Raw genomic sequence first — 70,402 nt, 5'->3', positions numbered from 1 at the left:
CTTTAGAAAACAACTTAATTTGTAGGAAGCAAGCCAATATTCTCCTGTACTCCCAATGACGCCTCTTCCTCCATGCTCCACTGTGGTAGAGATGCATTTATATTATATTTCTCACCAGATTTTCAAAGACACCACTCTGGATCAACTCATGTTTCATTGTGATTCATCACTCAACACAACTCTGCTGAACCACTCTGAATCAAACTTTCCATATTCTGACAAACACTTCATTCTGTCTTTGATGTTTTTCTGAGACAATGGATTTTTAAGTAGTGCGTATTTTATTTGAGGTTAAGTCAACCTATTATGCAAAATTCAATTTTACATGGTGTTTGAACATAAAATGTGTGTCAGCAGCAGTATGTGTACACAACCATCCTATAATGGTAAAAATCCAAACACTATAAAGTCTCAAAACAAGCCGTTTGCAGATTCTACCTTTGTGATGTCACATGTCTAGGCCCCGCCCACAACTGCAGACGAATTATGCCCTCAGTGAGCTGTACACAGTCCGCCATTTTCTACAAGCTGGGGCTGCTTTAGTGATAAGAAAAATGTCTCAGTTTCGTACTAAGAAAGTCAGGTGTGTTGTTGTTGGATGTAAGAGTGAGCATAAGCAACTGAGCTACTGAATACGCAGTGGATTAATGTTGCTTATGATGGGAATGTGCCCCTCAAGTTACCTAAAATTGTTCCATGTCTGCGCTAATCATTTACACCAGACTGATTTGTGAACAAGGCCGAGGGTCAATACAAAGCAAGTTTAGCTAAAAAGTTGTTACTCAAGGATGGAGCAGTACCTACTGTTCGTGATCTTGCTTCACACCCTGAAGACATAAGTATCACACTTTACATTTTGTAAATGATTGAAAATCGCCTTTCCAAATGTGCTTGTTAGCAACTCCCACGGCAAATGCAGCTAAAGTTAACACTAATGTCTGTGATTATATCCACAGAGAGGAGAGTTATGTCGTCACTTACATTTTAAACCCGAAAATGATTATGGTCTATATACGTCATAACCGCACGTTTATTATGAACTATGCAGTATAAGGCGATTGTCTTTTTAAACATTGTGAATATTTTCTGTATAGATAAGAGACTCAATTTTTTTTTTTACATTTTTTCACAGACCAGCACAGTGACACATCAGTAGCACAGGGGATGTTGGTTGCCAGACAGACTCACCAGAGCTGCATAGTGGTGTTACACAACTATCATTCTCAAAGTTGTTGCTTCTGCCGGAGTCTCTCAGGTTCATATAGGGCTGAACAGTGAACACCTGTATTCATGTTGTCAGGATTAATTAGAGAGAAAATTATAACCATGCAACCATCTTCTACAGCATCGCATCAGGAAAAATTCCATTCATTTATTGCTATAGGAGGGGAAGAACTGTCTAAACTCATTAAATCATCTAAACAACAACATGTATGTTAGACCCTATACTGAATAAGCTACTGAAAGAGATGCTTCCAGAGGTCATAGATCATCTTCTTAATATAATTAATTGTGACCCTACACCTCAAAACCAGTCACAAGTCGCACGGGTATATTTGTGGCAATAGCCAACAACACATTGTATGGGTCAAAATTATCGATTTTACTTTTATGCCAAAAATCATTAGGATATTAAAGGTCCCGTTATATGCCCCTTTTCACAAGATGTAAAATAAGTCTCTGATGTCCCCAGAGTGTGTATGTGAAGTTTGAGCTCAAAATACCCAACAGATCATTTTTTACAGCATGTTTAAATTGACATTTTTTGGGGCTCAGAAAAACGAGCTGTTTCAGTGTTTCAGTGTTAAATGCAAATAAGCTGCTGCTGGACGACACAGGGGGCGGAGCTTCATGAGCTCGCGCTCAGTCTGTCAGGAAAAATTCATCTCACGGAATGATGATAATATCAGAAACTCTCAGTAACGGTGTTCATTTCGAGTCGGACAATAATGCCTACAGAGTCAGAGTGCTGTATAGAGATGAAACAGGTATAGTTTAGTAGTTTAATTACGGTTATTATAACGTATTTGTCATCTGCTTGTAGGCTATGTATCCATTATTTATTAATAGCATACAAGTCTGCTGTCTGAATGATGATCAAACATGTACTGATGAGTTTAATAAAGTTTATTGTACATCACACAAAAGATGAAGCGTCAGTTTTACTTCAGAAAATCACCGTAAGAGCTGAGTAAACACAGTAGCCTAAGTTATAAGAAGTGCGCAAGTAGCCAGTAGAGTTGAGGGAGCATTCCTGTGGGCGGAGGTTAGTCAAGAAACGGTTCTAGTGACATCATTAAAGAAGGAAGTAGAGGGGTGTAGTCCAATCGAGCCGTTTTTTGTAGTCAACTTCTGTTAAATAAAATATCTCGCTTGGCATTGAACTTTGAGCTTTATAATTTTACAGATATTATTTATGCTCTAACAGCAACATTACACACTAACTAAAGTTTGAAACATGGGATCACGCAGAACGGGACCTTTAAGTAAAGGTCATGTTTCATGAAGTTATTTTGTAAATTTCCTACCGTAAATAAATGAAAATTTTATTTTTGTGAGTGGATGCAGCAAAAGCTCCAACATAAATGGACAACTTTAAAGGCGAATTTCTCAATGTTTAGATTTTTTTGCACCCTCAGATTCCAGATTTTCAAATAGTTGTATCTCGGCCAAATATTGTCATATCCTAACAAACCATACATGGAAAGCTTATTTATTAGCCTATGTATAAATCCCAATTACAAAAAAATGACCCTTGTGACTGTTTTTATGGTCGCCATTCATCTTTGTCATTAGGATACGTATCCCAGTATATAGCCCAGTTCTGTCAACACTGCATTGGCTCCCTATTAAACATTGTATACATTTTAAAATCTTGCTAATTACTTACAAAGCATTAAATGGTTTAGCTCCCTAGTACTTGAGCGAGCTCTTAACGCATTATAGTCCTTCTATTTTGATCTCAAAATTCTGGCCAGTTGATAATACCTAGAATATTAAAATCAACTGCTGGCGGTAGATCCCTATTTAGCACCTAAACTCCTAGCATTGTTTGGGAAGCAGACACACTCACACTCTCTAAATTTAGACTAAAACACATCTCTTTCACCTGGCATACACATAACACATTATCAATTTCTATAATTCAAATCATGTGAAATTATAGGCTGCATAAATTAGGTCAGCCGGAACTGATAACACTTTCCATAACACCAGATGTACTTGTTATATCATAAGAAGAATGGCATCTACGCTAATATTAGTCTCTCTGTTTATCCCGAGGTTTACCATAGTCAGCCGGACCTGGACACAACCACAACGCAGCCCTGTAGTGTCAGTAAAGACCGTGTCAACTATCCCCTGCGAAGGCCTCATCGACACAACAAATGTTTTTTTTTTCACAAGAAAAAGTTTTTTCCTCTGTACAGATGAAAACGTTATCAAAATGATTCCTGTTGACAGGGTTCCGTGGAAATGACTAAAACGCTGTAATATGCATGCCAGACAAGTAATTGGCAATGTCGCTTTGTAAAGAAAGACATACGGGCCTGGACACATACGCATTCAATCGTGCATGGCATGCATATAGGCTAAAAACGTAATGTGCATGCAGTCAACGTTTTCACAGATTCACGTTTTTGAAGTTTACACGGAGATGATAACAGTATCACTTTTAAAACCTATTTCAAAGTGTGTGTTCTCAGGCCACCAAAACGCTGTAAGGGAAAATTGGACAAGCTACAATAAATTATCTGTGGGGTATTTTGAGCTGAAATTTGACAGACACATTCTTGGGACACCACAGACTTATATTACATCTTGTGAAAGGGTCATTAGGTCTCCTTTAAAGTGTTTAGCCATGTTGGGGAGTGTATATACCCTCACAAAAAAGTACTTTATGTAGTATATGTAGTTTATGTAGTATAGTTATATCAATGCACTTGCAGTGTAAGTGTACTTTTTCAATACTACTTGGGACTAAATTGGCCCACTTTTTAGTAAATAAAAGTATACTTTAAGTGTAACCGTTTAAACTTAGAGTACACAACTAGTATAACTTTTATACTTGAAATACACCTTTAACTGTACTTTAACTCTTTCCCCATCAGCGTTTTTTGTTGCTAGGCCATGCCAACATTTTTTATAATTTGCACAAGATTTTCATGGCCCCCAGAATAGTTTGTTGTATGCATATCTGAGCCACAGTATATATAAAAAGATCAGAGCATAATTCTAGCTTCATTTACCTTTCCTGAGTCGCCATTTCATTCAGTAATGTTAGGCAGTTTTAATTTATATGCTGTTAATGTTTAATGATCGTGTTAGATTACATGTGCATAAGCAATCATTCTATCTCTAGTTGCTGTTTCTTCTTCACCTGTGTCTTTCTTTTGCTCTGTGTGTAGATTATGTACTCTTTCAGAAGATGCGTAATAGCGCCCCCTACCATATAACAGTAGCAGTGGACTACACATTTTTTTTCTTTATAAATAAATATTTTTAAAACAAATCTATTGTATTGGGTGCTATAACGTATGCATGTATGTAACAGTATGCCAGTATGTAAAACTAAATACGTTTGTGTAATGAAAGAGTAAACACAACTACAAGCCAAGTATACTTAGAATACTTAATTATACTTTTAAGTACCGGTATATCTCGATCAATATATATTATGTTGAAAATTATGATTATCGTCTATTATAAAAATGTATATCTATGTGTATAATGTATCTATGTGTATAATGTATCTATGTGTATAATAAATGTATAATAAGCTACCCAATTTCTGTTTGTAAAATCCATTTAAAGTTTAATGATGTGCACTGAGATCAATTTGATAACCCAAGGAACAGGTTTGTAAACACAGCTTCTAAGATAATATCTCTATTCCAATGAAAACAGGCACTATGTACCAGTGGGTTGTAATATTCCTGGGAAGTCAAAAGTCAGTGCTGCAGGAAAAAATGGCCTGCGATTAAATCAACCTGCAAAAATAAATATAAAGGTGCAGGGATGTATATAAATGAAAAAGGTCACTGTAACTTTGAATATGCTGAGAGACAGACAAATATGAGTCCATCTCCTGTCCAACACTTGATGGTTAAATCCCAAGACTGGCACCACTCCAAATGGGTGTAAAACAAGCATGGGAGGGCGTTGAAGCATAGAGCCACACCTGTGTGTTTCATATTTACTGTGCTTTTGTGTGTGCTTATGTGTCAGAGCTCCGCATGAACCGTGTTGGATAGTAATATTCTGCCCATGATGATTACATCATCATCATTATCATGCTTGGAGGAGATGATACACTATGTGTCTTCTGAGTGATGGAGTGTCTGTCTCTCCACAAAACACTTTGGCCTCAGTAACTGAAGGTTGCCATAGCAACAGGATACTAGCTATGTGGCTTCATTAAGCATGACACAGAAGCCTGTGGGAAAACATGCAATACTCACACACACATTCTTATTGAGTTTATATTAACGATATGAAATAACATTCTAGCAGACAAATACATAAACACACAAACACAGCTTTATTCTGTCTCCGCTGCATGAGAATGCACTGGAAACATTACATTTTTATGCTTCATTTTGTTTTAGGTTTCAGTCACAATTACTTCAAAATGTATTGGCAAATTAGATCATTTGAAAAGACTGCCATCCAGTGGAACAAGCCAGTATAAATCACACATCATGTACCTCCTTCAGTAATACATACACTTTAAAGAGCATCATATGAAACTACTCAACATGCATATTTGTGTGCGTTTGGTTCCCAGATATATTGGCACAAATGTATTTGTTGGCTCATGATCAAAAACGGGACCAGAGAAAGATGTCATATTTGGTGCTGAACACTAGAGAGAGCTAAAGATCAGTTTATGAATATATAAGGTACTTAGAATTAAATCAAGCATAACTTTTCTTGATCAAATGAACAGGATGTGCAAATAGACAAACAAATACTGTGAATCAAGTAAAGTGAGTAAATACATTAGATTATAAGAATAATTGTGAAATATTATTAGACATAGGATTACTACATCTTGGTGCAACATGATATTTGATACAATTACATGACACTGCGAATGGAATCTGCCATCACTGACATCATCTTGTGCCTTCATGCTGCAAGATTGAATATGTGCAAACACATATTAGATTTGAGAACTGCAGCACAGGGCAGAATTAATAGTAAAAATATCTTACATTTCTGTCCATTTGTTACACTATATGCTGATTTGATGCTCAGAATGTTAATTTTGCTTCTTATCATCAATGTTGATATAATATTTAATATTTTAACTTTAAATTCTTGTGGAAACCATACTTTTTTTTGCAGGATTATTTAACAGCATTTTATTTTTATTAACATCATAATTTAATGCATTTACCTCAGTTGCAACAGTTTTAAATATCTTTCGGTCTCAGTCTAAGTTCATTCTACCCTGAATTGGCATCACAAGGTCACAGTGTACTGACTCTGATGGCTCGAATCTGCAGCTGTGCTGAACTATGAGTGTATTATGAGAGCTAAAACTCACATGCTGATTGATTGTGGTGAGTACGAGTGTGGGCTCAGGGCGTGGGCCGTGAACAGAACAAACCAGCTCAATGAGGCTCGTGCACTACACCACAGTTGTTGCCTTGGTGATAACTCTATGTGACGTCTGTGTGGAAGAGAAAGGAAGAGTACGTTTAGAGTGAATGTGCCACGTGGAGAAGCTCAGAATGAAAGAGAGCGAGGGATGGTGCCATGACTGATACCCGGTAGGAGGACGCTGGCCGTGGCAGAGAGGGCAGCTGTCTTACAACCCTCCCTCCCCAACTGGAGACACACAGACACACAGGTGGAGCGGTGCCAGGACGGCCGCCTGCTGGGCCTGCAGAATAAGTGTAAGTGTATTTGAACACTATCAGTGAAAAGCAGAATGAGGATTATTAGTTGTGTGTGTGTTTGGTCTAATTCCAGGCCTTCTCCATCTCAGAACAGACCTCTTCGCCCCAAAAATAACATGCCTCGAGGAGCTGCTCGCTACGACTCTGTGTGAATCATTGAGTGTGTCACTCTCTGGTCATCTGTGTCTTTCTTTTCCCTCCTCTCCATTGGGTCTCCATATGGAGCATTGTGTGTGGGGCTCAAGCTGCACCCCTTCATTACACACACACACACATTCAAATTCACAGCCTAAGGGGTGTCAGATCACTGTTAGGGCACCACAGCAGATTATAATAGAATAATAAGCCTCTGAAGAGGGTTAAACGCAGATGCCTTCACGAGACACTGAGACATGCTAGCAGAGCGAAAACAACACATGACAGCAGGGACAAAGACAGGAATTGTAGGTCTTTGAACAATGATTTTATATAATATTGCAAAACAGGCTCTCGCAAATTCAAATTTTTAAAAGTTTTTTTTTTTTTTTTTTTTTAAATGCTTTGCTTGAGAAATGTAAATAAATGGCATTTGTTATATATTCTAAAAAAACACTGAATAAAATTAAATAAAATAAAAAATGATAATAAATAAAATAATAAAATTCAAAAATTAGTACAATGTTCATACACAATTTGAAGTTTTTGGAGATATTGTACAGTAAATGCTATTTTAAATTAAAATAAAATAAAAATATCAAGAATAAAGTGGGAAATTATCCAAAGTTAAACTGCTCTTTTTTAATAGGCCTATATATATAAAAGAAAAGAAACGGGTTCTAGTGATTCTAAAAAAAAAACTTGGGATATTGTCATACATTTTCACCTTAAAGGGACAGTTTACACAAAAATTAAAATTCTGTCATTAATTACCCTCGTGTCGTTCCAAATCCGTAAGACTTTCGTTCATCTTCGGAACACAAATTTCATCTTTTTGATGAATTTTGATAACTTTCTGTCCTTCCTTTGACAGCCACTTTGATGCTTCAAATATTTCATAAAGAGATCGTAAAACGAATCCATATGAATTGAGCGGTTTAGTCCAAATTTTCTAAAGAGACTCGATCGTTTTAAATGATGAACGGATTTCTCACGCTCTCTTCCTTGTCCCACACCTTCTTCCAGCAAGCCAATGACAGTTGTCCTGAGAAAAGAAAGACGACGACTGAGAGATTCTTAATGGACGGAGTCACTAACAACAACCAGAGATTAAAGTCAGAGGTGACTAAAGAGAGTGATGAAACAGATAAGATAAACAAGTGAAAAGGGAACACAAACTGGTCAAACAAGAGTAGTGAGGTAAAGAAAAGACAGTATTGATCTGAACAAGCCATAAAGAGCTGCCTCTTATCCTCCTTTATTCACTGACAGACTGCTTCAGGGTCAGGAGGGCACATTACACTTGGCTTTTAAGCACTGACCTTTAAGAATCGTATCCCCCTCTTTCAGGTCAGACAGCGGTGTGTGTGTACGTGCATATCAGCTCTACATCTGTTTTATGCAGTCGGGCTTAATTAACTTGATGGATATTAATGATCATATTATTAGGACCCATTTACTGGAAGCTGAATTTAGTGCTGTGTGTGATATTAGTAGAGATAATTACAGTCAAGCTGTCCATACAGATGAGAGAAAGAGGAAAAAACACTAAATATATCTCTTTAATATCTCAATTGTCTCTCATTTTGCAGTAGAAATTGACCCTAGTAATCTCACATGTTCATCTAGAGTGTCAGAAGAGATCATAGCATTTCTCTCAGATCAGTAAGCAAAATATTAAAATAACGACATTCATGATTCTCAAACTGTCCCTATTCTGTCCTCACTGATAACAGTATTGGGGGAAGTAATTCTTTGTTAAAGAAATTACAAATATGAAATTCATTTTAATATGATTTTAAAAGTGCAAACTGGGATTTTCCAGATTTAAATATTTATTGTAAATCCACTATAAAAAAGGAAGATAAAAAGTAGTCAAACTAGTGAGATATATTTTAAAGAGCGAAAATGCTTTAAAAACTAGACAATGGTTTTTTTATTATTTAAAACAGGGGAACAGAGGATAAGTTCCTCTAATTGAAGGAATTCCATTTTTATTTCCCCTTAGAATGGTTAGAAGAAACATCTGAGAGAAGCTCATATTTATAGTTAAAGCATGTTTCATTTGAGTTAAGTCTCCTGAGTTGTGAGCAATACAGTTTTCCTCAGAGGACTTCACAATGGCTTTAAACTTCAGTTTGAGTGTGTTTTAGCATGTTTGTGTGTTTTCTCATTGTGGTTGAACACGCTAAATGGAGAGGGACACAGAGGACAGAGAGTGTGCAATCTTCCTAATATTATTTCTCAGTTCCCTAGTTTTTTCCTCTGTGCTTTAATACCTCTCTGTACCCATCATTCCATCCTCAGATCTGAGAGAGAGATGCATCTAATGTGCTTCAAAGGGGTATGTTTTTGCAAAGCAACATCAAACACAAGATTCTCAAAGCTTGCAGCTGTATAAAAGACCTCCCACAGTCATCATGACTTGAGATTTTCATAGGCCGGGGCCGATTCCAGCACGGCAGGGGAGAGCTGTTTTTCCCCAGAGGGAAGTGAATGTGAAAAAAAGAGGTTGTGGGTACTGTGCTGAAAAACACATAGCGCTTCACTCACACACGAACTGCATCATGCAATTCCAGTTAAAGTTATTTTCATAATGTCATATTCATGTAGACAGGATCCCATAAAAGAGAGAAAAATGTATTAGACATAATCAAACATAAACAAACATATACACCTAGGCTTAATAAATCCATGTACACTCACATGTAACACATAGGACTTCAGTCAACAATTTAATTCCTGAATGAATCCGTGTTTTTTAACAAATATATTGAGTGAATGATTCAATTATTCACTCAAAGAAAATCACTTGATTTGTTTTTAGTAAATGAATCAGTGTTTCTGAACAAATCGGTTGAGATTTTGAGTCGGAATGATTCAATGATTCATCCATACAGAAAGTGGCAAGTAATTGCTTCACGACTGAGTAAAAACTGTTCCATATAGAATAAAAGTTTGTAGGATGAATGTAATCTGTACATACTACGTTCGTCACGCTGTCATGTGACCTACAGTATCAGTTGCGTCACTTTACTGCCATTCACAATGGCCTCATTGGATAGTAAAGTGTCCATTGGATGTGCACTTTGGAATCTCGCTGGAAGCTTATCCAGACTTCGGACATACTATTTCACATACTTTTTCGCCTACTATAAAGTAGGGAAGTAAGCATATTCAGATGCATTCAGTCACTTGATTTGATCCAGTTGAATGAATGTTTCAATGGCTACTCATAGATAGTCTCTCAATGCCACACACTGGCATAACAATTTATCTTGTAAAAAGATCCCACTACTAAAACAGATTATTGCTATTATTTATTATCATTATTATTATTAAAGTAACATCCAAAATATTTGATTAGATGAGCAGATCACTGTTGACCCAGTGCTCCAGTTAACTGTAGTGTTCAGGTCAGGCCTGTCTCTAATCACAGCAGTGATGAAGAGGAGCACAAAACTGAGTTTGTTTCAATATGGGAGCAGCTGCTTTTCCTAAACTCACCACAGGCCTTTTCCAGTCAGTTAACTAACATATATTCACACACATGGGCACACACACAAATACACTCCAACAATTACATTCATCCATGCACATATTCACTTATACAGATGTGTATGTATACAAACAAATGCATCATGTGTACTATTGAACCAAAAATCCTTTTACTCATCTTCCTTCTTCAAGCAGGGTTTTGCAGATGTTACCAATGAAGTACACACACACAAAATCGAACACACACACACACACACACAGTTTCTTTCCCAGTGTGAATGTGTAGGCGGCACATTTCCATTGTTAGACTGTATTTTTACTCTCTAGAGAGAGAATGAGAGCATACACACAAATTGTTTTACGCAGAGCAACGTCTCACGATTCAGTTTCTCTGTCTTCGTTTTCCTTCATTTAACTTCATCTTCCCACCTCTCATTTTATGTTGTGTCAAGGTGCATATTTTATAACAGGAGCTCCAGTGATGATCAGAGGTTTACTCAGGCTTTCTGCATTCGAAACAGTTCAGTACGTGGGTGTCCAACCCCGTGGCAGCTATAGCTGGTATGATGTATGAAAGCACACTATGAGTCACTGTACAAATGTATGTCTCCCCCTCTTTCTCCACGCATGGGAATGAAAATGTGCCAGCTCCTACTGCGAACATCATGCCTTTCCGTCACATTTCTTCCATGACAGATATGTCCTATAAACATCTTGAATGATTGCTGATTCTAAGTAACTAAATTACTCGCTGTTGGTGGAAGAACTCTTAGTAATCAATGGCACACACACAGTACCATCTAAGTAGGTAGTATTATAGGTGTCAACTATAGGTAGGACCATTTTCTGAAGATGCCTATATGCATTGATATAGGTTGTTGCTACAGTATGTGGTCTAATTGGATGTTACTGCATTGCTAGGGCATACTAGGGCATTGCTAGGCAATTATGATGATGTTCTGCAGTGTTACTGTAGGTTGTGGGTATGGTTGCTATGTTCTCAATGGTTATTAGGTGTTTGGTAGGGTGTATAGGTCTGGGTGATATAAAGAATATTAAGAATGTTAAGTATGATAAATACTGTAATAATAGTGATGTTTGCCTTAACAAGCATCACTAACTAAAGACCCCCATGACACTCTCCTCACACTTCTCAAGTACTGACAGTAATCCACACTTTCTTCATAAGAGTTTATGACTATGCCTCTTACAGGCAATTCCTGAAGGTAACTCAAGGCTTATCTCCAAATGCTCCATTATTCCAGCCCCCTGATATTTCTTCCCAAAGACTGGTCTCCCTAGAGGGTCTCACTGAAACCCAGGACTCTTACTGGAGGCTCAAAGCAAGCCCAGAAAGATGTGGGTACATTTGGAGAGCCCACAGGTTAATAGAGATTAGTAGAGCAGATGTTTTGCCAAGATAAGGAACTCCCAGGTCTCCACACTCCCACCCCCCTCACACACATAGACGTACCAAGGAGATAATACACATTAATAGAGTTAGCTGAGGTTTAACTCCCAGACCTCCTTCGGCTGGCTCCCTCATGGAACCTGTGACTAAACAGATTTGCATCAATAGTGCATCATTATAGCTGAGACCCCCCAGAGCTCTAGTTCCCTTACCTCACCACAATAAAACCACCCAACACATTCTCACTCAGCTCAGTTCAGGATTACACACACACCAACTTACACAAACAAGCTTCCAAGGTCTCCATTTTACAACTACCCACAATCGAACACTTGGCAAGCAAGTAAAAACCAGCAAACACTGTCACACCCACAGCGACAATTCACGCTCGGCCTCACCCAAGTTCCTCATATTCTCCTCTCATCCATAAGATAAAAATAATGTGTCTTGTTCTCCAACAGAGTTAATACTGTCTCAGACATATATTCAAATAGTGCTTCAAAGTTCAAAATACTTCATTTGCTGCCGCTATGTCTGTCACACAATGCAGCTCAAATTTTCTTCCGTCATGCGCACCATCTGCCTGCACTAATTGGTGGGTCCACTAAGAAGATGGAAAGTGTCAATAAAAACAACAGAAGATGAATGTGAAAGCAACAAAAATAGATATGTGAGGAGGTCTAAAGCTACTTGCATTTGAAAGAGTATAAAGATGATGCAACTCTGCAGGCCATTTCCCCTTCCAAATTTAAGGTTAAGGTTAAACCAACACAATCTCATGGCAATTTGTAACTTATACATTTTGGCGAATTGGTAGCCTGGGTGCCAGCCCGAACCCCGCCCACAATATTTTTTGGTCGGGAAGTTCGGTCTGGACTCGCTCCGTTGAGGAGCTATTATGCCCGAACAAAAATTGTTCGGACCAATCAAATTGTCAGGGCGGGCTTTATACGATGATGGACAGATGAGCAACGGTAACGTAATCATCCACGTCACCAAAGAGCGCTTGATTTGAATTAGTTTACAACAAAGACGAGTGCAGCTGGAGAATTGAGATTTCACGAGTTCACATTTACAAATAAGTCAGATAGAATAAATGCATATATAAGATTTCACGAGTTCACACAAATAAGTCAGATAGACTAAATGCGTATATGACGTGCTGTCCGAGGGCTGTGGGCTCGGTAGCCATACTCCCCCGTGTTCCTGGTTGTGAGAGAACAAGACAAGAGTGAGGATTCGGGGTGGTGGAGGGATGCTGAAAAACTGTCAAGGAGTGTTAGGTAAGTTGACAGAGTGAATATGCTTCCTCATGCTGATAGATAGGGTAACGTTAGACATGGTATTGTTTGATGACAAGTTGATATTGGATTGATTATTTGTACGTGCTTCTCCCGAACTTTGTTTATGAAACATCATGTGTAGATTCCGCCATCGCGTCTGTTATAGAAGATATCCACAGCGCATTCATTTTAAAAGAGGAACAGAGAGCCGCGACATTTTGTTGGTTGAAAATATGAATGAAGAACATGCGTCATTTACTCCGTTGCTCTGATTGCTTGTAGGTCTATCCAATTGAGTGCAGAGTTTTTTTTTTTCCTGGTTCGGTTGAGACACGCCCCATAATCAAATCTCTATGGAGCAGTCTCAGACTCACATTCTGACTAGAATATGAGTATGACGAAGTCAGGCTAGCGAATTGGTGTGTAATTCGTATAAATGCATCCAATCTCATTTGTACATTTTCACATTATCTGCTTACGCTCCAGTGACCTTCATGCTTGCTTTTTTAGAATAATCGTACGTTTTTGTATGATTGACATCATACAAAGTCATAAGAAATCATCACCTCGTAACATAGTTACACTTTTCTGTGAGATCAGGTTAGTACTATACTAAGGTGGGTAAGTGCTGTACTAACCCCTGAACTTAACCCTGACCTATAGCTTTGGTAGCACATCCTGATATTATTTGTCACGATCGGATACACCCATGATATTTCTGAACTATAAACTGAATCCCTGTTTCTTGACAGGTGACTGCATGATTAAGTTGACAAATAAAATCTGATTAAGATTTTAAGTTTCCACAACTGATTTGGGGGGTGGGGGGTTGTTTCAGGACAGAAAACAGAGTTTATTCAGGAATATGTCAAACATGATACAAAAGTAGCTGTTTATCAAGACAAAAAGGGGGGTTCCACCACCCCTAACTCTGGCTTGTCAGTTATCACAGCCTTCTTATAGAGTAAGCAATTACTGGACTCTATTCTCAGACAGAGAGGATTAAGAATGTGTAAGCATGAGATAAACACATAAATACACCATGCAACACTTACAAGCCTTAACTGTATACAGACTCTCACACAAAGACTCAGCAGCAGTCTTAGATGCTGTGGGGTGACTAGAGATGATATTGGTGCAGTAACATTAATCCCATCTGTATTCTCACAGGCCAGCTCCAGTAGTCAATACAATGAGGAAACTGAATACTACTAAACTGCTTACAGCAGAATCTACAACAGGAGAATCATTGAATACACTATTCAAAGGTCAGTCACAATAAGTGCTTACAAGAATTAACTGTGTGAAATAAAGGGCAACAAAAGCTTAAATTCTTTGGGTGACCATATCTATAAATCATAAAATCATTCAGACAGTGAAAAGATGATTCACAAGTTTTCGCTGAAGAGGATTTACACATTCCATCAATCAAAACACAATCCTATCGGTATATGATGGTTTAGGTTACCAAACACCAGCACTATAGGAGCACACACTCTGGCAATATCTCTAAAAAAATCCTGTCGTCACCAGCGCGCAATGAATTCTGGGGTAGGGTAGGCTGTTGTATCCTTCATTGCCCAGGAAACGAAGGATGCATTTCAAGGCCGCATTTGAAGGAGCCTTCGAATTAGGGCAGCCTTAGTCACGCCGCTGTGACACAATCGGTCTTCGAATGCGGCCTTCGAAGGATTTAGCCTCTGAATTGTTGACCTTATGTGTGTGTGTGCTCCAACAATTCTGTAAGACGAAAAATCAAAGCTAACAATACAAGTCTATCTCATCTGGTGATGATCTCAAGTATCATCTCATGTTTATGCATTGTGTTCCTGCCATATCTGCAAGCAAACCTACCGGTTTGAGTTTTACCTCAGTTTTGGTCTTTGCGTCCAAGCCTGATTGAGAGAACAATATCCACAAAACCTATGTCCATTATGTGTGACATAATTCTGTGGAAATAAAAAGGTTATTTATTTGGTCACACTATTACTCAGAAGCATTTTAAAATTGTAATATTTTATCAATTTTCTAAATGATTAAAGGGATAGTTCACTGCCACTCACCCTCATGTAACTTCAAACCGAACAACTTTTTTTTTTTTTTATAGAACACGATAAAAGATTCAAAGAATAATCACACTGCTCTATTTCAGACAATGAAAGTGGATATAGAGACCAGGAACTGTCACATTAATAAAGGGCAAAATGAGACAAAAGACATGATAAAATCATCATAAACGTGCTCATAGAACCCTACAGTCTTAAAAATAAGGTTCTCCTATGGCATTGCTACAAAAATTCCTTTTAGAACCTTTATTTTTAAGAGTGTATTTGCACTAATTTCCAAGTCATCTGAATTCATAAGATAGTTTTGTGTGCTCTGAAAATCTTGCTTTATTTTCATCTCTGACATTCTGCTATAAATAACTCCTTGAATGTTTCACAGAAGAAAGACAGTCATACGAGTTTGAAATTACACGAGGGTGAGTAAATGATGACAGAATTTTCATTTTTGGACGAACAATCCCTTCAAGAATTGAATGAGAATGTATTTGCATATAACAAAATACGGTGTCATACCCTGAACTCCATATTTGTGCTTTAAATGAGGCTGAAATGTATGAATGATGAGGTCTGTCGTTTTTGATCAGTGAGCGTGTGGCATCTGAGAGAAGATTCAGTCAGCGCTCAGGTGTTACAATGAGGGCAGCCCTCATTATCCACACTAATGTGTGTCTGATCTCAGCAGTGTTGCGTGGGAAGACGTAGCCAGTACAGTGAAGTCTAATTTGAGATGGTCAATCTGTCACAACAAAATGTGCTGGCACACAGGCATTCATCCACCTGTAAAAGCATGTGGCACACACAAAGACACACATATGCAAATACTGTTTTAAAAATTTGCCTTGGAGCAGTCCAATAATAATTACATATTTGAAACAAGTGAGAATGAGAATATGTGAGAATATGTATTATGAGTATACTGATTGCCTCTGGGGCAATTGGCAGCATGTCCTGATTTTGCAGAGTAAAGGTGATGATACACAGGGCAACTTTTTGAGCAATGTTGCTGGGCAATCTTGCAGAGCGATTGTTGCTTGGGCACTTTCCCATTGAAAATGGGCAATACATTTCTACCTGGATAATTTAGATCGGTCGTGGACCCTGTGTCTCATCTGGTTGCCCGTTGACGGCAACATTGCCCAGCAACATTGCTCAAAATGTTGCCCTGTGTATCATCACCTTTAGATGATTGCTATGGGTGTTCTATGGCAGTTGCTAAGCCAATTGTATGGTGTACTCGGTGGTTACTATGGTGTTGCTAAGCAGTTGCTATGGTTTTTGGTCATTATAGGGCATTTTTAAAGGGTTAGTTCACCCAAAAATGACTGTAATCACTGTCTTACAGTAAAGGCCATACGTGAGTTGAGTTCTGGCAGAAGAGTGACCTCTGACCTGATGTATGATGTAGGATGTAGGAGTAGCGTAAGCTTAGGTGAGAGTTGTTGCCTCTCGCGGTTCAAACTAATAGGGCTGCGCAACAAACTCATGCTCCTCTGACATTTCTCTTTTAGACTTCGAATTCATGCCCAGTGTTCTATCCTCTGCGCTTCCGCGTTCGTCAATACATCATACGTCGGGTCAGAGGTCACTCTTCCTGCTAGTTGCAAGTTACTCCCATATTAAAGCTTGGAAGAGCCAGGATATTTTTTAATAAAACTCTGATTGTGTTTGGGTGAAAGAACAAAGTCATACACACCTAGGATGGCTTGAGGGTGAGTAAATAATGGGATAATTTTCATTTTTGGGTGAACTAACCCTAAGGCAATTCTAGACTGTTGCTCAGGTGTCCTGGGTGGCCTTAGTCAAGAGAGCCAACCTCAAAGTCTCTAGAGGCCATCCTTCAAAGTGTGTCTATCGGATTTTTTCCCTCTCATCTCATAACTTAATAGAATAGTGTCTATTCACTAACCCTAAGGCTTTCACTAACGTATGAACAATAGCTAAAGTGATGCTTGCCTTAGCAAATCCTGCTACTAAAATTAACATAGAAACTGAGATAACATCATAGAAACTGAGAAAAGTTCACAGTCATGGCTAATCGTTCTGCCACACTATTAGTGTCCTTCCTGTTTCACTTATCCAGACTAGAGCTCTGAGTCTGTACTAGATGTTCTCCTGCTCTCATAGGGAACATCAAGGCGCTGTCCTTTCAGAACCATTGATTCCCTCCCTACCTCTGCTCATTCTCTCTCTCATTCTTCACAGAGCGGCGGTCCCCCTGCCTGCCTCTGAGAGCTGGTACAGCCCCTTCTCCCGCTCTTTCTCAATGCATTTTGCCCTTATATGGAGAGAGTGAGAGTGGCGAGAGGGATGAGCAAGAGTGTAGCTGGACCGTACTATCTGCTCACATTTTAAGGGGGTGTTTAGAGGAGTAAGGGGAGGTGGAGGGGGCAAGTGATGGAGACAGTGTGAATAACGGCACCTCTTTGAGTGGCCCTGAATAAAAGGACAAAAATAGGTTTAGGAGCAGGGTTGGGGGGTGGGGGGGATGTGATTAATATGCCTATGGATTTCTCTGTGGGATGATAGCATGTTACAGCATGTTTGTGAGGGTTATTTTCAGATGACTGTGGCGTCAGTCCTGTACTGAGGATCATTCATTGAGTGGGATCATTTGAAGACTTTTCTTTGTGTTTCTCACCACCCCCACAAAAGCACAAACCAAATGTCATTGCAGGCGTCACAGATAAAATACATCACATGCAGACAGGTGCAGACTTAAATGTATCACAAAAGCCCTTGGCAAAGATAAAACCAGAAGAATCCAAGGTCACAAAACTCTACATCAATCAAACATGCTGTCAGTTTTCAGGTATAGAGATCTGTTGATAATGCCGGTAGAATGGTAGCAATGATTTCACATGCATTTAAAGCCTTAAAGTGGGCTCTAGCATCTTACATGAGATTTTTTCGGTTGGCTGGACATTTATGGACTACTTTATTTTTGTCCACAGCTCAAGGCAACTATATGGGATGACACAATCGACCCAAAAAATAATAGACCTGGTATGAATTATGGACGGCTTAGCTTTGAACTGCATGGAAATGTTGCTCAAATATAAATATTTCAGCAAATAGAGGTTGGGCTTTTCTGCTGAACTTGTGTTCCCCAAATTAATCTAAAAGCCATCCTCCCTTGATGAATAGACCTGGGATGGCTGACACGGGATGATTTTAATTTAGCTTTACCTAAATTTGGCTGGTGAACATCTTGTCAATGCAGGTCCACCAGCACCATTTCTGCTGGGCTACGCTGGGTTATGCTGGTCTTCAGAAGGGCCCCTAAAAGATTTACTTAAAAACCATATTTTAACCCCAGAAATGATAATTCTGTCATCATTTACTCACCCTTATGTCTTTACTCATTTTGTTCATCTTCAAAACACAATCAAAAACACAATCGAAGTCTTCTGAAGAGACACGATCACTTTATATGACAGACAGATTTAATTTCGGCTTATATTCACATATAAATATTGACATATAAGGAGCCCCTCAAATATCGTCAATGGAAGTCTTCATTTGTGATGAACCAAAGTTTGGAACAACACGAGGGTGAGTTTTTAAATTTGGATGAATTTTTGGGTGAACTAATCCTGTTATTCAATAAAAAATAGCACTCCAAAAACTCAAAGTAGGATTTAAAAATTAAAAAGCCTTAAGTCGTGGCTTATAGAGATACAAAAAACCATATACTGTCGTGTTGCCAAAAAGCCTTCAAAGTTGTGTTATTGTTTTAGGATTTAATGGCATAAAGGGAAATCTGTATTACAATACTATCAGGAAATGTCAGTGTTGTGCTGCTTAGCAGTACTGTCCACCTACAACTATACAGTTCCACCCATTAAAAACCTACTGAACTTATGGTATTAAATACTTCAGAACTTCAAAATGAGTTTGCTTGATTTAAGTAGCACCCTACGCAGAACATTTCAGCAATTTTTTGCCATCGGATTTTGCAACTGGATCATTAGCATTAAGAGTTAAAGGATAATAATGGGATCAGTTTTGCCCTGATGGTGGCTGCTTGTACTGTTCAGTGTTGGAGTGGTGAATGCCAGAGCGCTATGATTTCCTGCAAAGGTCAAACTCGACTAAATGCTAATTAGCATGAGTCATCACATCCATTCATAGACCTGAATGCATTATGCTACGTATGTAAACGCTGCAGGTTGCACTTCCACATTCATTATACCATCAACAATCTCAAATTTCAAGCATTGAATTATTCTTGAACTGTCAGGATCCCAAACTAATTTGTCTCAGTCAAATGCATCTTGTAATTGGTTCTTTCTTTAAATAGTGACATAGACATGCATACTGTCCCACACATACACACTGAATACATCTCAATGCATGTCTGTATCACATGCTGTACATTGTTTCACAGAGTGGTTGGAGTTCAAGAATACAGCTGTTCCCTTGGATTCAACATGTCTGGAGATGTTCACCAAACCAACACTAACAGGCCGGCTGGCAAACAGCCGTCTTCACTAGAGCAGTTCCACCCTCCATTGGAAGATTTAGGTCACTGGGCTAATATTCGCATAATAAACAAGAGGAAGTGAAGTTTACTGAATGAGGGGGTGTTGAGGAGGGGGGTGTGGGTTAACGGTTGTTACTTCAGATATAAAGGCATGATGCAATAGTAAATAGTTGGATTGTAATGAGCTGTCGACCTATTTTTACCCTCTCGTAAACATTTATACTGTATGAGATTTTCAGGTTTTGTGTTGTTTGTGTTATAATAGACTATTGATGTCAATAATTCAGCTGAAGGAACATGGAAAATACACCGCTGTTCAAAATATTGGGGCAAGTAATTTTCTTTTTTTTAAGAAAGAGACTAATACTTTTATTCAGCAAGGACACATTAAATTGATCAATAGTGACGGTAAAGACATCTATGTTTCAAAAGAAATTTTATTTCAAAGAAATAAAGAATATTTTACAAAAATATTAAGAAGCACAACTGTTTTCAACACTGATAATAATAAGAAATGTTTTATGAACACCAAATCAGAATATTAGAATGATTTCTGAAGGATCATGTGACACTGGAGACTGGAGTAATGATGCTGAAAATTCATCTTTGTCATTATTAAACATTTTAACATTATTAAACATTATTTGCATTTAATTACTGCATAAAATGCATTTAAAAAAGCATAAGAAACTTACCTAAACTTTTGAAAGGTAGTGTGCCTTACCACAAATTTACAGTCATTAAAAGACTCTGGAAAACATAAGATTTTGAAAATCGTGACATGAGCTTATGTCAAATTAAATATAGCATAAATTCTAATAAAGTATATTTTAAAGTACATTATCTACAAATTATAGAAAATAAAGTATAACCAATCTCCAACTTTGTCACTAATAAACACCCCAAACCAAGAAACTTGTGTGATTATTTGCTAAATATATATTAAATAAGTATATGATGTGAATATTTTGATTCTGTCTTGTCACGGCTTGTTTTTATAAAGCCCATTTCTCATTTCCTATCATTCCCAGGCAGTTTTGTCTCACCTCCAAAGTTTGAATATGTCATAAGAAAACATAAAAGAGCGGAAATAAAGATATGAGAGTATGGTCGCTATGTTCAGGAAATTGTCAGGTGAAATCTCACCACTCATTTTTTTATGCCACAATAACATTTCCCACACTCCACCTCTGCACATCTCAGTCACCTGGCAATAAGCAGGTCTGTTTATGACATCAGCGGGAAGAGACTCTGCTGATTTGGTGCCACTGTGGCTGTCAGTCATACTAGTTAATACTTTTATTAGCAGTGCTAATAAAAGTGGTAGAATGCAAAAAAATCTCATGGACTTACATTGAAGAAGAGACCAGAATATCACAGAGCCTGTAGAACCTGATTTCACCGAGTGCAACATGTTCCAGGATCAACATCTTTGTTGATCCTGGAACAACATGCTAGTGTTGTAGTACTCGAGATCGGTCTTGGTATCGAGACCGGTCTCGAGACCACTTTTTAAAGGTCTTGGTCTCGTCTCGGAATCGACCGCATTTTTACTCGGTCTCGTCTCGGTCTCAGATGACTTGCGCTGGTCTTGGTCTTGACTCGGTCTCGGCCTGTCTTGGTCTTGGTCTTGTCTTGGTCTCGAGTATCTCGACCCTTTAAAGTCTTGGTCTTGTCTCAGTCTCGGCCTGTCTTGGTCTTGACTTGGTCTCGGTTTAGGTGGTCTTGACTACAACACTACAACATGCCAATCAACCAATCAGATTTGAGGGACAAGTTTACAGTTTATGTCAAGTTTAGGCTTACAACCAAGGTTAGGTGCTTCTACATCAGTGTTATTCACCTATCATTTCCCTCTGACTTTAGGGATAATTTATGGGTAGGGTTAGGTTTACAGGTAGGGATCGGGTTAGGACAAAATTTTCGAACAGGAATGTTGTTCCAGGATCAACCAAATATATTGACAGATGAACAACTCTAACTTTGCAAAAGCAGGACGTGCCACAGAGGCTATAGGCATAATAACAGCCTAGCAACCCCCCACAACCAAATAGCAATGCTCTATGAACCACACAACAACCACGTACAATACCACAGCAATGCCCTAGCAACCACCCAGAATACCCTAGAACAAAGACTATTGAATTACACAAGATGTGTCACTGGCATAAGTCCCGCCTTCTAAATAAGAGCCAATCGCCGATTGGTAAAGTCATCTCGTCAGCTGCCGTTAGAAGCTCAGGAGTCAGTCAGATGTGCGCTTCTACTGCGCATTAGCTTGATCCAGCCTGAAAAAATTTAGTTTTCTGTCATGATTTGAGCATTTAGAAACAAAATTTTTGAGAAAGTTGTAGTCAGATTTCATTGGTGATTTCAAATATGAAATTTAATCGTATAAGCTTGGCAAACAGTTTTGGAGAATTTGATATTTCCCTTATTCAAAAAGATAGGAGCTGCACTTGCATGCCCGAGAGGCGTTTCAAAGATGGCCGACGAGTGAAATGACTTGTCTTATTAAAGGGACTATGCCTAAAATCAGGTGTCTTTTGCACATGCATCTAAAATAAATCATGAATACATTTTCAAAATTAAGCATTGGTATCTAAGGTAGCTGTGAATGCATTCAAAACCAGGACTTCAAATCAAAATTAAAAGAAACAGCTTAACAGACTGTGACAAGAGAATAGCACATTAACACAGAAAGAATATGTGAGCAAGTCTGAAAGTGAAACCTCACAACATCCTCTTATTGAGAAGAGCAGCCTGACAGGAAGGCTTATATCTATAATTAGATATACATTTGTCTGACTCTTTTTTTAATGCACTACCATTACTGGTGGAGGCTCACACTAGGGGTAAGCATGTCTAAAAGCATTTTCACACTCACACACAATGCACTCCTCCACACACTCTTGTTCTTCTCAATTTCGACAAAACACTTTGTTGTACTTTTCCACAAAGCATGAGTCACCCACTGACGTATCTGAACACTATGCCGTCTCCTGACAGAACCTGAATATTTTGATAAAATGAAAGTTAACCCTGTTAAACTGGAACCTTTTCATCAGAAAAAGAGTTTTTAGAGCTTTTAGTCTGTTAGGCCAAGTAATTAGTAGTTTTAGTCTGTTAGTCCAAGGGCCACGGCGTTTGAGAGGTAAGGCGGGCCAGACATTCTCAGCCTGGCGGCAGCAAACCATGCATCCCTGCACGGGCATATGGGTCCGGCGACTCACGGCTTGGCGGAGCGGGAATCCCTCCCCGCTCCCCTCCTGGACCTGCGAGGATACCGTGGTCTCTCGAGGAGAGGCACACACGCCATTTAATAGCGGCAGAAACGAGGCTCCATTCGATTCAGGTGTGCCTTATCACGCGCTGCCAGTCCTGGGCTGTGAAATTGCCCCCTATATCCTCAAATAGGGCGTTATTTGAAGGGACAGCCATTTGTAGTCGTGTCCGAAACCATAGTGGACGATATTGAGTGCACTCATTCAAACCCACAATGCTCATGTGTGATCACTACGACAAAAGTCATCACTACGACAGACCCCTTATGGCATTGGTCCTTCCTTTTGTTCACACAGTGCGACTTCCGGGACTGATCCCAACAATGTTACTAGGTCCCCATCCCCGCGATCGATCCTGGGATCAATCCCTTGGAGTGTTTGCGTTCACACGTAAGGTACTCTAGCAATTCCATGGCAATTTTCTGGGATCAACGCTATATGTGAAAGGGGCTCAAATGATGTACGCTCAATGGCTAGAGAATACCCATAGTTCGAGTCGAATGAATTCCCGCGCATCGCAGGTCGAATTAATTCTCGCGTCTCGCCAGAAGATGGCTCCCGCAGCTGAATCAACAACAAAAAAAACATACTCCAATAATCTTTGTTTTACCTACAACTACAACAAAAATATATTTTGTTTACAGAGTACTGTAAATCCAGTACCCAGGTTTGCATGAATGAATTTAATATGCATTTTACATCCGAGGACATCTTTACACCTTCCTTGATGCGCCAACATCAGTCCTGTGCTAGTCTACATGGCTGAATGTCTTTATGTAGCCTATACAACAGTGGTTTGAATCCACAAACGACCACAAACAATAGCTATTCTGGCCACTTAGACGTGCCTCATTTCACCTTCCCCATAAGCACAACGACTCATCACCTTTTCAGAGGGGACACGTCCATGTCACCCACCAACACAAACACACACACCTGCTGTTGTAGCCTGAAGGAGAAGGGTTAATCCCCCCACCCTTATATACACAAACAAACAACACTCTTGCAAACCATCCGCTTGCATTCTCGCACCCCCTTCCCACCCCCCCAGCAGTCAGTTGTTAGTTAGGGGGAGGGGGTGTGAAGGGGAGAGGCTAGCGGAGGTCTTTGTGAGAGAGAGAGAGAGAGAGAGAGAGAGAGAGAGAGAGAGAGAGGAACAGAGCGTTCTATTTCTCATAGATGAGCAGCTGCTAGGCAGGACTGTCTTGAAAGCAGAGAGACAGTGAGAGAGACCATTTGGTGCCTAAACGCGAGCGAGGGAGGGGGAGAGAGAGACGCACACACTCAGCGTGAGCTTGTGGTTTAAGCAGACACTAGCCGTGCGTTTAGGGAAACCCACAGTCTCAGCTCCCTGGGATACAGGAGTGTTGTTTCTGGTCCTGCTCTTTTTCCCCTTTTCATTCTTTTATTTTACTCCCTCCATCCTTTCTCTTCTTCCTTTTGCCTACGGAAAGCGCTGGACCACTGTTTTCTCCCTGATACACGCCGAGCCGGTAAGAGGGCACGCTAACTATTTCTGTTTCCAGCTTTTTGTGTGTGTCAGTATCTTTTTCTGCTTCATTCATCCTCATTGCTTGGGTAGAGAGAGAGATGCTGTTGATGTGCTAGCATGATACCTAGGTGATGCTGTACCGGCATCCATCGCAGCCGGCTTATACTGGGACTGGGTGCGGAAGAAGGAGGGATTGGAGGAGAGGGAAGGGAAGGGGGTGTTCTACTTTTTCAGCCCCACGATCGGTCAACTGGGGCTCGTCCTCTTTCACTGCAGCACATGGCAGAATGCACACACTGACACACAAACACACAACACTCCAGTTGTATTACACGTACGTGTCCTGTAAAACTAACCGTCTGCTTTAGTTAAGGCAAATTAACGCACCTATTAGTCTAATCAATACTCAACCTCTGATATTAACCAAAGCCAGTGGTGCATAAGGAGGTGTTATGGGTAAATAGTTATGGATGATCTCATTGATAAACCCTTTTGTGGACATAGAAGCATTTTCCCTTCAGGCAGAGAGATCTTCATAGAAATGACATTTTATTCCCCAGTGACATTTGCAGAGGCATTTGTTGTAAACGTTAAACCACACAGGGCTAATTAGGTTGCATGCGGTTGTATGTTTGCAGCTTGTGCATTGTTATAGCTAAAAACATGTAGCATGAGAACAGCTGGGAGAAATGAATGAAATCATGAATGGAGAGATGAACCACTCCTTTTTTCGATTAGTTCTTGTTCTCATGAGCGGAATATGGGAGAGGAAATTCACACCTGAGGGGGGGAAGAAAGAGGTAGATGTATGAATGAAGCCCTAGAATATGGAGTCTGGTCATACATGTCCGGAAATGAATGCTTTTGATTGTAAAAGACCCCTGACATGTCAGAAAAAAAAAAAAAAAAATCAGGTTGGGTGGCTACAAGATCTGTCATTTACTGAATATTTATTTGCAAGGGTAAAGAACAGCTTTAGTTTTCAATCACTATACAAAATCATTGTTTTTGACCATTGTCATTCAAGTACAAAAAAACCCCACTCAGTGTCAAATGCACATAAATGCAGTTGACAGCAAAATATAATGCATATGTGCATATTGTATAGGTATGTATTTTATGAATACTTGAAATGCTGTTTAAACCAAAAAAGTTCAGAATTTTATCATTAAATTACTATATGCCTTATTAGTTTGTGTCAGTACCGTATACACATCAAGATGTCAGTTTAGCAAAAATATGTGCTTTACCCTTATATGAAATCAATCTGAGGCTGAAAATGTATTTACTTGTCTGTTGCTAGGACACTCCCTTTGAACATTTTATACGAGGCCTCTGATTGGCTGCAGCCAATGATGCAAGTTTCTCACCCCAAATCTTTCCCCTTCGCCCATGGAAACATGCCTGTCTGCATTTCGTCCTATCCTTCTCTCTATATCTCCATGTCATAGATCATCTGAACCTTGTCTCCATCCTGCATCTCTCTATCCCTTCTTTGTCTCAATCAGATGGATAGAGGGATGCTACAGAGCTGACCCTTTTCTCTTTGTTGTATTCTTATTTCAGAAAATTGTATTTAAAAAAATCTGCTGGCTGTAAGAAAGAAAAGCATTAAAGCTCAGTACAGTAGCAGTTCATTCTCAGCGTTCTGCTCTCGGCTAATGTGTGATTTCTGCGCCTGTGCTGGTGGCAAAGACTCTGACCCCCACCTTCACATGAGCATTATATATGTGCTGTACTGTAAGTGGGTCAGTGTAGAATATGTGGCATGACATGTGTGTCTCATGCAAGTGGCCTGAAGCTGGACAGTCATAGAGCGTGGGAATCAAGAGAGAAGGGGGCTGAATTGTCTTTGCTAACCTTGCCACAAGGTTCCACCATCTACACTGCAGCTTGACCCATGCGTTCATTATAATGCATATGTATCAAGCTCGGAGGCTGAATATCGTGCAGAATACCAATAACTTCATTTTGTCTAACACTCTTTTGTATTAGACCTAAACTGAAACCTTTTGAATACTGCAATTATTAAGTGTAGCTTCAACTATCTAGCTTCACTTACCAAACAGAATAGAAAAAATTACTGTTATCAAACAGGTTTTCCCTTCGCACCAAGAACTTCCTTTTGTATTACTTGAGGGACAGTTTGTCCAAAAAATGTAAATTCTTGATACCATTTATATAATTTACCCTCGTGTTGTTCCAAATCTATATAACTCTCTTCAATTTCAAAACACAACATTTTTTGAAGAATGTTGGGGTTCAAGCAACAGTGGAATCCCATTGACTTCCATTGTATGGACAAAAAAACACACATTGTGCATCTGTACATGTGGAGTCATGTATGATTTATAAGGAACACCTTGCTGAGCGATTTTTAGCTTAGTGCCATTTATCTCCATGAAGATGCTGACATCTTTCATGAGAGGCCTAATGGATTAACTTTGAAACCGCAATAAAACACAAGGCTAATTTTAAACAACCTGATAATACTGATGAATCAAATCGAACTAAATCCTTTGTGCTATCAAAATGCTGGATTAATGTCTACACTCAGTTCAAAAGACATTTTAAATAAAAAGACGAGGGATTACGGAGCCATTCTGAAGTGTAAAAGCACACATACTATTTTTGTATGGGTTTTTTTTTTATCCCTGTCTGATCCCCTCTTAAAGTCCCACTATACTTTCACTTTAATGACTTTAATGACTTACAGGAATATCACAAATTTTGCCAATGGATCTTATGGGATATTAATGAAGTTTCAAAAGGAAGCTTAAAAATTTGTCTCGCTAAACGAGGTCAGGCTCTTTATCAAACTTTATTTTAACGCTTATAATTAATTGAAAAAATTTGCAACTTCATTTACCCTCAATGTGTTCAACTGGAAGGAACGTAATTGTGATTGATTTTGCCATTTTCGAGATCAGTGTCTCGCTTCAAGTGCATGTTGGCACTAATCCTTCAAATAAATGAAGCTCCATTTTCTTACGTACATATACAATATGTACATCACTCAGAACAGATGTCACAGGAAATGGTTACAGATACTATATTAGGTCATGGTGACCCATGCCCACATTTTGATTTGAGAGCAAAGGCTGAGACAGCGCTATGTGAGATGGTATATCTATCTGCACCCATTGTATATAGGCCAGACACTTTACACTGATGCAGACTCAGAAATCTCTTTCAGAAGGACAATAATGTATCTAGATGACAGAAGAATAGTTTCAGGACCTTTTTATGCTTTTGCATGCATTTTATGATCAGTGCATCACCACCTTTGGGAATATGAGAGTTGCAGAGGTATGTCTAACCTCAGTGTCCATTGTCCTGATGTCTAGCATGCTGTTATGGAAACAGCTTGCATAAATTTTAATACTTAAAAAGTGATTAAATATCTAGCTTGACTTTCCAAACAGAATAGCAAAAAATGACTTTCCTTAAAGGCTGGTTCACACTATTGGGGCAGAGTTAGAACTAGACCGCTGTATAAGACGGAGACTTTTGTTTTTTTGTAGACAGGCTCTGAGGTGCAGAGGCAAAGTGAGTGATTGTAGGGCTGATACCAGGTTTCTCATCTCCTCTTATCTGTCTATCTGCCCTGCAAAATCCGAGCAGCGAGAAAATGGAAGTTGCTGCCAGACATCCCACCAAAAGCTTTAATGAGCAATCAGAAGCTTGAGGAGCAAGTTAACACAAACCCAAATATCCCCGCTCAAAGTTTTTAAACTGGGTCATATTGAAATTTCCATTAGTTGTGGGCATCAGAAGCCTCATTGTTGTCACGCTGTGCATACAAAATTTGTAATGGTTAATATTATTTTAATGGACCTGACCTAACATGAACTAACAATGAAAAGTTTATATATTAACGTTAAAACATTAACATTAATAAAATACTGTAAGTATAAGAAAAATGATTTTATTTAAAATGAATACAAAGTAACAAAAAATAGTAATAAAAATAAAGGTTTGATTTTAAGAACCTTTTTTGTAACGTTTATACAAAAAACTGTGATGATCGCAACTTGTTCACCAGTATAAATCTGCATCTTAAAGCAAAGTCATCTGATAATCACTGCTTTATGATTCTTATTTCTCATATTTTGAATATTGCAAAGACATTTTGATCAGGTTAATTGTGGCTACCCTGCTAAAGATGTTTGTTTTGGATGCTGATCTTCGGGTTGCTAGTGTGCTGATGTCCCAGCAAGACTACTTCGGTCCACCAACTAGAACGACCAGCATAAACCAGCTTGGACCATTGGAAATTCATGTTGGTCTTTTCCAAATGGTTCTGAACTAAGACATCAGGCGTGATGGGCGCTTTATTCCAAGGATATTGCAAGTGTTCTTACTATATTTAGCGCCTGGTTTTGCTCCATGACCTTGAGCAGGTGTGTTCCACAAGGGGAGTAAGACAGCAAGAGAAATGGGTAAAACAGACACAAACTGGCAGGTAGACGTTGTTTGCTTGATGAGCTGCCAGAATGGCTCAGTCACACCAACAGCAGTGACGATGTGCAAGGGTCTTTTGTTTCAACGTCACAAAGGGTGAAGACAGTGATATCACAATGCACGGGGCACGTGCCAGTGTTAAAATGTGTGGGTCATTCTCTTAATGATACTTTCCAGTGTTTTGCAATACTCTCAGGGGATGTTCTGTATCTTTCAAAAACAAGAGATAAAAATTAGCTTGAGGATAGAATTTGGTTTCTACGGATCTGGATATTGCCACTGTATTGAAGCAAAACTGACAATGAAATCAAAAATCCATTTATCCACTCCTGACTGTTCGTTTGATGTTAGCTCATTGTTTTGCATTGTGTTTTGCTAATAAGGCTCTAAAAATGCAATTCATTGGAAAATTCCAAAATCTAAAGATTCATTTTGCTCTATAATTAAATTCCAGTCATCAAAAGGAATGAGCAAAAAGATGAGAGATTCTCTACAATCAAGACTTTTGTCTCCTGTCAAGCCCTTGAGCAAAGGCACACAATGCTAATTTGCAATTGCCCTCCGTGCTATTCTCCGGTCTCAGCCTTTTTTCTTCCAGCGCCGTGGATGGAGAAAGTGTGGGGGAGGGGTGGCGGTGGAGAATTGTTCCATTCTTTCTCTCTCCTCTTTCCAGTACTAGCATGTTTTGCTGTTCTCCAATATTGGCGTAGGTGACAAGGGGCTGATGATGGCCGAGCATGCTCAACCCTGTCAGCTGTAGCATTGGATTTCCATTCATTCGCTTCATTCGGCCCTGCCGCTGCCATCTCCCATCAAGCCCAGAGGCGAGCCCACTGTCAATACTGATTTCTCTTTGAGGACCCGCCGTGCTAGGCTAATGCTATCTCCACACACTATGTAAGAGCTATAATGATGCCCATTAAAAAGTTGGACATGTCATAGACAGGAAGTGAGAGGGATAGGCAGAGTGTAAAAGGAGAAATCATCACTACCATTATTCCCTGACTTCCCTTGTGAAAAAGAAGTACACTTTAGCATACTTTTGAAAAGAAAAAAAAACCTTATTGCGGAAGTAATACACTTTCTATACTTCAATCTTCCATCATATAGTCCATCTTTTACATGTAATTTTATTCTTCTTCTCTTTGAATTATGGTTAAAGTGGACTGCTGAATAGGGTGAATTTAGGTAAATTGCGCCGTTTTCACAATCCTGTCAAAAAGTAGTAAAATTTTACAGAATTTAACAAAACCTGGCATTAAAAATGAAAGAGCTTTTTGCCATTTGTTCATTATTCTTTGAAAGTGCTTCTGTGTTTTAAGTATATTAATGAGTCATTTTTGATAATGGCAGGTAGAATACTGTGGACTAGTTTCTACCCATATAGTATAATAATTTTATGAATTTAAATGATGCCCCCCTCTAAAGGCACATTCCGATCAAACGGATGACTCATAAGGTTGTTAATGTGTATTGGAGGCTTTTACTCTAGTTTGACTCTAATTTGCAAACAGCATTAACATCAAGTCTGAATATATTCACACAATATTCTGACAATATTCTGAATAGAAAAATTGGTTTCTACCTATTCACACATTTACGTGTATTCATTTAGTAGACGCTTTTATCCAAAGTGACTTACAAATGAAGAACATCACACTCAATTCACCATAAGAGCTTATAATATTTGCAGAACACAATGCCAGACCAATGTGTTTTTTATGTACAGATGTGCAAATTGAACCTTTAGGGTTTACACAGCTTATCACTGGGGCAGTACCCTTAAAGGGACAACTTTGTACCTTATTTACCCCTAAAAGTTTCATAGTAGTACTTTAAGGGTGCATATTACTTCCCCAAAAAGTTACTGATATGAGCATTTAAGGGGCAGATAAGGTACTGCCCCAATGAAAAGCTGTAGTATACCTGAAGGTACATTTTTTTGTGTCAATGTAGAGCAGACTGTTTGAAATCTGAACAACCAATGAGATTTCCAGTCCGTTGGTGAGTCTAAAGCTTCTGCTTCAAAAACTGAAAATAAAGGTGACATTAGTGCAAATGGAACTATAAATGGGCTAAAATAACTTTAAGAGCCTTGTGTAAAGACTGAATGCAGAAGAGAACATCTGTTCCAGTTTCCTCAGAGAGCTCTTTATTGTAATGCAAGTCCTTTAGATTAAGTCCTTTTGAAGTTACTTTGACCTGACACGGCATTGTTAGGATGTCGCTGGCAAAGGTCAGAGTTCATTAAGAAATTCTTGACCTTGTGTTTTGTTCACTGTGACATGTATATCAGTCAAGACCTACATAGTACAAATCATTACAACTTTATCCTCTTAGATTTAAACACTCTTTTTCTTCTGGGGGTGGACAGGTTTGATCTATGCACTAGGTATGTCCTCAAAGACATTTCTTGGTCCCAGGTGACCCTGGATGACCCTGTCCTCAGCACGGTCATTAAGTCTGAAGTCCCCCAATGCTGAAGTGAATTTAACTGCAGGTCATATACCGCTGGACTATATTGAAATTCCACAGCATGCATTCAACACGGTTATAAAGATTACTAGCTACTTTATAGAAAAACAAATGGTTATACGCTACCATTTAAAAGTTTGAACAGTTGAACGGTATTGTATATATTTTCATAATCAGTGTGTTGGTGTTTTTTAAAGGTAAAGCATAATTTCACTGCTTGAGTCAATGACACAAGACACAATGTTTCCAGAAAATTAATCTACAAACTGCCTACTTATAATTGTCTCTGCATATTAAGCTAGCATCGAAAAAAAGTATTTCAACAACTTCACACTTCACCTTTAAACAGTAGAATGGATTCTGAGTCAGCCTGCATCATGTTGGTGTGGTAAATGATCCCCACATGTTATTGTAGAAGTATCAGATCAGTCATAAAGCCACTGCAGTGAGCAGATAGCTTTGTGTGCTGCGGGATGCACAATGTGCTGCACACTGCCTCAGATTTATGAGAGACATTGCCGCATAATGCATTGAGCTAACCATTTACGTGGCTCCTTATTTGGAGGGTTATACTGGGGTGGGCGAGTGTGTTTGCTGGATGTAATGATAGATTGGTGGCCGGCCGTGCCACTCAAGAAATGAATCAGATTGTGACCTGTCAAATATATATAATATATCCCTCCCCAGAGGTTTATCACTTTATTGTCTGCCAGAGTGACTGCTTTAAAACAAGCCTCTGTATGTAAGCACAGCCATAACCTCAGACCCACATATGACCCTGCCATACTGTTCACATTCTGAGCCTTTTCTCTGAATTCAACTAATCTGTCTTTAATTTTTTGTTGTTTCTCTCAGGTAGTGGAGGCTGATGCTGTGATACTGCAGGAGAAACATACAGGCTCTCATTTGATGCAGTGAAGTGCTCTGTGAGGAAAATCGCAAGCAAAGGTATGAACCAAAAACAATGCGGCCACATTCGCCAAGCCATATGGAAGCATGTGTGATAGAAGGCAAAAAAGCCTCAGAAGTGTCTGAAAGCAACTGTATTCCGTCTGCACACTTTGTGATGGTGTAGATTTTCTTATCGGTTTCAGCACAAACAGCAGAGTCACAACTCCAATCAAAAATAGCCTACGAACAGATGCCATGCAGAAACATTTATAGGCATTCGTTTCGTCCGTTCATCTCTTTATACGCAGTAATACAATCATGAACAGATATTTGAGACAAAAGCTTTACTGTTAAAGTTATGCAACATCCTGGATGCGATATTACAATAAATATGCATTTCCCTGACCAGGTCTGGACTAGTCTGAACAGACCAGGAAGAGACAGTGTGATATTGCTGTAACCACAAGATTTTCAGTTTAGTTTCTACCTCAGTCAGTTGCAATCGTTTTTTTTTTTGGTTTTGTTTTTTTTGGTCAGCCCAACAAGCTTCCACCAGGGTCACTTCCTAATAACTAAGTACACTGGGGCTCTGTTCTCAATATTTAGTTCTACAAAGTCACCTTTAATGAATTTCCTTTCTTTTTTAGATTAAACCCAAACACAAATTTTAATATACCATTCATTTCAAACCAGAAAATAGCAAAAAGACTGGGTACTTTCTCTTATTGCAGAGCCCAAAACAACAGTGCTTTTTTTAAACTCAGTAGAGGAGATGTTTCTTACACAGGAAACTACAGCTAGAGAGTTCAAGGAATCGTTAAACCCATGCACTAGTACAAGCCACCTTTTCTCTAACCTCTCACCCTATCAAAACCAAGCGTACACACACAGTGGCACCACAGAGAAACGGTTTAACCAGGCTCTTTTAAATGAAGCCCTGCCTTTAAATAGCAGTCAGAAAAAGAGAAGTGTGAAAAGAGCAGAGCGATGTTGAACGCAGAGCTGCAGAGGGGACCGTTGGTAAGGCTGAGAGAGTTCCTGTGGGGCTGTACGGCACCGACCGAATTAAGACGGACTCTTCACAGCTGGGCTCAGGGACAGCTCAGGAGGAGGAGTACTGGGAGGAAGAGACTGAGATAGGAGTGGGAAACGGAGAAGACTAGCACAGTGAGGCTTTAAGGGAAGTTGGAAGAGGGAAGGCAAACATTTGTTGGCTGGTAAGTAATCGACAGTCATATATGTCAAGCTGTGTGATTTTTTTGTTGACATGACAGCTGCAGAAGATTAATTGCAGGTTGACACTTTCCTGAGTGAGAGCTTTGGTTAGACACGATTGATGGAACTGAGGTTTACTTCACAGTAAGATAGATAAATAGACAGACAGATAGACAGACAGACAGACAGACAGATAGATAGACAGACAGACAGACAGACAGACAGATAGATAGATAGATAGATAGATAGACAGACAGACAGACAGACAGATTGTTTGAGGTCTTCTAATAGACTGTTGTATACTTTAGACTTGGATTTGGCTGGTAGCTTATGAAAGCCTCAGATAGACGGCAGAGGCAATGTGGTCCAGCCATGGAAACAGGGCTCTACTGGTGGTTGCCAGGAGACAGGCAGAAGGGGGGGATACTGCCTCTTAAGTGATAAACAGGCTGAGAGGAGCCATCTTTGCCTTGTGTGCTATACGCAAAGGATAGGGCTTGATATGGAAGATTTAGAAGGCGAAATATGAAACAGTCAGATTCTTATTTCTACTCTTATTTCAAACACTGCCCATTTGCATCTCTTGGGAAATGATAGGTTTGTGCTATTATCAATGCCATGATAATCCAGCTATTTTATTACTTGAATGTTTCTAGATAGCATTGTGTCCAGAATTATTCCTCTCATGCAAGCTATTACGAAGATAAGGTGCAACATTTGGTGTCCATTACCAGCTGGAATTGATATTTAGCATATGCAAATTGAACAAACTGAACAAAAAGAACAGTTATGTTGATAGTACAACAATGTTCTAACCAAATGCAATATAATAAAGCAATAAGCACCAAAAGCATGTTTTTGTCCAAACCAGCAGTGAATGTGACAAGCAACAAGACGTTTTGTCACGCTGGGTAGCCCCCACCCACAGTGAAATCTCATTGGGCCAAAATCCTGCTCAACATAACTGATTTTCTATTATTGTATCATGTCACATAGCAATTTCGCTTAAAGATGGATGAAGTTCGCTACTCCTGTCCTGTCTCGTGTGCTTCATTACTTAACTCCTGACAGACACCACAAATTGGCGACGAGACTTAGGCTTTTTTTCCTTGTTCGTGTTGGTCACGAAGATGGTTGTTGCTAACGTGCCTTTCCCGAGTTTATTCCTGCCTTACCCCAGTGAGCCTGCTATGCCGTGCAGCATACAGCTTCGGGTTTTTGAACATTTTCTATGGGTTATTGATGATACAGGGTATGCCTGGCCGGACAAAAGACGAAGGGCTGTACTGCTTCAATGCCTCGGTACGGGACAATGGATTTTCTACTCTTTGCCTAACACATGTACAATGTATGGATGCATTGAATACCTATTTCGTGACTTTGTTACTTCCGTAAACGCTGTCAGGTGCTTCATGAGACATTACAGTACACTGTTGCTTTGCGAGAGCTTGTTGTTTCCTGTGAGTTCGGTGTCAGTACTGAAGGAATGATACGCAATCAGTTAGTAGAGCATGTGCTTCGCCCACGAATACGTGAGAGACTTTTACTAGAAACTGATCTTACACTGGACAGAGCTGTTAAAGCAAGCCAGTTTGGTGGTTGATTTGGTGGTTGACAGTGGATCTTCCGTATCTATCCTGCCCTACAGCACGTACATACCATTTCAGTAACTGAAACCCAGTCAGGTTTGTGACGCATTCAAAAGCCCAAATTCCAGTGGTTAGGTATTTGTCACCGAATGTCTCCGTACATGACCACCCAGTACCTGATACATTTTTCTTTGTGGACAAAGGGACACCACTCATGGAGAGGGACCTAATGTCTGCATTGCATGTGAGGAAAACAATCAAGTCCTGCATCCTAACGCCCTTCCTGTGATTGCTTCTCCTGTGCCAGTCTTTCAGCACACTGTTGATGAGTCAACTGAGTTTGGATGTGCTAAAAATTTTATACACTGCATACAGATGGATGAAACCGTCACACCTGTGCACCAAAAACTAGCCGTCTGCTACTCTCTGTGGGGTCGCCATTTCACTCTACGTACAGTCTACGTGCTCCGCACTCACCAACTGACATGACTGTTTCGCCGAAGAGTTATGCAGCTGTAACACAAAATGAAAAAGTACACTGATGCTAAGTGGGGTGCTCGTCCTCATTGTTTCCATGATGGGGATAAAGTGAGGGTACGGAACCCCTTGCATGTTCTTAAGGGACACAGAAAGTGTCAAAAGACTAAGTGATGGAAAGACATGGAATGCTTCCCATCTCACTGCATTTCCATACACACCAACAACTCCAGCTGAAAACATTGCTCATACACACACTCATTCCACTAGACCTAAACGTGATGTTTGAAAGTCTAGCTGGTTAAATGACTACAGATTATCTTATCAGATTTTCTTGTGGTGTGAGGTGTGTTAAGAGTGAAGAACTTGCTTGGAAGAACGTCGGAGCCAACCCGATCTCATGGCAATTTGTACGAATTTTTTACGAGTTGGCCAATTCATATGAATTTGTGCGAATGACCTACACCTGACCCCGCCCCTAAACCTACCCATCACATGAGTTTAGACAAATCGTACGAATTCGTAACATGTTGGATATTTATGATCAGAAATCCTATTGTGTGGGGGGAACCCAGAGAACAAATGCTCATGCACTCTGTAGATTGTCACGTGGAACAAAACTATACCAAATCAGAAAGCAAGCAGATGGAAGCATAACGATTTCATCCAAACCTCCACCCCCTGAATTTTCTGTAAAAAGCAGTCCAAACACTATTATCACAGACATTTCTTCTTGCCCGTCATCCGCTATGTTTGTTTACTTTAAAGTCACGTTTGACCACAAGAGATTTTGTGAGATTTCCTGTGCTCACAGTTGGGAATCTGGCTGTTTGTGAATGGAATCTGTTTGTATCTGGTGTGCTGTCTTTGTCACATCGCGGCACTCCACACATTATAGGATTAAAATGGTTAAATCTATGAATTTCCCCCCCCCCCCGTCATGTTTGTGGTCTCTCACGTTTTGAAAATCTAATACGATTTTTTAAAATCTTTTAGTGTGGGCTAGCCTTTAGATCTGATGTGCTGTTCTAGATCTGCGTGGATGTGTTTGCATTGTTGGCGCAACTCTGATGTTCCATTCTGTTCTTTAAAAAAAATGGGAAAACGGGTTGTGAAGTCTGAACTGTTGAGTAATGACGTAATGTGTGGAGAACGGAAGAGTAAACAAGATGGATGAAGTTCGCTACTCCTGTCTTGTGTGCTTTATTATTTAAAAACTCCTGACAGATACCACAAACATCTTTGAATGCATGCATACAATTTTTGACAGCCAAGAAAATTCAACAACTTATTCTTGTTCACGCACCAAATATTAAACCAAAGCTATATATCACTCAATGTTTTGTCAAAAAGTTTATTTTGCTGATGCTGACACAAATAGTCTTTTCGTTACGTACCGCATGAGAAAACTAGCATCATTTTTTTCTTTTCCAGCATTTCACAATACACATTCTGGCCTCTTACTACAGCATATGAAATCATCCAGTACTTTTACAGTGAAAACACACACTGACAGTCTAGAATTCTTGCTAATGAATATAATCTAGGTTGTATTTCTTTGTACTGTATGTATTTGTCTTCCTTGCCCAGGTTTGCCGGCCATGGGGAACCTCATTAAAGTCCTTGGCAAGGATTTAGAGAACTGTCCTCATTTTTTCCTGGATTTTGAAAGTAAGTGTTTCGCTGGTGTACAGTGTGTGTACGTGTGCTCAGATGTATATGTGTGTGATTGGAGATGGAGGTATCAGGGTTGGAGCAGATATAAATGCATCCTCTAGGTAGATTAAGACAGGCTTTTGTATTTGGAAACTATTTCTTTTTTCTCTCTTAATGTAGAAGCCAACCAAAAGTTCATTCATTTCCCTTCATGTATAGTAAGGGAGCAGAAAGAAAGAGTTTCAGTGTGATCCAAGTGACCATATTAACATCACCCGAGAATCTCTCGTGTCCGGAGCGAAGAAAGTCCATCCCAAACCCTATAAGCCCGACCCCATCATCCCCAGACACCACGCACATTCACACGAACACACACCCAACACCAGAGACACGTCTGCCACACCTCCCATGACCCACATGCTTCTCCCTTCTCTCTGTTCCAGGGGGATCATGGGAAATCTCCTGAAACTGCTGGCTTGCACCGAACTTGAGCATGGCCCAATAGTTTTCCTTGACTTTGAACGTGAGACCATCAGCTTTTTATGTTTTGAGTTTGCTTTTCTTTCCCTTCTCATCACGGTTCCTCCTCATTCGCTGTCCTCTACATTTTCACTTCCTTTTCTCCGCCATCCCTCTGTTTGTGCATCAATGCTTGTCATTCAAGGGTTTTTTCGGTAACCTCAATTTGTGACGTGCATTTTTTTTTGCGCTTATCTCCAGGTCGACTCCGATCCGCTGAGCTAAAGGTCGTCGTACGAATGCCACGCTTTTTTCAGCAGTTAGAGTGGGATGGAAATAATCACATAACACTTAACTTATCTCCTCTTTTTCGCCAAAAACTTTGCAGACTTGTAAAGTGTGTTGACGCCATGATCTGTTCCAGTATGTCCTTGTACATCTGGATGTGTGTGTGAATGCATTATTAACCAGTTTGAGGATTTAAGGAAGTGGAAATAGAAGCTGCTTTTTGAAAGGGGAGCCTCAATTTCCTTTCTCTGATGTCGTGTTCCCTTTTAACCCTTCCCTCTCTCTCCTGAGTAATTCTTCCTTTTATGACACCTCTAACAGCTACATGCCTAACATCTCCTATGTTTATGGGGGAAATAAAACACCTGTCCTTCAAGTGTGAGAACCCGGAAGACTTAGAGCGGTTGTTGTCCAGTCTATACCATGAAATGTAGGCTGTCCTTCCTCTAAAGAATATTTAAATTGGCAGGAGATGTTCTTAAAGTGACACAAGCCATACAGTTTAATGCCTTTGCTTGTGATTCACTATAGAGTCAATGACACATGTTCATTTTCTTCCCAATGTATTGATTAATTGACTTAAATACACCTCTTCTATGATGGACATTTGTTCAATTTCTACATTAAAATTCATTTTGATATTTATTTGTGGGGCTTAATGTAAAAAATGTCTCAGTGGTGTAAATGACCAATAAGAAAAAATTCTAAATAACAATAATTTGGCATAATCTTTAATCATTTCTTAAAAAGCAGTGAAGCTATTTTAATTAAAAATATTTTATGTTAGTAACATTAACATTATTAACATAATTAAATATGATTAAATGTTATAATTGGTGTAAACAACATGCAGGAAGCCATGTTGTTTTCATGAAACAAGAGAAAACTAATTATAATCACATCAACGACCCCTGTATACTTTCATAACTTTGGAGCAAGTTTCTTAAAAATATCAGATAATTTGACGTTTTAAAGACATAGCAAGGTTGGTTCAGGTCAAGTGTGCCGCACACGTCCTGCAAAGTGAAGGCAAAACATTTCGATCGCCAAAAGTCAAACTGAAAACATCTAATCAACAAGAACACAAATATTACATTTCATGGCACATGTTTTAAACTAAATCTTGACAATTCTTACTTGTCATTGACCCTATAGCAGAATCCATGAAATATAAAGAAGTAATATCAAAACGTTACACAAGCAAAACATTTGGACAACAGCCGCTCACCTGATCTTGACTTTTTGAATTTGTGACAGTAAAACAATGATCACCTCTGTTACACAGCACTGGTTTACATTTCCTTAGCTCTCAAATGGGGTTACTGTGCCACTAATGGCATTCATAAAATTATTATATCTCAAATTCAAGACACAAAAACAAGGCTTTTGTGGAAATAGGCTTTAAGCTCAAGATCAGATCAGTTTTACTGAATTGCTGATACAAGTGATGAACCAAAAGGGAAAGCAAACATTACAGTACCACTGTAGCACTGATGTTAGTCTTCACACACTCTGTTCTTTGAAGATCACAGGCAGGCTGAGCAAGCAGACCCGGAGGTGACATGATTGGGAGGAGCCACTGGCAATTACACTGAAGTGTGTGTGTGTTTGCTCAGCTGATAGCACAAACATCTATATACATTACAGCCCCTCCGTTTGGATGCGGTATAAGGCACTTATAAATTAGGCAGAGAGACCCCTGCTCCACAAGGATCACTTATCGTAGAGGCTTGGGGAGACTAAGAAATCTGATCTAGAAAAGACTTTTAATGACAGCACTACCCAAGATGTCCCTCGCTGCAGTTTTTACACTGCTTACACTCTTAAAAATAAAGTTCTTTATTGGCGTCTATGGTTTCATGAAGTACCTTCAATATCCATAGAACCTTTCCCATGCACTAAAGGTTTGTTAAAGTGGAAAATGGTTATTTAGATTATTCAAATTATCTTTCCACAATGAAAAAAATAAATAAAAATAATTTAAGAATTGTACACTGAAAGGCTCATTGGGGAAACAAATGGAATCGTTGTGAAAACCCCCTTTTTGAAAGCTTTATTTTTAAGAGTGTATCCTGTGGTTGAAAACTAAAGGCTAAATGGAGAGGTCCACCACTGAAATTGACGTCCACCAGGGGGCGATATTCTGTAGGGTATTCGTTTGCATTTGCTTTCCTGCCTCCTATCATCGGCTCATTAATCAAACGTCTGTGACGCTCACTGTGTTGGAAGCTGACACGACTCTTAAAACCCATCCTAGCCTCGCCAGCAACTCCACATGGAGCCGCTTCACTGGCCGTGGCCTTTCGTCGACACTTCCCACTAGAGCTGTTGATATCAAGCCCAGCAAATCCTAACATACACCGACACAACCTAAATCCTCCTCATGTACTTCTGACTCACAATTACACCATCATCATTACCAGATTAATCCTCATGGATTTATGGTTCCTAACTTTCAAAGCCCGTTGGAAAGAGGATCCCCCTCCGGGTGCCAAAGAAAGATAATAATTCAATGTTAGCGCCATAATAACTCACACCATGAAGCTTTATTTCAATTAATTTCCAGTTTTTAGATGTAACTCTGACTTTACTGGTTGAACACAGTCTAGTTGATCCAAAACATAACCTTTACCCAATAGGACAATAGTATGACAGTGTGACAGAGGTGATATGTCAAACTCAGGTAGGCCGAGTGAGGAATTGAAAAAGGTGTATCGTTTGGGCATTTGACTATCACATTTTGACTGACTCAAACTGATTTCTGCCCACAGATGCTCAGCCCACAGAGGCCGAGACAGCCGTGTATAACCAGGTTAGTGCTGTGCTGGAAGAGGCCCATGGGATACTGGCAGAATTACAGTCTTACAATGGAGCAGGACAAGAAATAAGAGAGGTAGGGCTATGACTCTAAATTGTTACATTTTCTGAAGAAAATTTGTGGTGTTTACCTGTGCAAAACTAGGGTGCTAGGGTGTTCTGAGTGGTTGCTTACTCATTCAAGTTAAAAAAGCCGAATTCCGTTGAATTCCCATTCTGGAATCAAGTATGAATTTTATTTCATCACCCTCCAGGCTATTATTGTAAGCATACATCTTCTCAACAGTCTGCGTGATTTGAATTATTGTCCAGTACAATTGAATGAATTGTTTTAAACTGGAAAATCTTTTGCAAATCACTTATGGAAAATTTGATAAATGTATCCATTTTATTTATTACATAATCTATACACTACCGTTGGAAAGTTTGGGGGCAGTACAATTTTTATTGTTTTTGAAAGAAGTCTCTTATGCTAGTCAAGGCTATATTTATTATTATCAAAAAATAAATGTAAATATTATAACAATTTCAAATAACTGTCTTCCATTTTAATATATTTTAAATTGTAATGTACTACTATGATGGCAAAACTGAATTTTCAGCAGCCATTACTCCAGTTATCAGTGTAACATGATCCTTCAGAAATCATGATTTACTGCTCAAGAATCTTATTATTATCAATGTTGCTTAATATTTTTGTGGAAACCATGATACATCTTTTTTTCAGGATTCAAGAATAGCTTTTATTTGAACTATAGAAATAGTTTGTGACAAATGTTTTTACTGTCACTTTTGATCATTTAATGCATCTTTGCTGAATAAAGTATACATTTCGGCAACACTTTAATTTAAGGTGATGTAGTTACACGTTACTACATGTACTTACCATAATAATAACAACAGTAAATTATGCATAATTACAAGTAACTAACCCTAAGCCCAACCCTAACTCTAGTAGTTAATTCATATTACTCAGTACTTATCTGAATAAGTACAATGTAACAGCGTCACCTTAAAATAAAGTGTAACCTAATTTCTTTCTTTTTTTTACTTTTCAATTTAGTGACATTAGTGGTGTTGCTTTATTAGAAATAAAACTGCTAAGAATTATTCATCCCAAGCCTATTATAAAGCACATAGGCATTAGTTTAAGCAGGTTTGTTGGTTTGAATCATTCTGGTTCATAAACAGCAGATGTACAAGAGTTATTCAGCTGTGAATGTTTCACATGGCTGAAGAAGCCCTAGAGCATACAGTGTAAATTCATTTAAAAGTGTACAAATGACCTTGAGTTTAGTCAATGTAAATGAATAATTTTGTTTGACTGTCGGTCTCAAGTGCTCCTGCTCGTCCTTTCTCTCCAGGCGATTCAGAACCCCAATGACCTCCAGTTGCAGGAAAAAGCCTGGAATGCGGTCTGCCCTCTTGTGGCCAAGCTCAAGAGATTCTATGAATTTTCTCTCAGGCTAGGTAAGTGGGTGGTCTTTTTTTTTTTTTTAGTTGTCTTTTTTTTATAGTCATATAATGGGCCTTGCATGCACGAGTCAACCAACGCGCTGACCGTGCGTACAACGAGTGGTGCAAGCATCCGTTTCTGTCCTCCTCTGCAGCTGACCTCACAAAGAGTTGGCATGGCAACCGTGGCAGCAGAACCTAGAGGAGGCTGACAATTCAGTAAACTCTGTTTGCAATAGTCGATCGCCTGCCTCTTTTTTCACAGCAGTGCTGACTAGTGAGAAACGCAGATCTTTGGCCAAACAGATACCATGCAGATAAGCTTTCCATGCCGAACTATGGCATCGCAGTGACTCATGAGAAAAAGAGGCTCCACCCTATTCAACACATCCTGCCATCCGCAATATCTGGTCCCCGGCTAATAGAGTCAGGTTTCTCGGTAGGTCTCCAGATAAAACATATCAGCTCTTTATTTATAGTAGGGCTGCTGCATATTTCATGAGAGGAAAGGATAGCTCCTCTGGAGACATGCTAAGGCATACTATGACATTCAGAGATGGGTTAGCTCTGATGGTGTAGCTGTACGTCTTTTAGTCACCAAACAGGAAACATACGCTAAAGGTGATGATACACAGGGCAACTTTTTGAGCAATGTTGCTGGGCAATCTTGCAGAGTGATTGTTGCTTGGGCACTTTCCTATGGAAACTTGTTTCCGCCACTGAATAATAAATAAATAATAATAATAATTGCGACTTTTTATCTCACAATTCTGACTTTTTTTCTCACAATTGCGATATATCAAGTCAGAATTGTGACTTTTTTTCTCAGAATTGCGAGATATGAAGTCAGAATTGTGAGAAATAAAGTCGCAATTCTGAGAAATAAAGTCGCAATTGCGAGATATGAAGTCAGAATTGTGAGAAATAAAGTCTCAATTCTGAGAAATAAAGTCGCAATTGCGAGATATAAAGTCGCAATTCTGAGAAATAAAGTCTTTTTTTTTCCTTAGAATTGGACTTTATATCTCACAATTGTGAGTTTATATCTCACAATTATGAGAAAAGATGTCAGAATTGCGTGATATAAAGTCGCAATTGCGAGAAAAAAAGTCAGAATTCTGACTTTATAACACGCAATTCTGACTTTATAACACGCAATTGCGACTTTATTTCACGCAATTCTGACTTTATATCTCGCAATTCTGAGAAATAAAGTCAGAATTGCGAGATGTAAACTCGCAATTGTGAGATAAAAAGTCGCAATTATCTTTTAAAATGTTTTATTCTGTGGCAGAAACAAGCTTCCATACTATCCCATTGAAAATGGGCAATACATTTCTATCTAGATAATTTAGATCGGTCGTGGGCCCTGTGTCTCATCTGGTTGCCCGTTGACGGCAAAATTGCCCAACAACATTGCTCAAAAAGTTGCCCTGTGTATCATCACCTTAAGAGCTTTACACCGGTAAGACATACAGCACAGATCTACAGCATAAATTCACTCTCATTAGATAACATGCAGTGATAATACTGATGATACTGCAATAACACTGCTTATGACTTGTCTCTCTGGAATATTTGCTTCTGATAGATCAATAATGTCACATATTACCATTCAAAAGTTTAGGGCCAGTAAGACTTTTTTTAAATGTTTTTAAAAGAAGTCAAACGAAGATCACTTATAATTTTCCACAAAAGTCAAAAGTCCAAACATTCCTTTTGCCATAAACATTCCTTTTGTAGAGATTTTTGTATGCACAAGGAGTCTGACAACAGCCGGTGAGCTCCACATGAAGATCTGATCCGACTGTCATTGAGTCCATCTGGGGTTACATGAAGAAACTAAATCCAGAAGAACTGCGGCAACATCTCCAAGATGCTTGAAGAAACCTACTTGCAAAGCTACAGTCCTGTGAAAAGTTTTAGGCACGTGTGTAAAAATGCTGTAAAGTGTCGATGCTTTCAAAAAATAATGTCATAAATAGATTTTATTTATCAATTAACTTCTATTAACTATATCAAATCAATGTTTGGTGCGACCCCCCTTTGCGTTTGAAACAGCTTTTGTCCTCTGTACACTTGCGCATTGTTTTTCAGGTAGCTTTTCTTCTGGATTTAGTATGTCAGTTTTTTTCTGTTTCTTCGTGTAATCAGCTGTTGCCAGACTCCTTGTGCACACAAAAATCTCACTGGATTATTACAATAATGGCAAAAGGAATGTTTGGAAATGTAAACTGATATTTCCTACTGACACACTAAAGCAAAATATATACAGTGCTATGCATAAGTTTAGACACCCATGCTAAAGTTGACTAAAAAGCGGAATAAAAAATCATCTTTTGGAAATTTGGAAACCTTTAAGGACACCAATTTTGTTTGTGAATGAATAATGTATCGTAAATAAATAAATGTTCTTCCTTAAAATACAGGGTGCATAAGTTTGGACACCCCTATGTTAAATTCCCATAGAGGCAGGCAGATTTTTATTTTTAAAGGCCAGTTACTTCATGGATCCAGGATACTATGCATCCTGATAAAGTTCCCTTGGCCTTTGGAATTAAAATAGCCCCACATCATCACATAGCCTTCACCATACCTAGAGATTGCCATGGTTTTATTTCAGTTAGCCTAATAGCTGGTTTGATTTGCATTGAGAGATGATCTTATGGAAAGTACTCCATGCCAATCAAACTTATGTATAGCACTGTAAATAACTGGCTTAAAACCTTTTTTTTTTTTTGTGAAAAAATGAATGTGCCTAAGACTTTTGCAGAGTACTGTATATATATATATATATATATATATATATATATATATATATATATATATATATATATACACACACACACACACATTTACAAACTTTTATGTTAGACGCAATTAATCACTATTAATCGATTTGACAGCACTAATTTAAACTTAAATTCATCAATATTTCGCATCCATGCATGATACATTTGTCATGTCAGTCACTCATTATTTTATCATTTACTAATACAATACAGGTTTTAAAATGAACTGGAGTTTTAAAAGCAACCAGCATTTGTGATCATGGTCATATACTGCAGTTTGGAGTCATTAATGCTTGCATCAGCTGCGGATTCCAACGGTACTTCAGTATCTAGGCAACACTGATGGGATTACAGGTTCTTGTGATAAACTGCAGCAATTACAAAAATACAAAAGAGAGGCGTTAGAGGTAACAATGATATCTGTTGTGCTGGTAACCATGGAGATTAAATACATTGCAGTGCTGCGCTATTGGTACATTATGCTGTGTGGATTACAAATTCGATTAAAGGTTAGATGTGTGGGAGAGAGTGAATAGATGATAAAAAGCTTAGGAAAACTTGAGGGATGACAACAGTATTCAATGTGAATGAATTTGAAAAAACGAATTGCTACAAAAAAAATTACTGTAAAAAATCTGTAATCAATTATCTCTTTGCAGAAAACGCCCTGCGCAGTCTATTGGAGGCCCTAACTAGCCCACCCTATGCTCCCATGCAGCATCTGGAGAGAGAGCAGGCCCTCGCCAAACAGTTTGCAGAAATCCTGCACTTCACTCTCAGCTTTGATGAGCTTAAAGTGAGTGTTTCTCACGCGTTACTCTCTTTGATTTCATGTGGCATGAGTTCTGCTTAAATATATAGCCCTGCACTCAGTCAAGCCTCTTCACACTGATGTTCTCTGAGAGTCACGTCAAGCAAAATGTCTAAATGACAACACTATTAGCTGCTCTGTCTCTAAAATGCACCCTTGAGAATGGACATTTAAGAAATAATTCTCCAAATTCTCCCTAGTACATTCTAGGGCTTTTCATTCTGCGCCTAAACCCGGGTTATCATCGTTCTAAACCACGCATAAAGGAACATTTCACAGTAGCGGGTTAGCACTGCTTTTTACCTGGTGTTATAAAACCCTGCTCTGGAGTTGCCAAACCCACATTACGGTGCCAAACGTGTACAGTGTGGAACGAATACGGTGTTAGAATGTTAGATGCTTAGCAACCGAAAACTAATTGCATGCCTTATATTTACGTCAAAACCCATAGGAAAATCTTGAGGGAACCACTGGGGAATTAGTCATTTGGGTTTTGATGTCATCCCTGCACCACTCCGAAATCCGAAAATCGCCCTCCTATACCCTTAAATAGGGCACTATTTGAGGGGAAAATAATTAGTAGTGGTGTCCGAAACCATAGTAGACATCATCGAGTGCACTTATTCAATCCCACAATGCACTGCAATAACGAGTGTACAACCAACGTACACTCAACGGCTAGAGAATACCCATAATGCACTGTGACAGTCGCGCCAAATTAATTCCGCCTCTCGCCAGAATATGACGCCCACACCTGAATCATCCATCCATCCATTTTCCAAACTTGTCCAATGTGGGTACAGTGTAATATCAAACGGGTATAAATTCCTTTTGAATTGATAATTGTTTAATTAAGATTTATACATGCTAGTTTCCACGATAAATCTTTTCATTACTACTGAAGTAGCCAGTATGCTAAGTTTCAAACGATTATTAAACAGCTCTCAATGTCCGAATTCGCTCACTCGTGTTCGTTCACTCTTTCAAGTGAACTATATTAGTGGAGTAATGTAGGGAAGAGTGAATGAGGGTATAGGGGGTGATTTCGAACACAGCTTCGACTCTACAGCAGGTCAAGTGCTGCATTCGCAGAATCAATGACACTGACACTGCAAATATGCAGATAAGAATGTTAACCCAAGGGTTTAGGAATATAATGTTATAATAATAGCTAAATAACCAGGATTAATTGTTAACCCATAAAGTTTGAGCAGTGTGAAACGTGAAGCAAGATAACTGTTTAGAATGACCCAGGGTTAACTATTTCAAGTGTGAAAAGCCCTTCTCTTTGTCCGAGAAATAATATGCACTGAAGACTGCTTTGATCTAAATCCTGTCTTTACTACTAGATGACAAATCCAGCCATACAGAATGACTTCAGCTACTATAGGAGGACCATCAGCAGGAATCGTCTGAACAACCAGCAGGTAAGATCAACGATCTGCTGAAATCGACATTACTATAGAAGTGTTCACTCTAGCACTGAGTTAGACACGTTCCTGGGTCAGCATATTTTGTTGATTCCTGTTCAAAATGTAGTCCTAATCATAACTACTCCTGAGCCTACCCATAAGTGATCCCTAAAATGAGAGGGAAATGATGGGTGAATAACACTGATGTAGAACCACCTACTGTAACCTTGGTTGTGTGCCTAAACTTGATATAAACTGTAAACTTGTCCCTTAAATCTGATTGGTGGAAAGGAATGTTGTTCCAGGATCAACAAAGATGTTGATCCAGGAACATGTTGCACTTGGTGAAATCAGGTTCTGCAAAGGAGCACATCCGTTTTCAATGAAAACGACAAATCAAAATGAAAAATAGTGCAGAATACCAACTAGCAACCTACAGTTGAACAACCCCAAAACTAAACATTTGAGAATTTTATAAATGTCTGAGCAGAGATTACATTTGCATGTGGAGGTTAGTGAATGTGTTACTTAAAAAAGAAGCCTTTATATGCAACCGAAACATCTGAAGTAACATTTTCCATTTGCATTACAGTTAGAAGCTGAGAATGAAGTAAATAATGAAATGGCCAATCGGATGTCGCTTTTCTACGCTGAAGCCACACCCATGCTCAAAACCCTGAGCAATGCCACGACTAAGTTTGTGTCGGAGGTAAGTAAGGTTTTCACAGAGGCTGTGTCTGAAATCACCCCCTTTACCCTTAAATAGGGCACTATTTGAGGGAACAGCCATTTGTAGTGGTGTCCGAAACCATGGTGGACATTATCAAGAGCACTCATTCACTCCCACATCGCATTAACGTGTGTATAATCGATGTACGCTCAACGGTAAGAGAATACCCATAATGCACTGGAAGACGCCAGAAGATGGCACCCGCAGCTGAATCATCCATCCATCCATTTTCCAAACCGCTAGTCCAATGTGGGTGCAGTGTAATATCATACAGGTATAAATTCCTTTTTAATTGATTATTGTTTAATTAAGATTTATACATGCTAGTTTCCATGACAGAGTTCAAGATAAATCTTTTCATTACTACTGGAACGGCCAGTTTGCTAAGCACAACTATGCAAAAGTGGCTCACTCAGTGTCCAAATTCACTCACTCGTTTTTATTCACTCCTACTAGTGGACTATATTAATGGAGTAATGTAGGGAATAGTATAGGGGTATAGGGTATAGGGTAAGATTTCAAACACAGCCTAAATCTTCTGTTAATGTAGAAAACAGAAATTTTGTCGCCCTCTAGAGGCTCTTACTGGTCTTGATTCACATGCATGTTGCAGAATAAGACTTTGCCAATCGAGGACACCACAGATTGCCTGAGCACTATGGCCTGTGTGTGCCGTGTCATGCTGGAGACTCCGTAAGTTCATCTGATTCAACGTCTTCTCAATAAAAGAATGCAATTATTTGAGTTTTTTATTCAAGTCAGTTATCCAGAATAGGTTCATTTTTGTTTAAAATGATCGCTATGTCCTGTCCCAAGGGAGTACCGGTGCCGTTTCACTAACACAGACACCATGCTGTTCTGCATGCGTGTGATGGTGGGCGTCATCATCCTTTATGACCATGTTCATCCAGTGGGTGCCTTTGCCAAGACCTCCAAGATTGATGTAAGACCAACTTATTTATTTAAGATACAGTGAATCTAAAAAATATATGAATGTCATTGCATTATACGGTATATTAAAATATCAGAGTAAAAAGACACTTTCCAAAAACAAACCATTACTGTTAAAAAAGTATGGACACTTTCTGGATGTCAAATTTTAGTAGAACTGCTGCATATTTTGAGAATATTATATTATTGAACTGCTCTCGTACAGTAGTTCACCCATGTACTCTCATGTCATTTCAAACCTGTATTCTTTTTTTTTCTTCTTCTGCAGAACATAAAAGATGATGTTAGGCAAAATATTCACTCTTTTTCATAAAATGAAAGTGAACGGGGACTGCTTAAAACCGGTTCAAATTGTGCACAATTTTGTTGAAGCAGTGCCATAGCTTTGTGTGACAGAGAAATTATTTACTGAAAATCTTAACCCTCTGCTGCAGGTCTGAAATATCATGTGCATCAACTACACATCTTTGCACGTCATATTTAAACATACACTAACGTTAAAAAAGTAAGATTTTTCAAAAGTTTTTAAAAGGAGTCTCTTATGCTCACCAACACCAAGGCTGCATTTATTTGACCAAAAACACAAATAAAACTGTAAAAATAATAGTTTTCCATTTTAATATATTTTGAATGTAATGTAATTAGGGGTTCAAGCATGAAATGCTGAAACCCTATTGTAATTGTAAGGATTTGTAAAACGCATCGTGCAGGACAAACCGTAAGGCCTAGAGACTTGAAACCTGGCCAGATGGTAGGCCTCAGTTTGGGGACAACCTATCAGAGTATGACCCCGAATGGCCCATAGGTGGCGCTACAGCAACCAAAAGTACAAAATCGCTCATAACTCGTAGGCCGTGTGTCTTACACCACTGTGATCCCTGGCTCAAGGTGGACAAAATGGCTCTCTCCAAATTCGATTTAGGCCAGAAAAAAATTTCTTTTATGTCGCATTTTGTCCAAAACCTACTTTTGCGAACTAGTCCCTGGTTTTTCACCCGATCGGAACCAGACCAGTCTAGGACAATTCTCTGGACTCTCTAGATCAATAATTATCGAAAAAAAGTTTAACTTTTGCATTTGGGTGGCTGTAACAGGGTCATTTAGAAAAGGGGCGTGGCAAAATACACTAAAAAGCCTATTAATCCTAAATGAAAACTCAGAACTTCACAAAAATTGGTGAGCCTATGTGACATAACATCATTAACAATCATGCCAAATTTTATGGAGATCGGACCATAGGTGGCGTTATAACTGTTAAAAAGCTTTAAAACCATACATTTCCTATGGTACATTGCCTGTATTGGCTCTAAATGGTGTTTTCCATCTATTATGTCAGTGGTTACATGCTTGCTAAATAAAACTTAATCACTTTTGATGCTTTTGTGCTTAAAGGCCTTAACTGCTTGAACCCCGACAAATGCTGCTTGCAGCTTTAATTTATTCTTATGATGGCAATGCTGAAATATATCAGAAAAAAAATCTTTAAAATTGTAACAGCGTTTCACAATATTACTGTTTTGTATGTTTTGATCAAATTATTGCAGCTGGCGAGAAAGAAAGACTTCTTTCAAAAACTTTCAAAAATATATTTATTCCAACCTTTTTACTAGTGTTTTTTAATGCAGGTGACATTTGAGATCTGCAGGGATTTTCAGTAAATAACGACTTAAATGTTTCTCAGTTCCTCACATAAATGCTATTGTATGACTTTAGAAGACTTGCAATATAGTGCTCAGGTGGACTACATTTAAGGTGCTTATTTGGCATTTTTGGAGCTTGACATCATCAGTCCCGGCTTTCAGTTTATGGAAATGAGCAAGCTGGATGATTCTAATATCTCCACATATTGTGGTGCACCTTAATCTACCTGGAACAGCACTATAGGGGTTTGTGATTGTTCACATATGTGGGGCTGTCCATGATCGCAGTCAGGGGTGAGGGACAAAAAGGGGTGACCTTTCTTTTAAAGCTGTATTTTCGCATGCATGCGTGTGTGTGTGTGTTTTGCAGATGAAGGGCTGCATCAAGGTGTTGAAAGAGCAGCCTTCAAACAGCGTGGAGGGACTGTTGAATGCACTGAGGTGAGTGTAGAGTAAATCACTTCACCCAAAGAATGTGCAGCACATGTATGACCTGAAAATGTACTTTCTTTCATCCAGGTATACAACAAGACATTTAAATGATGACAGCACCTCTAAACAAATCAGGGCTCTGCTTCAATGAGAGCAGGAGGAGAGGGAGGAACCACAGAGAAAGAGACTGTCAGAGAACAAGCGATGGTGGCTGGCAATCCTCTTAAACCTGTTTGTTTACAAGAGCAACTTGATCTCAAATTAAATAAGATATTCTAGAAAAGAAAAAGGAATACGAAAATAAATATATATATAGAGAGAGACTGTTGATGGTTCATCACCGTGTGTCATTTTATAAAAGCAGGAAAAATAGAGATATATATGTATATTAAAATTCATTACTTAAACAAAACTACCCGGTGTGGATGTAAAGGTCTTTCAAAAACATTAACTATTTAAGAATTGAATTAAAAAGCGGTAGTTAAAACCACCAACAAAACTGGTTCATATCCCAAGTTACGTCTGAGAGTATTTTTGCACACTTGAAAAGGAATCCCACTTCACAGGAAAGACTTTAACATGGCTTGAAACTGTATAGTTCAGATCCTTTTTCATGCGTTTAGACTTGATTTGATTTGCAATGCCTTTGCCTCGTTATCCTCGATATGCTTCATCCAATGCATTCTGGGAATTGTGGGTTTCCCGATTAAAACTGCAGTCCTTGGCATTTCATCTACGGCACAAAGTCTGTTAACGGATAAATGTAAAGATCACATACTTGAGACACATCTCTGCTGACATCGCCAGAAATCAAACTATAATCCTCTAGCTGTATATACTCGGAAAGCACAGGATAGTTTTGTAAAGAAATGAAGCGTTTTGTTAGACTTCTTCACTAGTGCTGTACAGCAATACTCTATCACCAAGGTGACAACTGCAAACACGTTCATTTGAAATGCCTTCATACCAATGTATGAGACGCCAGATAATGCTAACAGCTCATCTGTGGAGTTTAAAGGCCAGTTGTACATATCATTAGACGAACAATCCTTTAAAAAGCTTGATTTTTTCTTTTGTTTTTGCTCTTGTAAAGTTGACGTTAAAACGGAGCGAGTAAGCCATGAAACTGTAATTCAGACGCAAACACACATTCTGCCCTGTGCCATAGCTGCTGCTTCTTCTTACCACTGCGTCACATTCAGTCCAGACGGAGTGACATAAACATCATTAGTAGAAAGTTAACAAACAAAAACCAAAACACACCATTGTGAACAACACAGCGATGTGGATTTGCTGTCCTCTGTATCCAAAAGCAAATCATTGCCAAATGAGACTGCAACTTTGCCTTTTAGATAAATAGAAGTGATGCGCTGTGTGACGTTCGAGTGATTCGTTTTGTCATGAAACACAATCTCCTGAAATGGGAAAACTAAAAAAAAACAACAGGCTTGAAGGTGCAAAAACACTTGACTTGGTGTAAATAAGAGGGTTTTTCTTGTTGAGGACTAAACAAATGTTCCATCGAGATTCTTTGTTAGAATTACAGAATTAAAAAAAAAAAAAAAAAGACGTGGGTTGAAAAACAAAAATGAATCAAAAAGATTATACCGCGACAAACGCAGTGCTGTACTTTGAGTGTCTCTCGCCATTAGTCGAACTTGATTTGATCTTCTAATATGTTTTCTATATGGGGTTCTGTTGAAAAACAAAAGCTCTGTATGAATATATAGATGGCATGCTGTAAAAGTTCAGACAAGACTGTAAATATGGTGTTTTTATTCATTTTTAATTGTTCGGTGAATCTGAATTGGGTATGTGTTGTCTCTAAGAAAACCATGCGTTTTGGCTTGGACCATCGGACTTGCCGTAGACATGTTCCAGATCTCCAACTTCATATCAGCGGGGAAATTCAAACAGGGCAGGGAGGAGGGTGGGGGGGACGGGCTGTCCATTTGCTTGTTATTTTGTACATTTTGTGCAAGAAATAAACTTGTCATTTACTACATTCAACATGGCATTTTGTCATTGACCTTTGTTCTCTGACTTTTCTCCTCATAAAAGGTTATTCCATCTTCAGAATCAAATGAAGCACAGATGTGTATTTCTAAGGTTGAATGATGTCTGATATATAATGATGCTTTGAATCACACTGACTCAAGTAAATAAGTTCTGTGTGTTGCTGTCCATGGTGCTGTTTTCTGAACTCAATCACTGCAAAGGACAGCCTATCTATTCATTATCTATTCAGAGAATTAATATGGGCCACAAATATTAATACAATGGGTGTCATGTATAACTAAACGCAGGTGTATCAGAAAGTTGGATTATCTGCAATACCTTAGAATGGTCAGATACAGTAAATACATTTATGATGTTATTAAAGCTACACTGTATGATTTTTACCCCCATCTAGCGGTGAAATTGTATATGACTACCCAGTGAAAATGTGTTTCTGTTCCTCTCAATTCCGAGGGCGTTTAAACTCCTACGGTGGCCGTATTATTCCAAGATTAACATGGCTTCCAGTTATCACTTCGTCCATGACAATAATAAACAATACGTCTAAAATGAATAAAACTACAGGACAGATGTCAGGACGTAAACGTCACCCTTGGAATCGGCTATCCCAGCATAATCAGATTAGGCTAACGTTACAATGTGTACAAAGTAAAAGCAATTAAAAATAACAAAAATTTACAGTGTCCTTTTTTTTATATGGCTTAAAAAATTGCGCCTTTAAAACTATTCATCACCTGTGATCCGTCGCAGCACAGATTTATGTTACAAGGTAAACAATACTTTTTCACCATTGACGCGAGGATGAAGTTATACTAGAGGTCGTTCTGGCGTTATGCACAACTATGCTATGGTTAGACAAGCAACTATAAAACTTTACACAAATGAATTACAACAGGCTGAATTACCTGTCGAGAAGAAAGCAGGCAACCTCGGCGTCCGTTTTAAAATCTTTTCTCCTCATGAGCTCTTTCCATCTGGGAAAAGTTACTCCAATATTGACTATGGTCTTGCTGATTTGTCTGTCGCGTTGACGTTTTAATTCTCTCTTTCAAATGTGAGTACGCACGCACGCACGCACACACACACACCACACTATCTTTCAAATCTGCCGGCACTCGCGAGCTCGCGAGTAATCTCCCCCTCGCATTCGTCTCTGTGTCACTGAGTGAAAAACGCAAAAGGCGAAGCTTGAATTTACAGGCATGTCCCTCTTTGGCTAATGTAGTTTCAAGATGGAGGGGCAACATGGCGACCGGCATTCCGAACCCCTCACCCGTATGTACTTTCAATGGCAGATTATAAACTTAAGAGAATACTTTATTACTTGAAAGAAGTAAATATATATTAATGAGCACATATATTTTTGAAAGAACTAAGTGTTTTTTGCTAAGAATCAACTAAAAAAGTTACACAGTGTAGCTTTAAAGATTTCGTTTTTTTAAAAATCTGTTCTTTCTTTTCATCAAAGAATCATGAAAAAAAAAATGTATCACAGTTTCCAGAAAAAAATATTAAGCAGTCCAACTGTTTTCAACATTGATAATAATAAGAAAATAAATCTTGAGGATCAAATTTGCATAGAAAAATGTGAAGGCTGGAGTAAAAAATCACTTTTTAAAACAATCCTAAACTCATTAACAGTAGTAAAGTTTCAAAATGCATTCAAAATATATTTTCACTCAGAAAATCTGAGATTCAACAAACAAAACATATTAAATATTTTAGGATCTGGATGCTAGCTAGCATGAACAAGTTGCACACAGCCTAGTGAAATTCAAATCTAACAAATGAGAAAATATGATTTTTATTTATTTAACAAGTCATCATTTTGCAAGCAATATTAATGACCGTTGTTATGCTCAAAAGTTTACATACCCCTTGAAGAATCTGCAGGTTTTTTCTTAAAGGTGCATTGCGCAAGTCTCTGAGTTTTTGCAGAACTATGCCCCCTTCTGGCGACACGCGAAACTGCAACCAGAGTTGTGCACGCGGTTACGTGGAGTTTGCGTTGGGTTTTGGGATGAAGTAGAAGCCGGTCTCTTTGAATCCATCTTCTACTTTTGCAAAAGTCGCTTGAGTTGTCTTCGCTGATAATAATGGTGGCGAATACACAAACCTGCCAGACATAGCCAGGTGAGCGTGAACGCGCATGACGTCACGCCTAGTTGATTCCGTCCCGAATCCCTCTTATTTATTTTACTGTACAGGATTATAGAGGCAATCGCAGAGATCATAGAAGGGCTCATTCAGCCCATCAGACAATTGTTTAAGCATGTATGGGTTAGAAAAACGGGTATTTTTAACATGAAAAGTTGCTTAATGCACCTTTAAATTGCATGTTATTTCTTAATTAGCACTGTCCTAAATAAGGTATTTCAAATAATAGATGTTTAGTCCACAAGACGAAATAACTTAATTTATAAAAAATTACGCTGTTCAAAAGTTTACATACCCTTTATTTTTAATTGTTACCTGGATGAGTAATGACTTTTTGTTGTTGTTGTTTTGTGATAGCCGTTCATGAACCCCTTGTTTGTCCTGAGCAGTTAAAGGGATAGTTCACTTTGAAATTAAATTTTGGTATGTTTTAGCTTACCTCAAGGGCATCCAAGATGTAGGTGTCTTTGTTTCCGCAGTAGTTTCAATTTTGATATTTTTAGGTCAAACCGTTCTTGTCTGTCAGTCATATAATGCAGGTCTATGGTCACTGTCTCAAAGAGCATGCACAGAGAAGTCCAAATTAAACAATTCCCCATCATAAGTACACATTGATAGCCTAAGACACGAAACAAGCGGTATTTTTATCGTTTTTACCTCTTGTACACTTTCCGGCGCTTGCGCAGACTAAGCCAGAACGCGCACACACCAGGAAGCGCGCGCACCCTCAGATCACTTGGACGTGGTTGTGTAGAGGTAAAAACGATATAAATACTGTTCGTTTTCTCACACAAACCGCTCGTTTCGTGTCTTAGGCCATCAATGTGTACTTACGGTGGGGAATTGTTTAATTTGGACTTCTCTGTGCATGCTCTTTCAGATAGTGACCATAGACCTGCATTATATGACTGACAGACAAGAACCGTTTGACCTAAAAATATCAAAATTGAAACTACTGCGGAAACAAAGACACCTACATCTTGGATGCCCTTGAGGTCAGCTAAAACATACCAAAATTTAATTTCAAAGTGAACTATCCCTTCAAACTGCCCACTGTTCTTCAGAAAAATCCTCCCAGTCCTGCACATTTTGTTGGTTTTCCAGCATCTTCTGCATATTTGAACCCTTTCCCAAAAGTGACTGTATGATTTTGAGGCCCATCGGCTCTTAATGCATTATGTTTCCTTCTTGAGCATCAGTGAATGTTTTCACCTTTTGTAATAGCTGAATCACTCAATTATCCTAAGTGTGTAAAGATGGATCTCAAAATACAGTCACTTTTGGGAAAGGGTTCAAATATGCAGAAGATGTGCAGGACCCGTTAGATTTTTCTGATAAAAAGGAGGCAGTTTAACTGCTCAGGACAAACTCATGAACAACCATCACATTTACAAATCATTAAAACAGTCGTTGATCATATAGGTGACAAAACAGGTCCTGCCCAAATACCCACACTTGTAGTCTTGGCCACTCGAGAGAGCATGTGCACGCAATAAGATGCAAGTGCACAAGATTGTCCCAAGTCTTAAAAACGTGCCATTAATGCACAGTGCACACTAAACCTACACTATCTCGAATAGTGCTTCAGAGCGGTATTCATGGCTAAGGGTATCCCATCATGCATCAAATTCAGGAACTTCTGTGCCCTGATATCATGAGATGTTGAGGAAAACATTCCATTGTAAGTTAAAATAATTATATATTACATATAATTTGGTAGTAAAACATTATTACTAATTTAGAGGCACCACAATTAAGAAATGGTTACATAGCGACTACTGACCGGTTTCATTTAAAATACAAAGTATTGAAAAATAAATAAAGCTCTGTAAACCCTTGCATCTTTACACCTATCAGGTAATCAAAAGTTCTACACACACTTGGGTCAGATACAGGAAATGCATCATGTAAGCAGTCGCAGACGCCAGTGTGGGTATCTGGACAGGCCCACTGAATATAAATGCAACATCCAAAGTTTTAAGTGTTTTCTCTACATCTGGTTTTCAGTATAGGGGACAACTCATATGTTAGAAACTTGTTCACAAACGGTGTATATTAGCTTCACATCTAACCACCAGGGGGCAGCAAAGTATTAAATTTGAGACTTCTCATCTATGTTCACAGCTCATAAGTATCAGGGGGCCCTAAAATTTTTATAGCTTCATATCAGCTCTTATTAAAACATTTACACCCACATAAATCATATGTACATAAATGTTACCACATCTTTACAGAAGCCCAGAGAGTTTGAGGAGGGTCTGGTGGATATAAGTGCAGAGAGAGCTTTAATAATCTGGGGCAGAAGAACACACAGGAGATGAGATGAAGTGTGTGTGGTTATTATTGGAACACTGTGAAGAACTAAGACATAAATTGAACACGCATATGATTCATGCACACAGACCTTTCCGTGAAAATGTATAGAAAAAGATACAATCCTATGTTTTTCATACTTTAAATGCACCATTATAACACGTCTAATGATTCAACCACTTTGTTCTGGAATGTACCCTTACTGTAATTACAATTTAACTAATTAAAGCTCACTAGTCATCTGCACTGCATTATTCACAAGTAGATTAAATGTTTATTTCAGCCCTCCGTACCTTTGTATATTCAAGACCTGCATCCATCTGAAAATAAATATTTTATCAGTGACTGATTATATTGTCATGAAGTGAGCTGCCATGTCTAGACATGTCCGATGCTGACCCAGTAAATATACAGGCAGTCCATCATCTCAGATCTGTCCATTGAGACTATGAGAATGCTATATCACCCTTCCTGCCAAAGACTTATGTTGGAGGACCTTTAGCAGTATTTTCCAGAGATTTCCAGGTAATTTGAGGACGGGGCGAGTCCGTTGGCAGGTGCACAAACCGGCTCAACGTGCACCCGGCCGCGCCACTCCCGACATCAACAGGAAAACAGAAGAAAGAGAGGGAAGTAAAGTGTGGATTTTCTATCCGGAGGGCACGAACTGTGACAGTTACTATCTGTGTTTTATGACAGGGGCCCTTTAAGGGTTGATGAAAGTGTGCATGTCATTTTACTGCATTAAGATTAGTGTTAACCTACTTTATCAGTATGCTCCCATAACCCTGAGTCTAGGAAACTAACAATGCAGTTGTTGTGCGTATTCAAGATAAATCTTGGCACAAATGAACTGTGGTTATATTTCCCAACCGTCATCACCTCCACCTGCCCTGTTCACACCCACACCAACTGTAACAAAGAGCGGTTACACAGCAAATCATACCCAAAACATTAACATGGACGCTTACTATTGTCTAATGCCTCTGTCTGTCTGTCATTAAAATGTAAATGTATTTAAAGCATATAGCATCTGTTTGTGCATATATACACACAAACAGATGCCATATGGAAAAATGCCGTCTGGACATTCTTTAAAATGTCTACTTTTCCATTCTATGGAGAAAAAAAAAAAAAGTCTGTTAACGTAAACCATGACAAAATATTCATTTTATGGGTGACGTGTTCCTTTCATTTCTGTGCATCTATACTGTTCAGATCTCATTCTAGTGTGAAAGCACAAACTCATATTGAAAACAGAAGAGGATTTCCAAAACTGTGGCAAAACTTCAAGAAGATTATCACAAAGACAAGTTCTCTCTCTGAGGGCCAACACAATCTTCATTCCGCTTTATCTTCAGAAATCTATTCAAAAGTCATGGAAAAATCATTTAGATCAATAGGCAGCAGTATAACTTACATTACTTACAAAGTTATAACTAGGCCTACTTAAAATCTTTAGCCGTTCCGCATGCAAACTTCCCACACCGATATGTAATAAAGACCATAATACCCTTAAGTCCAGACATAAGAATATATTTCCAGGCATGGTAAAGTCATTAACCTCACCCCTACAGTATAAATTCTCTGTTACTTATATTAGAAGTGCACACACACATATATGCAAGCTAGATTATTTAAGTTATATACCATAAAACACAAGGACGGTGTGCTTATGCAAGTCAACTTTATGGGTTAAGAGTTTCAGTGCTGCTACTGTAGGTTTCAGCACTGAAACAGTTAACCGTTCTGCAAACGTCTGAATGCCCCTCCCACCAGGGCTTATTTGCATATGAGACATTTAGCGGGAAAGCCTCCTCTCTCTGCTTTGTCTTTGTGCCAAAGCCCCTCCCTCATGGCGGGATCTGATGGCGGGAAAGCGAGCGCGCTAAACTGCAGCAGACCGGCTCTGGCCACTCCCATCCCCGTCTCCCGCGGCAACCGGTGGCCAACGGCCCGGCGTACCCAGGCAACCAGTGAAAACATTCAGCCTTGATCTAGAAACACACTGGCACAAACATACACGGCTTGAGGAAAGAGATAGTGTTGAACAAACACACCCATATAAAGACTCATACCGTATACAGCAATAGCACACATATCAGAAACACACACACACACACACACACTCAGAGCGCTGCAGGGGTTAAAAGGAAATGTTTAACGCCCACATTGTTCTCTCTCTCTGGTTTTGGCGCGAAATACCCAGGAAAATAAAAGGTTATTTTAAATGACAGGAGGAGAACAAGACATGACACAAAAGAGACTGCAGAGCTGTTATTTAAGACGACGACGACGACGACACACACACATGCCTTTTACTGCATATTGACCCATATATTGACTAAACTAAACATAGACAGTGAGGGGAAAACTGTTCAGGTAAACAAAGACAGAGAACAAACTAACACTGATGTCTTCAATCTCAAGGCTGTGTAAAACTGTTTTCCCCTCATTTATTTCTTCAATGCACAGTGTATCTATCAGGGCAGCTGAGGGACTTTTGGCGGGATTTTTGCCGGCTTGAGCCTGTGTGTGTGTGTGTGCGCGCATAGCGTCTTTCATAAACAAGTCGTTCCAGTTATGCAGTGCTGTTTGGGCTGTGTAACATTAAAAATGTAGATGTGTTGTAATTTAACTAAGTGGTTGCAAAAAAGGGTACTTTCAGAAATATGATCTGGTTCTCAAGCTCAGATTATCCTATTTATACAATGGCATGGAAATTAACAGGCTGGAAAATGGAACAGGCTGGAATCTAAGCGTTAAATTTAACTATTGTTAACGGCATTGACTGTTATCTTACATCAGGCTGTCAACTTCAGGCTTATTTTGATATTAACACACCCACACTTTATCCACTTTCAGCTGCCTTGGTCTCGATTTTTTTTATTTTTTTTTATTAAATTATTCTTAAAGTGATAGTTCACCCAAAAATGAAAATTCTATCATCTGGAACAGGTGATTTCTGGGTGAACTATCCCTTTAAAGTCTTAATTTAAGAGTTATAAGTTATGACCCAAAACAACCAGCTATGAGGTGAAACAACATTAGAAACTTTAAGTTTCTCTGACAAAAAAAAAAAAAAAAGTTATTTAATGAATTTTGTGTATTTAATGAGGGAAAGAACTACAATCCCATGAAGCATTGCGCACAACAATTGGATTAAAAGCAATGGGAAAAGATGTTGACTATGTATATAGAAATCAATATAACATTTACTGCAAAATATGTATATATTCACAAATATAAGTAGTTTAAGAGTGTGAGTCTGACTGTATTACGTCATTCATAGTGCTTCATATGAGTGGGCATCTTTTTTGGATGAGTAATGTAGTTTTTTTTTTTTTTTTACCAGGAATTCCACTTTTCAACAATTGTTTATAAATTAAGTAAGGAATAATGCACACATCCAGCTGGTTATTATTGCACAATAAAACCCTTTAGGGTGATACGAGACCCCTCTGCTTTGCGTCAGGGTATAACTGACTGGATGTACATTATCCAGCTTATTACATGGCTATTATTTACACAAAATATTGATTTGAGCTGAAATATTTTATTAGCTCATTAAACACAAAGTTCATATCAAGCAACTTTGAGCCTCAAGAACGAACAAGTTTAAACAAGACAGACATTTAAGGGATAATGTTCCCAGAGGTGTGAAGAGTACTTGAAAACCATACTTGAGTAATGGTACAGTGAAAATGACTCCATTAAGTTACAAGTCACCAATTCCAATACCACTTGAGTAAAAGTCTTAGAATATCTGATTTTAACACTACTTAAAGCTAGGGTAGGTAATTCTGTTCAGAAACACTTTTTTTTATACTGGGTGAAATGTTCCTTCCATCCTGAGAGTAGTCAATACATTATGTGTTCAGAAAAAGGAATGAAAACAATCAGACCTCTGTAGCAGCTGCAGGACAGTAAAAACTCTGACCAATCACTGCCACTCGGTCCGAGTGTAAAGAACCAATCAGATGCCTTCAGAGCCAGGAGGAGTGTCTTAGCAGTGTCAATCAAGTTCGCGTACGCGCTGATCGCCCCTCTCTTGCACAGCGCGTACCGTCATTCAAAATCAAGATTGCTGGTGTGCCGAGCAGCTGTGCTAATGGCGGACAAACAACCAAAACTACCAATTTCTCGAGTGGAACCTGCTCATACAACAAACACAGGTAAACGGGAAAAGACCGATGACGATAAACAAGCCCGTCGGAGCCCATTGACTCAGTGTTAAAACTCTAGCCGCATAACATACAGATAAAATGTCACGCACTGTGCAAAGCAACAATTGAAACCTGCTAATTCACTGGCTTATGTTGCTAAAATAATGTACTAGCAAACCTTATTTAGCATTACATATCGCTAGAATAATTATTTACATAGCCTACTGCAACGTTAGTTACCGTTATATTATCTTACTGGCTATTTATAACTCATAGAAAGAGTGCAACGTTATAAAGTTACATTACATGTGATTCTGACATGATGCTACATGCACTGCGCTCCTTCCTCTCCGCTTGTCTCAGGTAAATAATGCGTCTTCGGTCGGAGTCGCGCGTTCATGTGTTTTGGGGGCGTGGCTTTGAAAGGACCCCAGAAGGGAGAGGGTGGACTGAATGGAAATAATGAGCTGTCTTTAAAACAGTCGTTAGAGGTCTACATACACTCGATTTTTATACTGTCTTTTTCAGAATACTTACATTTTAATTATGTATTGATATATACATAAAGTTTAAACAAATTTGAAAAATAAGTTTTTTAGACCATTCTTACCTACCCCAGTATTTTACTGTTACTGAATGTAAGGCTCAAAGATGCACTAGTCTTTGGACTACACTGGACGTGCTGTTTCGGCCTCATCTCATATATAAAAACACCTACGAGTCACAACTAGCTGCTTATGTACTCGCATTCAGGTAAAGTAGCCTTGTTAAAAAGTTTGGGTGAATAAGGGAAAAAACACAAGATATAGTACCTTCAATGCCCTGTAGATGGCGATATCACTTCTTTTGTAGCAGAAACAAACAACCGCAGAAAAAGTTAGGTGCCACGCAAAATGTAACGAGTAATTGCATTACTCATCACAAATATATTAAAGAGTACATACACTTACTCAAAAATGTAGTTAAGTAGAGAGTAAAAGTTTCTAATATCATTGATACTCAGTAAAACTACAAAGTAGCCAAAAAGATACTTAAGTAACAGGAACTAATTACATTTGCTCAAATAATTTACACCACAGCTTATAACCACATAAATAATGATGTGGACATGAAATATTGGTTTGAAAAGACACAGTTTTAAAATATTACCTGATTTTTAAATTATGAATCCATCACAGTGTGCAAAACCATCATTAATACTGAAGTCCTCCAGTTTCATTTTACAGGAAATACAGTCAATAACTGAGGTGCAAGATGGCATCAGCTCCTATTTTTATATCTGAAACCTGACTATTGCACTCTATACTTGCGCTATGTTTACGCTGTGATGTCACTTCCTGGAGGATGATGTAGAACTTGGCTTTTGTTAACAGGATTGTACAAAAGACAAACAGAATGTTAAGTGATATTGAGGGGAAAAAAATACCTGGAATATTTATTAAAAAGGGGATAGTTCACACAAAAATGAAAATTCTGTCATTACTTACTCTCATGTTATTACAAACATGTGCGACTTCAGCAAAACACAAATGCTGCTTTGAAGAATGCATGTAAATGAGAAGTGCGAACAATAAAAGTAGATGGTGGCCATCAAGGAGGATTTTCTGTCAACAACAGGACTAAAAACCACTTTAATTGTATTATAAAAGACACCTAATAAAACGAAAGCATGAAACTCCCAGTCTCATGGTGACATGACATACGGAACAGACAAACGTTGTAGACAGAAAATCCTTGATCACTTTAATTCTATGGAAAGTAACAGCTTGGACATTCTGCTATGAATTTCTCTTTTTGAGTTCCACAAAAAAAAAAAAAAAAAAAGCCAGTCAAACTACATGAGGGAGAGTAAATAAATTTACAACTTTGGGGTGAATTCTAATCAAAGTTAATCAACTGCCAGGTTTTTTATAAGCTGCACAGCACGTGTGGGACATGGCAACGTCAGTTCAAACTAAAGCACTACAATAAAACCACTGAGTACAGTTAGTTGTGATGAAAGAAAACGAATTTGACTTTCATCCAGTATTTTAAGACTGGGATTGTGACCTGCAAATGTACTGCATAGTAGGAATGACTTAACAGTTTTGTGGTATGAAGTGAATGTGACTGGGCATAGAGGAGTGCTGTCATTCCTTCAGCTCTCTTTCCCACACTTTCTACCCGCAGGGCCAACAATCACAACCAGACCAACCACCACATGCCTTACCTCATCCAGCACACATTCAACACAAACACAAACACTTTCTTACTGTTTCTTGCACTTAAAAATACAGGATTCAAAGGAGGATTATGCAGCAATGCCATAGAAGAACCATATTTTTCTTAGCGTGAAAAACATTTTAATTATCTAAAGAACCTTTTTCCATTCTAAAGAACATTTTTGTGTGATGGAAAGGTTCCAAGGATGTTAAAGGTTCTTCACAGACGCGAATAAAGAAACTTTATTTTTAAAAGCGATATCACTTATGCATGACTACACGTCTTATACCAATAATAAAATGTGCATGGTTAACTTAAAAGCCTGGATAGGGCAACACAGTGTAACCATAAATATGAGGAATAACAATAGTGAAGCTCCAAAAAAAAAAAAGACAACGGCACAATACAAAGCACAGGGCATATCCGGGATATATGCTAAGAGCTTATGTAGCTCAAATAATTTTGAATACATGCAGAAAGGCTGAGTAATACACCGGGGTATTGGGGGAAAACCAACTCTCTGTGAGTCATGGTGGGAGTGTCTTCCAGCTGAGCGCCTCTCATCCTGTCTCTGGGAAAGGGTTCAGTGGGCCACTGAGAAAACAGGAAGTTCTGGAAGAGAGGAGTTGAGTTGCTCAAGGAAGGGGAAAAAAAAAGTGCAGGAAAAAACCCACTGCCCTCGGATTACATAACACAGCAGGAAATCTGCAGAGCTGTAACAGTCTATGCCAAAGTCACATGAAAACCAGCATCTGGATGCACGTACATGCTCTTACGCGACATTAATATGCAAATTGGCTAACCAAAAACTGTTAGGGATCATACTGTTCCCCACGGAGACATTTTTTTAAGTGTGCAAACATGAGGTAATTAAGCTCACCAAGAAACGCACACACTCGATAAGTGCATCTACATTACTGCACTTTTTGCCCTTAGTTTCCTCCTAATAGCAGCATTCACACAAGGACAGACACACACACAAAGCAGACAGCAGAACCTCAGATGTCTCCCTGCAGGCCTCTCACATCAGATCAGCGGCATGTGTCCTCTCTGACCTAGCCGGAGAATGAAGTATTCCACTTCACATTGCCAACACGCATCTGCCATCATCCAATCAGATGGCGTAATGCTCTGATACCTCCAGAAAACACTTACATATTCACACATGACGTGTTAAAAGCAAGACTTTGTACACCTCGGAGCTACTAAAAGCCATTACATCACCAAATTATTAAAACTGCAACAACATGCAAGTTTTAAAAAGAACTGCATAAATCTCTCTGGAATGCTCGATTCTGATTATGTTGTATAATGACAGCTAAAAATTATTCCATGCACTTCCCATCAATAATTACATAATTATTGAATAATTATATAAAATAATAAATTAAATACCATGATAGAACTAAGATATTCTTTGAAGTAGGTGTGTATAAAAAATATTTATATACATTTTTATATATATACACTATCATTCAAACGTTTGGGGTCCTATTATTTTATTTTTTTAAAGAAGTTAATACTTTTATTTAGAAAGGATGCTTTAAACTACAGCAAAGGCAAATGTTGCAAGATTTCTATTTCAAATAAATGCTGCTCTTTTGAACTTTCTATTTATTCAAATAATCCGGAAAGAAATGTTCACAGTTTCCTCAAAAATATTAAGCTTTCTAATAATTATAACTGTTTTTGACATTTATAATAATTATGTTTCTTGAGCCCCAAATAAGCATATAAGAATTATTTCTGAAGGATCGTGTGACCCTGAAGACTGGAGTAATGACAGGAATAAATCAGATCAAAAAATATATTCAAATTCAAAAGAAAGCAGTTATTTTAAATTGTAACAATATTTCACAATATTACTGATTTACTCTATTTTTAACAAATAAATGCAGCCTTGGTGAGTATAAGAAACTTCTTTCAAAAACATGCATCAGAGTGTGAGGGTTAAACAGTGCAATCTGAATAATGTTAATGATTATTCTGAAAGAATAAGAAATCTCTTGCATAATTAACAGCGTAAATAACAGGGAATGTGTAGCATGCTGACGTAAGGCAGAGTTATGTGAGAATGTAACTTGCTTATGGGCTGATATAAAATCTGTGATGGAGGAGTGTTTTTTCTTTTATTGTGAGAAAGAGAGATGGTAAATGTGCGAGTGGGAGCTTGGAAAGAACAGAAGTGGAGACGTGGAAAAGAAAAGAGAGCCAAGACGTTATTGAAACATCCAAGGCCGCGTTCAGTCTAGCATGGGCCTATTTACATCCACCATTGCTGAACGGACTCATCCTCCAAAGTCTCTAGAGGCAGGAAGGAAACAAGGTTTTGTCTCAGTAAAAGAAGGAGCAAGAGAGCGATATGGGGGAAAAACAGATTAAAAAGGACACATCCAAGTGCTGCATCTTCACATGTGTGAGAGTTGAGAATCCCTAATGCCCAGCCAGTTGGCAGTAAGTAGGAATGAGAACATATGCATGTGGTGTATCCTGTCAAACAAAACCAGAGTGAGTCAGACACTTGTTTAAAAGGTGGCTGATTCCCGTAAGCCTTAGACTTCTGACAACAAACACAAATCCAGAGATATCCTGCATTAGACCAGCAGGCTTCCTCAACAACATGAACTGACAAAAAGGACACAAACAGTGGCCAGAAAAGGAAGAAGTACAAATGGAAGTTGTGGGAGAGTGGCTGCGCTCGTAAAAAAATGTGTGATTTTAAAAGAGTGCAGTTACATAAAGCAACTTCTTGTTATTCTACTCCTGCCAAGGACTCAGAAAAAGACACGTATTCAAACAAAGCTACTGTTCATCATCCCATAAGGCTGATTTATACTTCTCATTCGGACCTACGCCAGAGCCTCTATGCTGTAAGCAACGCGTTGGTTTTCATTTATACTTATGCGTCGTTGTCAGCGTTGACGCGCAATTACACATGCAGAGGGAGCATGTGAAACCCGAGGGAGTGGTTCTAGCAGACCATATACAGTATATACAGACCATATATATATATATATATATATATATATATATATATATATATATAATGTGTGTGTGTGTATCCAAAATATTAAGGCACAAAAATGGTTTTCAACATTGATAAGAACCAATATAAATAACTGAGCACCATTAATAATTGTTAATTGAGCAGCAAATCAGCATACTGTAGTAGAAGGATCATGTGACACTGAAGACTGGAGTAATGACTGCTGAAAATTCAGTTGCCAGAGGAATAAATTACTTTTTAAAATATATTAAAATAAAGCTATTTTACATTTTTTATAATAATTCACAATAACACTGTTTTTACTGTATTTTTGATCAAATAAATGCAGCCTTGATAACCATAAGAGCCTTGTTACAAAAACATTTAAAAAATATTACTGACCTAAAACTTTTGAACAGTAGTGTATATTCTTAAAAGCCATGCCTATTTTGCAACCAACATTTTAATGCAGTCCACTGTGAAGTAGCCCAACAAAATTCAGAGGAATTTTTTTTTTTCTGTATTTGCCAAAGTTTTCCAGGTTTCTATTAAATCATTAGAAGCATTTTTTTTTTTGCAACAAGTAAACTATGGTAGACATTATTGTGAAACTTTTCTTGACTCAGTGAGCAGTTCTAAGCCACAATTAGCAATGTGGATCAAACAAGTCAAAAGTCTAGTACTATGCAAATTTCCAGTTTATCCTTCCACAACATCATCATCTCTGTAGATAATCTCAAACGTTTAGAGGGTGTGTTTATTCCTGGGAAGCCAGTTAACTGTTACTTTATGGCTGTAATAAGTTTCATGCAAATCTGAGGCCTCCTAAGTGACCAAAGGAACGCCTAGGGCAGTTTCACCAGGTTCCACAAACCAGACATTGAGACCATAAAAACAAGACTGTAACGGTTTATGTTGAGGAAGTGCTGACGAAGGGAAAAACCACCCTCAGACAAGACACAGAGACAAACCACTAGGTGTTTAGAAGGGAACATTGTGATCTTAAGTGATGGCCAAGATGGTTCCCTACAGTATTGCTGGTAAAGGCTATTATTGCGAACTGATGGCCTCTTATCGAATAAACCAAGTAAGGCCGCACCAGTGTGTCCAATCCAGTGTTATTGAGAAATTACCAGGCAAGGTCCTTCCCTCACCACAGGAATGAGCTACAAGTTCATAAATACGAGTCTCCCTGCTTATTTTGCATGGCATTCACGCTGAGAGATGTGTGGAATTCAAGTTCCGTGTTTTAGTCCAGATAACAATACCCTGAGGCTTTCTGATAAAGATACCATGGGCTCGAATAACAGGATCCATAGAGTGTTTAGGGAATTGCAGGCAAGAGCGCAAACATATATAGACGTAAATGTATTGTTAAGTAGCAGGACACCTATGGATTAAGGTCAAATGGGGGCACAAAGTAGCAGACAGGCCGGCAGCCAACTCAAACAAGGAAATGGGTCGTCCAACCACCCGGTCAGCATCTGACCACCACATATGCACAAAAAGGAACTGAACAATGGTTTAAATGCACGTTCAACTGAGTTACGCTACTTAGTCCAGCCAATTCTGATCCGTTTCCCTCAGTTTTCAACTTATTTCTGTCCAGATTCCATCCAAATCTCATTCGGCTGCAAAGCAACAACACTAGAAACATTCAAACCAGACAAAATAGCTCAGATATGTCAAGAACTCAGCTGAGAAAAATGTGATGAAATGCCACAAATTATAACCTTGGAAGCATGAATGTGAAAAGATAGTGGGCCCGACCTTCGTTACAGTGTGGCATTAGTCCCGTGTGTTTGGGTTAGGGCTAAAATAGAGATACTGGTTCCCTTATGAAGACAACATGATGTCTTGTGCCAGGAAATAATGTGTTTTCCAGTTGACGACACCGTTACGGTGTTAAAAACAAGTGCTAGTGCTGAAGTCATGGATATTGTGTATGTCAACACAGTCCCGTATTATGGGCACTCATGCAAATGAGTCTATGGTGAAAAGGAGCGATTACAAACTGACCTTGCCTCAACGTTACAACACTCTAAATTCTGGTAAATATTATTCATCACGCTTTAGTAGGCTCTTTTGGTCAAAAACAAGGACTGATCCACTCTTCAGGGTTCATTACGAGTGTTTCTAATTTACTTTCAGTAATAAAAATAAAAAATAAAAATTGCATTTTCAGTTACATCTAGTTCTGTAGGCAGCTAACTGGAATCAACAAACTCTCGCATGTGCCCACACGTCTGTCTGTAGTAGTTGTGTTTGTTGCGTGTTAAGTTACTATCAGTGTCTGTCTGGCTGTGGAGTGTATATTAGCTGCATTTGTCAGGATAGCTCCAGATGGCCTGGTGTTTTGTCTAAGGGGATTAGGATTATCTTATAGACTCAAGACGAGTTTAAGAGCGATCACACTGTCTGACTACGCAGGCCTAATCCAAACTCCTCAGAAAAAGAGGGAGCTACATTTCATGCATACCACAATTCATGCACACTTCAGCTCTGTTATTGATATTGCTGCTCTACTCCCTACATAGGCAGCAGCCTTTTAAAGGCCAAAGAGTGCCTTTTTTTTTTTTTATGTGTACACTAGGGAATATGTACAAAATTCATCAGCATAGTGAGTGTACAGCCGATGTTTCTAAAGGCCCAGGTATACTTCAGTTGACTGCACAACAGTGTTATTTTAGTTTTATTAATATTTTAAATATTTTGTCATTTTATTCGGGGTTTTTTTCAGCTTTATTTCCATTTACAGAAATGTTTTTAATAGTTTTACTTAACGATAACTCTGCTGCACAAGCCAATTCAAAGTATCACTGCATGCGCACTACCTAGTGGACATTTCTGTATAAGTGCACAAATCATTTGCACATGCACTGTTGTCTGCACAGACACAAAAATCCAGCTGCACGCAGATGTCAGCGGACTGTGCTGATGACAAAAATGACATCACACAGACTGTCCACGAACTGGAGCAGAACACAGAAAACAGAAGTATACTTTCGGCATAAACGGGCAAACACTGTACGCTCAGCTCACACATGCACATTTTTGCACTAATTAGTTTGACCACAACGTAACAATACTGGTCCAGTCGAAAAAGAAACTGAAGAGATGAAACAACAACAAACTACTGGAGAAAGCACCAACAACAGATACAACCTTCTACAACCAAAGACACATGCAATAGAGTGATGGAGGAATGGTGCACTTGTAGTCTAAACCCAGAAGCGAGTTAACATTTTAGCACTCCACTGTTTGGAAGTCAATGGGTTTCTTGAAAGGGTTTTTGGTTAAATGCCTGAAATAAGGTCTGTGTTAAACTAGAAAGCAGAACGCTATTACAGCCTCATTGTGTTTATAATCACGCTCTTGCAAACTATTCTAACTCAAATTTCAGGGAAAATGTTTTTTAAATAAAGACTGAATGGGTTGTCGGAACGTT

At 38.7% G+C, this 70,402-nt stretch overlaps 1 protein-coding gene across 5 annotated transcripts; it reads left to right on the top strand.

Annotated features, from left to right (window-relative positions):
• Window positions 1–24,176: 24,176 nt before the first annotated feature.
• On the top strand, window positions 24,177–52,700 carry fam49al (family with sequence similarity 49 member A, like). 5 transcript variants are annotated; one of them, XM_079879256.1, is made up of 13 exons: window positions 24,177–24,558; window positions 32,352–32,444; window positions 37,259–37,339; window positions 37,768–37,847; window positions 40,843–40,964; window positions 42,253–42,358; window positions 45,795–45,931; window positions 47,296–47,373; window positions 47,951–48,067; window positions 48,702–48,781; window positions 48,905–49,031; window positions 51,050–51,120; window positions 51,199–52,700. In XM_079879256.1, the coding sequence occupies exons 4-13, from the start codon at window positions 37,775–37,777 to the stop codon at window positions 51,260–51,262; spliced, it is 975 nt and encodes a 324-aa protein (XP_079735382.1). In that variant the 5' UTR covers window positions 24,177–24,558; window positions 32,352–32,444; window positions 37,259–37,339; window positions 37,768–37,774; the 3' UTR covers window positions 51,263–52,700. The 5 variants fall into 5 exon arrangements, with proteins under 5 accessions (XP_079735382.1, XP_079735385.1, XP_079735386.1 ...); XM_079879259.1 differs by lacking the exon at window positions 37,768–37,847 and having other exon boundaries at window positions 24,187–24,558; XM_079879257.1 differs by lacking the exons at window positions 24,177–24,558; window positions 32,352–32,444 and adding an exon at window positions 33,372–33,604.
• Window positions 52,701–70,402: the final 17,702 nt, after the last annotated feature.

This window comes from Squalius cephalus, assembly GCF_949319135.1.
Source record: "Squalius cephalus genome assembly, chromosome: 8".
Taxonomy (NCBI): domain Eukaryota; kingdom Metazoa; phylum Chordata; class Actinopteri; order Cypriniformes; family Leuciscidae; genus Squalius; species Squalius cephalus.
The sequence above is the reverse complement of the archived record's forward strand: the minus strand, read 5'-3'. Positions and strand labels throughout refer to the sequence as shown.

Excerpts from the sequence above, each read along its gene's own strand:
- fam49al (XM_079879256.1), top strand. The coding sequence starts at position 37,775 with ATGGGAAATCTCCTGAAACTGCTGGCTTGCACCGAACTTGAGCATGGC. Across the intron at positions 40,965-42,252 it reads CAGGACAAGAAATAAGAGAG|GCGATTCAGAACCCCAATGA; the intron begins GTAGGGCTATGA and ends CTTTCTCTCCAG. Across the intron at positions 48,068-48,701 it reads CGACTAAGTTTGTGTCGGAG|AATAAGACTTTGCCAATCGA; the intron begins GTAAGTAAGGTT and ends TGCATGTTGCAG.